Here is a 72089-nt window from a genome sequence, read left to right on the forward strand (position 1 = left end):
AATTTGCCCAAACTGGGCTGGTTAGAGGCTCCCTCCACCATGAATTGGTCCAAACTGGGGTTTTTAGAGGCTCCCTCCACCATGAATTGGTCCAAACTGGGCTGGTTAGAGGCTCCCTCCACCATGAATTGGTCCAAACTGGGCTGGTTAGAGTTTCCCTCCACCATGAATTGGTCCAAACTGGGGGTTTTAGAGGCTCCCTCCACCATGAATTTGCCCAAACTGGGCTGTTTAGAGGCTCCCTCCACCATGAATTGGTCCAAACTGGGGTTTTTAGGGTCTCCCTCCACCAGGAATTTCCCAAAACTTGGCTGTTTAGAGGCTCCCTCCACCATTAATTGGTCCAAACTGGGCTGGTTAGAGGCTCCCTCCACCATGAATTTGCCCAAACTGGGCTGTTTAGAGGCTCCCTCCACCATGAATTGGTCCAAACTGGGGTTTTTAGGGGCTCCCTCCACCATGAATTTCCCAAAACTTGGCTGTTTAGAGGCTCCCTCCACCATTAATTGGTCCAAACTGGGCTGGTTAGAGGCTCCCTCCACCATGAATTTGCCCAAACTGGGCTGGTTAGAGGCTCCCTCCACCATGAATTGGTCCAAACTGGGTTTTTTAGAGGCTCCCTCCACCATGAATTGGTCCAAACTGGGCTGTTTAGAGGCTCCCTCCACCATGAATTTGCCCAAACTGGGCTGTTTAGAGGCTCCCTCCACCATGAATTTGCCCAAACTGGGCTGGTTAGAGGCTCCCTCCACCATGAATTGGTCCAAGCTGGGTTTTTTAGAGGCTCCCTCCACCATGAATTTGCCCAAACTGGGCTGGTTAGAGGCTCCCTCCACCATGAATTGGTCCAAACTGGGCTGGTTAGAGGCTCCCTCCACCATTAATTGGTCCAAACTGGGCTGTTTAGAGGCTCCCTCCACCATTAATTGGTCCAAACTGGGCTGGTTAGAGGCTCCCTCCACCATGAATTTGCCCAAACTGGGCTGTTTAGAGGCTCCCTCCACCATGAATTGGTCCAAACTGGGTTTTTTAGAGGCTCCCTCCACCATGAATTGGTCCAAACTGGGCTGTTTAGAGGCTCCCTCCACCATGAATTTGCCCAAACTGGGCTGTTTAGAGGCTCCCTCCACCATGAATTTGCCCAAACTGGGCTGGTTAGAGGCTCCCTCCACCATGAATTGGTCCAAGCTGGGTTTTTTAGAGGCTCCCTCCACCATGAATTTGCCCAAACTGGGCTGGTTAGAGGCTCCCTCCACCATGAATTGGTCCAAACTGGGCTGGTTAGAGGCTCCCTCCACCATGAATTGGTCCAAACTGGGCTGTTTAGAGGCTCCCTCCACCATGAATTTGCCCAAACTGGGCTGGTTAGAGGCTCCCTCCACTATGAATTGGTCCAAACTGGGCTGGTTAGAGGCTCCCTCCACCATTAATTGGTCCAAACTGGGCTGTTTAGAGGCTCCCTCCACCATGAATTGGTCCAAGCTGGGTTTTTTAGAGGCTCCCTCCACCATGAATTTGCCCAAACTGGGCTGGTTAGAGGCTCCCTCCACCATGAATTTGCCCAAACTGGGCTGTTTAGAGGCTCCTCCCACCATGAATTGGTCCAAACTGGGTTTTTTAGAGGCTCCCTCCACCATGAATTGGTCCAAACTTGGCTGTTTAGAGGCTCCCTCCACCATTAATTGGTCCAAACTGGGCTGGTTAGAGGCTCCCTCCACCATGAATTGGTCCAAACTGGGTTTTTTAGAGGCTCCCTCCACCATGAATTTGCCCAAACTGGGCTGTTTAGAGGCTCCCTCCACCATGAATTGGTCCAAACTGGGTTTTTTAGAGGCTCCCTCCACCATGAATTGGTCCAAACTGGGCTGTTTAGAGGCTCCCTCCACCATGAATTTGCCCAAACTGGGCTGTTTAGAGGCTCCCTCCACCATGAATTTGCCCAAACTGGGCTGGTTAGAGGCTCCCTCCACCATGAATTGGTCCAAACTGGGCTGGTTAGAGGCTCCCTCCACCATGAATTGGTCCAAACTGGGCTGTTTAGAGGCTCCCTCCACCATGAATTTGCCCAAACTGGGCTGGTTAGAGGCTCCCTCCACCCTGAATTGGTCCAAACTGGGCTGGTTAGAGGCTCCCTCCACCATGAATTTCCCAAAACTTGGCTGTTTAGAGGCTCCCTCCACCATGAATTTGCCCAAACTGGGCTGTTTAGAGGCTCCCTCCACCATGAATTGGTCCAAACTGGGTTTTTTAGAGGCTCCCTCCACCATGAATTGGTCCAAACTGGGCTGTTTAGAGGCTCCCTCCACCATGAATTTGCCCAAACTGGGCTGTTTAGAGGCTCCCTCCACCATGAATTTGCCCAAACTGGGCTGGTTAGAGGCTCCCTCCACCATGAATTGGTCCAAACTGGGGTTTTTAGAGGCTCCCTCCACCATGAATTGGTCCAAACTGGGCTGGTTAGAGGCTCCCTCCACCATGAATTGGTCCAAACTGGGCTGGTTAGAGGCTCCCTCCACCATGAATTGGTCCAAACTGGGGGTTTTAGAGGCTCCCTCCACCATGAATTTGCCCAAACTGGGCTGTTTAGAGGCTCCCTCCACCATGAATTTGCCCAAACTGGGCTGGTTAGAGGCTCCCTCCACCATGAATTGGTCCAAACTGGGGTTTTTAGAGGCTCCCTCCACCATGAATTGGTCCAAACTGGGCTGGTTAGAGGCTCCCTCCACCATGAATTGGTCCAAACTGGGCTGGTTAGAGGCTCTCTCCACCATGAATTGGTCCAAACTGGGGGTTTTAGAGGCTCCCTCCACCATGAATTGGTCCAAACTGGGTTTTTTAGAGGCTCCCTCCACCATGAATTTGCCCAAACTGGGCTGTTTAGAGGCTCCCTCCACCATGAATTGGTCCAAACTGGGGTTTTTAGGGGCTCCCTCCACCATGAATTTCCCAAAACTTGGCTGTTTAGAGGCTCCCTCCACCATTAATTGGTCCAAACTGGGCTGGTTAGAGGCTCCCTCCACCATGAATTTGCCCAAACTGGGCTGTTTAGAGGCTCCCTCCACCATGAATTGGTCCAAACTGGTTTTTTTAGAGGCTCCCTCCACCATGAATTGGTCCAAACTGGGCTGTTTAGAGGCTCCCTCCACCATGAATTTGCCCAAACTGGGCTGTTTAGAGGCTCCCTCCACCATGAATTTGCCCAAACTGGGCTGGTTAGAGGCTCCCTCCACCATGAATTGGTCCAAGCTGGGTTTTTTAGAGGCTCCCTCCACCATGAATTTGCCCAAACTGGGCTGGTTAGAGGCTCCCTCCACCATGAATTGGTCCAAACTGGGCTGGTTAGAGGCTCCCTCCACCATTAATTGGTCCAAACTGGGCTGTTTAGAGGCTCCCTCCACCATTAATTGGTCCAAACTGGGCTGGTTAGAGGCTCCCTCCACCATGAATTTGCCCAAACTGGGCTGTTTAGAGGCTCCCTCCACCATGAATTGGTCCAAACTGGGTTTTTTAGAGGCTCCCTCCACCATGAATTGGTCCAAACTGGGCTGTTTAGAGGCTCCCTCCACCATGAATTTGCCCAAACTGGGCTGTTTAGAGGCTCCCTCCACCATGAATTTGCCCAAACTGGGCTGGTTAGAGGCTCCCTCCACCATGAATTGGTCCAAACTGGGCTGGTTAGAGGCTCCCTCCACCATTAATTGGTCCACACTGGGCTGTTTAGAGGCTCCCTCCACCATGAATTTGCCCAAACTGGGCTGGTTAGAGGCTCCCTCCACCATGAATTGGTCCAAACTGGGCTGGTTAGAGGCTCCCTCCACCATGAATTTCCCAAAACTTGGCTGTTTAGAGGCTCCCTCCACCATGAATTTGCCCAAACTGGGCTGTTTAGAGGCTCCCTCCACCATGAATTGGTCCAAACTGGGTTTTTTAGAGGCTCCCTCCACCATGAATTGGTCCAAACTGGGCTGTTTAGAGGCTCCTTCCACCATGAATTTGCCCAAACTGGGCTGTTTAGAGGCTCCCTCCACCATGAATTTGCCCAAACTGGGCTGGTTAGAGGCTGCCTCCACCATGAATTGGTACAAGCTGGGTTTTTTAGAGGCTCCCTCCACCATGAATTTGCCCAAACTGGGCTGGTTAGAGGCTCCCTCCACCATGAATTGGTCCAAACTGGGCTGGTTAGAGGCTCCTTCCACCATTAATTGGTCCAAACTGGGCTGTTTAGAGGCTCCCTCCACCATTAATTGGTCCAAACTGGGCTGGTTAGAGGCTCCCTCCACCATGAATTTGCCGAAACTGGGCTGTTTAGAGGCTCCCTCCACCATGAATTGGTCCAAACTGGGTTTTTTAGAGGCTCCCTCCACCATGAATTGGTCCAAACTTGGCTGTTTAGAGGCTCCCTCCACCATGAATTTGCCCAAACTGGGTTTTTTAGAGGCTCCCTCCACCATGAATTGGTCCAAACTGGGCTGTTTAGAGGCTCCCTCCACCATGAATTGGTCCAAACTGGGGTTTTTAGAGGCTCCCTCCACCATGAATTTGCCCAAACTGGGGTGTTTAGAAGCTCAATCCACCCTGATTTTCAAAACAAATGTTGGTGCCAACCTCAACTTACTACAAGGGCCAAATTCACTGCTGGTGACAAGCTCTCCTCACTGCAAGTGCCAAATACACATGTTTCAAGGTGTTTTCCTACTGTCAGAGAGGTGGTATTGAGTGTGTAAAGTGTGTAGTTGTTAGGCTGTGATGTTGGGGTAATAGAGGGTCTTTGGTGTGTTAGATGCCCCCAGACATGCTTCCCCTGCTGTCCCAGTGTCATTCCAGAGGTGTTGGCATCATTTCCTGGGTTGTCTTAGTGGACTTGGTGACCCTCCAGACACGGATTTGGGTTTCCCCCTTAACGAGTATCTGTTCCCCATAGACTATAATGGGGTTCGAAACCCTTTCGAACACACGAACATTGAGCGGCTGTTCGAATCGAATTTCGAACCTCGAACATTTTAGTGTTCGCTCATCTCTAATAATCATATGTGTACAGTCAGCTTAAATGGCTAAATAGTATTTGTGTCACAAACCAGTGCTTATGTGTGTGCAAGATCAAAATAAATGATATGCTTGGCTGTGTTTTACCACGGTAGGATTTGTGATGACTAGAGATGAGCGAATAGTATTTGATCGAATAGCAGTATTCGATCGAATACCTCCATTTGTATAGTTATTGGTATACTTGGTCGAATACCAATATTCGATTTACCTCCAACCTTCCCTTCCGCCTTTTTTTTAACACCAATATCTATGGAGGGGAGGTATTCGATTGAATACACTCGCTCATCTCTAGTGATGACATATAAAGGTAAGGTCACATGAAGGATTTTGGGGGGGATTTCTAAAAAAATGTGGCTCGATCTTGCCACAGATGCCTTGAAATAAGATCTGGGCCTGATCAGATGCAGAAAACCACAACTGTATGACAATGCCCTGCATCAGCATCCCATCGCGGGTAGTCAGTGGCAGAAAAAGAAGAGGAGTTACTCTTCATTTTCATGCCTTACCATTTTAAGAAGGTACTGCTAGACTGCAATATTCTTACTGCTTTTAAAGCAAGTCATAGCATTACTGGATATTATCTCTTGCTAATTCCAGGGTCTCTAACATTAAACGTTCAACACATTACAACTATTGAAGAAAAGTCATAACAGTAGTTTATAGTATTTAATTATTGTATAAACTGATATTTTATGGGCAGGATTATTCTAAATGTATAACTTTTGTTGAATAGTTGTCTGGGCTGAGCTATTACAGGCTATTCTTTAGACTATTCTATCCACTTATAACACAATAGATAATGCTAGGCAAGCAGCATGCTAGTCAATCATTAATATCATTAGTCTTTCCACCTTCTGTAAATGTCAGTGTTTTAACACCTTCAGGCGTCATTAATCCCTTGGAAAGCAGATCAAAAATATCACAATACATTGGAAATGTTCAGGTAAAATAAGAGAACAAAGCAGGGCTTTTCCAATGTTCGCATTGAGAAGTGCCTCTTCTAGGTACAGTCGCTTGTGTTTCCAGGGCACTTTCCTGCATTCAGTAAAACTGAACAAAAGAATTGCCTCATTATACATTTTATTTCTCTCTTTCACTTGGATTGACAATCTATTCCAAACATTTTCCTTAACATATAATCACTTATCTTTTCTTCAACGCAATCCAGTATCCCCATTGTTATAAAGTACTGACATGCTCGAATCTTGTCTATCCCAGACACATAACAGGTCCTTAAGCACACATGCTGTGAATTGAAAAGAATAGACAGGAGAGCTATAAATATCATCAAATACAGTATATGGCTTTAGACTAGTCAGGAGGAATCTTTGTATTTCGTATATAATTTTTAAGCCATATAAGGCACAATTGTGTCATCTGTCACCTGTGGAACAAGGCTTAGGACTGCTATCATTTTAGTAATATACGGCATATTAAAATCGATCTGACATTTACAGTTTCAAATAACTCATTATTCACACTGTACTGTATCTGGACGCTGTAATCTGTGTTTATTCTTCTGTAGGGTACAGCCATATAGGGCTAAAATACTATAGAATTTCTGTATGAAATATTCTCGACATTTGACCGTGGGTTTTCACAATGGGTTGTGTGGATGAAGTGTGCTAAGATTTAGAACAACTTTTTCCTTTCTGGCAGCATTTGTGACATTAATAAATCAATATATGGAAAGCAGCTGCATCGAAATATGCCTATAAATATGCCAGTCCCAATTGTCTTTTCAACTGGTAATATCTCTAGAAATAATACAGGTGGAACTGTGATCAGATCTCTGATTGTCATTGTTCTACATTGTATTTAATGCCAGACATATCACTATTTGAAGTCATCCTCTTCAGCCTCACCATCATACATGAGCCTGCCCATGCAGATTACAGCTGGCAGGAGAAGAACAGGGGAAGCAGGTGGATTTCTTAATATCTCATCTACTGTATCTAGTGTATGAAGCTGCTGAATTTCGGGGCAGAAACTCTGCAGTATTTCAGTCCTGTGGCACATCAAAGAGTAGATTTTGTCTTGAATTTTACCAAGAATGGATATCAGTTGAAGGAATTCACATGATGTGGATATCCAAGTCGCCAACATACTGTATAAAGATTTATGTGCAGAAAATTTCTGCAGTATGTAGATGTGAATTAATCTGCAACCTGTCAATACAATGTCATCTATTTAGCATGTAGTCTATTGCAATGTGGATTATCTGCATGCAAATCCACAAGGAAAATCTGTAGCTAATATGCATTTAAATTCACCCTTTGGAGACATTCAGAGGAGTGCCAAATAGCAACCACAAGGTGAGCAGATCATGACACCTTCAGTCATACAGTAAGAAAAGCTACCCAAAGACATAAAGATTTGGCCATGATGTAAAGAGCATACTGACCAAGATTTCAGATATTTTTTAGTACCATATAAATAAAACTTATCATTAAAGAGGTTTTCTGGAACTTGATAATGATAAATTTGTTATCTATTGATTTGGCACCTACTTTTGGCACCTCTACTGATCAGCTTAGTAATAGTCACTGTGTCTAGTATTATAATTTAGTGCCATTAATTATAGGGAATAGGGGTGGCACGTATGGGACCCTACGAATGGCAAATCGCAGTGGCGTAACAACAGGGGTAGCAGCGGTAGGGGCTGCCACAGGGCCCAGAACATTAGGGGGCCTGGTGGGAACCCTCAATTTTTTTTTTTTTTAATAGGCCATTACCTGCTGGAGTAACCCCAGCAGTTAGTGGGCCCTATTTACTAATCTATCCTCGCCCTGCTCATGGCTGCCTGTGCTTCTCCTTCTGTGGAGGCGCCTGTGATCAGGAGCAGGAATTAGTAAGTGAGGACGCCACCCCACGAACCCCATAAACACTGCTATCATTATACTCGGAGGTCTTTTCAGACCCCAGAGTTTAGCAATCAGAGGCCTGGAGGAGCTGAGGGAACATAAAAAACAGTGTTACTTACTTCTCCTGCTCTCCGGCAGGCTTCAGGCCTGTTTGGTGACGTCCCAGACGTCACGTGGACTGGGCCTGCGTCATTATGCATCATGACACAGGCCTGGCTCACGTGACATCTGTACCAACATTGAAGATGGATGAAATCAGCGGGGAGTGAACCAGAGCCACAGAGATGTAAGTAATACTGTTTTCTATGTTTCTATCCTCCGTTGGGTCTCCAATCATTATATACTGGGGTACGAAAAGACCCCAGAGTATAATAATTGTTCATGGGTGGTCCATAATGGGGCATAATACTGTGTGAAGGGGCCACTATCCTACTAATATTATAAATGTAAAAGTTTGGATGTTTGTGTGTTTGGATGTATGGATGTTTGTTCCTCAATCACGCAAAAACCACTCAATGGATTATCCTGAAATTTGGCACATACATAGATTGAAAACCCGAATAAAACATAGGCTATTTTTTATGCTGATAAATGACGTCACTTCACGACCGCTATGAACAAATTTATTTTCAGACTTCACTAAAGGATCTTTGATGACCTCATCACAGGTCCTTGAACCGTCCTCTGATTGGATTATGCTATTGTGTGGGCGGAACTATATAGGATGAAACTGGACACTGTGTACAAGCTGCAGACAATGGAGTGTAATGGCAGGTCAGGACAGTACGGGACATGCACGCTGTGTGTGGGCAAGAAGACTATATCGGGTGTAGACTTTGCGTGCGTACGACGGGGAATGTCGTGTTCAGCCTCTGGTGGGGGAGAGAGGGACAACTGTAGCAAATGTCAGCAACATCCCTTGAGCCGTTTCTACCACAAAGGCAGCTCCGACATAACCAAACTCCTGTAATCTACATTGCTGGATATAGCAGAGCTTAGACAACGCTGTAGCACACCTGAGTAGGCTCTCCATATGCAAAGCTGCACACACAGCTAGATATGCTGCACATATGCAGCAATGTAGCAGAGCCAAGATGCGGGAGCAGGTGAAGCACACTGTGAAAAATTTCAGCAACATTCCTTCAGCTGGTTCGAACTCAGAAGCTGCTCCGACACTGACATCAGAACACCCCTGTAATCTAAATGGCCAGATGTAGCAGAGCTTAGGCTGCGCTGTAGCACAGCTAATTACGCTCTCCATATACAGAGATGTACATACAGCTGGGAATGCTGTGCATATGCAGTGCTTTAGCAGAGCCGAGACACGGGAGCAAACGGATCAATGACAAAAGCCATTAGCTATATTCAAGCAGCTGCTCGCCAACAACAACATGCAGATGAAGTTGCGGACAGATGCTAGCGGGGCATAAAAGTGTGTGTAGGGGCTACTATGGGGCATAATAGTGTATGCAGGGGTCACTATGGGGCATAATAGTGTGTGCAGGGGCCACTATGAAGCATAATACTGTGTGCAGGGGCCAGTATGGTGCATAATAGTGTGTGTAGGGGGTCACTATGAGGCATTAAAGTATGTGCAGGGATGCAGTTTATACCAAGGGGGGTCAGTCGGCGTAAGGAAGTGGCTCCATGTCAAATGTTTGCCTTGTAGCCCAGCCATTCCTAGTTATGCCACTGTTGCATCAATCCCAAAGTCTTTCAAAAAATTGTTTTATCCATGGCCAGCTTTTAATATGAGATGATCCTTGCACCTAGTTTTTCAATATGAAAAATATTTTGAAAATCAATATCATCCCCTTTAATAGAGGATGTTGCATTTTTTTCTTCATAACATTTTCTGGAATTATTTTAATCACATACTGTAGAATTCAGAGATTGTTGGTTCTTGCAGATTTTAAGGTGAAAGTAATTGAATAAACCATCTCACAAAGTGATAAATATTGAGTGACAGCAACAGAGAAACATTGAATTATTAATTAAAAATAAAAGCTGAGGATGCTGATAAAAGCTAACACCTTGGAAGTGTTAAAGTCAGAGGATTTGTGTGAGGTGCTCCATGGGTCACATCTAATACACTTACACTTACAAATGAGACAGGTGGAGTACCAGACTACACACCCCAAGGGCACCTTCACACCATTACTGCACTTTTCCGCAGGTACCCCCATTGTTTTAGTCACTCACAATCGGAAAGCTTTGATTTCCTTAGATGAGAACTAAGCATTTAGTAATTTTATATCTTTGTTACATAATGAATTATAAAATGATCAGTGCTTATATTTAGATTATCATTATAAAACTATCTAAGACACCACATTTCAGCAGGCAAGCCAAAATATTCAATTATGGTATTATTGAATTGATTTCTGCAAAATGTGTATCTCATCTGCAGCTTTCAGATAGATTCCTAAACCTTTTGACAGCTGTGTTAGGGCCTAAATCCACTAAGAAACCCACCAAGGTGCTTAAATTACTTTAAAGGTCTTTATGGTCACTAATGGAATTATTGGCCTAAATATATTACTTATCATGGCAGAAATTGTCCCTTAGAGTCCAAAGATAACTTCAGCAATCTATCTATCTATCTATCTATCTATCTATCTATCTATCTATCTATCTATCTATCTTCATTCATCAAAAGGTTATTTTAAGATACAGCATACATGTATTTAGAATCAACTGAGATATTATTTTTCTATGATGTTGTGATGAAATATGTATATATTATATTGTATTGTATTATGAGACAAGACTAGTCATGTTTTAACATGTATGTTTACGGTTATACTGGGAGTTTGCTTCATTGTGTCAGCACGTCTCCTGTATAATTTGTATGGTATTTTCAATCCAGAAACCAGTATACAGATTGTAAAATAAATCCAAGGAATTGCATTCAATACAGAAAGCCACTAATTGGGAAGCCAGTGTGTATGCATGGCAGCAAACATCACTGCTCTGGGTCAGTCTAACAGCACCGATGTCCAAGCTCTGATATCCAACAAAGGGAAATGATAACATTCCAGTCACAGGTGGGAGGTTCCAGGAGGTCAGTTGGCGTGAGGGTAAGGGGTCCATAAAAAGCTATGAGGTACATGAATTCAGAGTCAGATCTTGGAACTACAAGCCTCGGTTGTACATCTGCACATCCATTTCCTGTGTTTGCCTGGCAGACTTAAATAATAGGCCTCTTCTTTATTCTCATTTTATTTTATATTGTTTGTACATATACACCCCTCTTGTTTCTTGGTTATTTTATTGAGAGATCACACCATGTTCTGTGCCCAATAAGCTCTTCCATGGAACCTAGAGATGTGATCTGCTGTGCACATGGCTTTGCACTAAATCAAACTGTCTCTTTTTGTTCTTCATTTATGTCTCCTCCTCTCCACTCTAGACTTACCAGACCTGCATTTAAAGGGGCTGTATCATTGGGAAAAGTCATTTTTGACTAAGCACATACTTGCATAGGCTTTAGAAAGTCTATTCCACACCTACCTTTTGTATGTAAATTGTCTCAGTAGTTTTTGAATAAGTCCGTTTTTATTCATATGCTAATTAGCTTCTCAGTGCACCGGAAGTGTCTGTAAGCACCGTCTGCTATTCTCTATGTGTATGAGAGCAGAGTGGCTGCTGTGCTCATGACTCATCTCCCTGCTCTCACACACATAGAGAATAGCAGAGGGTGCTCACAGACACTTCTGGAGTGCACGGTGGAGGCTAATTAGCATATGAATAAAAAACGGCTCATTACTTAAGCGATTTACCTACAAAAGGTATGTGTAAAATAGCCTTTCTAAAGCCTATTCAAGTATGTGCTCATCTAAAAATGACTTTTCCCAATGATAGAGCCCCTTTAATTCCAAACACTTTGATCTTCCCCATATAATTTTCACTCCCTTTTCATTGTCTTTGTTTTATCATTACTAATGTCACCCTCCAGTTGTATATTGAATGTATTCAGCTCTGCAACTTTCTCATTTTCTTTACCCTAAAATAGGATGTTTTTATTATGATATTAACTATACTTTGTGCTTTTTAAAAATTATTTGCAACTCTTATCGTAACTACGGTACTCAAATAATTTGTCTGGATTTTTGTTTCATGCTTTCTGTATCTTTGTCTCAAGTGGCCAGCTTGGTCACAAAAATATATTTTATAAAATCGAAGTTAAATAAAAAGAAATAATAATCTTTGATATAAGGTTTTTCAATAATATCTGGTAAATTGTAAGAGGGGTTAACATATATCCTCCCTTTTTAAGTCAAGAGACTGTTTCATTTTAAGGGATAGATTAGTTGTCTGAGAGACTTCTCAGGTGCTTGAAAAAAATGAGGGAAATTTATCAGGTTGTAAAACAGTCAGGTTTGCAACTTTTTAAAGGTCAGTTGCAAAATAAATTGTCAGAACTAACATTTCTTAGGACACTCATGCTGCTTATCAAAAAACGGGGCCTGGTAACTGTGCTGGGGGTTGGACCATAGGCTGTCAGCTATGGTCATAAGTCTTCGCCATTGTGTGTTGAATGTATACCTCTGGATCCTACTTTATTGAATGGCTGGCCACTGTACTCATGGTAGCTAACAATGAGGATTATCTGTTTCTCAACTGCCAGCTTATTGGAGGAGGAGACAGAATCAAGGTAGACCCAGCGAAAGTTTGATGGTGATGTGAAATGTGCACTGTGATGCTAAAGACCTGTGCTGCAACATGGATAAGTGATTTAAAAAAATCAGCTTAATTGGGCATCAAGAGACCAAGTTTAGGTTTGACTTGTTAGGCCTACATTCTGTCTGTCAATGAAACATCAATTAAAGACCAGAGAGTAATTTGCAGTTCATTGCAGATGTACTAAATATCAGTAAGTTCATATAGTAGAGTAGATGGGGTTCACTGGACCACCCTCATACATACTTTCATACTTTCATTAATTATCATCATTCATCAATAACTTAAATACTTTCTTTAATTATGATCATTCATCAATAACTTACATACATTCTTTAATTTGAAAACAATCTTAGAAATTGATGAAATTACAATGTTGTTGTCAATTGTATTTTACACTAGCAGTTACCCGCGACTTTGCCTGCGGGTTGGCGGTGGCGCTGAACCGCTTATATTTCTTGTCCTCCCATGTCTGCCTCTAGTTTCTTGTCCCCCCATCTCTGCCCCCAGTTTCTTGTCCCCCTATCTCTGCCCCCAGTTTCTTGTGCCCCCATCTCTGACCCCAGTTTCTTGTCCCTCCCTGCATCTGCCCCCAGTTTCTTGTCCCGCTATCTCTGCCCCCAGTTTCTTGTCCCCCCTTTTATCGGCCCCCAGTTTCTTGTGCCCCCATCCCTGCCCGCAGTTTTTTTTCCCACCATTTCTGGCCCCAGTTTTTTGTCTCCTTGTATCTCTGCCCCCAGTTTGTTGTCCCCCCCCCCACATCTCTGCCTCTAGGTGCTTGTCCCCCCTTCATCTGCCACCAGGTTTTTGTTCCCCCATTCATCTGCCCCCAGATTCATGTTCCACATCTCTGCCCCCAGATTCATGTTCTCCATCTCTTCCCCCAGATTCATGTCCCCTCCATCTCTGCCCTCAGATTCATGTCCCCCCATCTCTGCCCCCAGATTCATGGCCCCCCATCTCTGCCCCCAGATTCATGGCCCCCCATCTCTGCCCCCAGATTCCTGTCCCCCTATCTCTTCCCCCAGATTCATGTCCCCCCATCTCTGCCCCCAGTTTTTTGTCCCCCCATCTCTGCTCCCAGCTTCATTCCCTCCCCACCAGCACCTCGTCCCCAGTGTAGTTGGACTCACCCTGCCACGCTCCTACGCTGCTCTCTCCGGTCGCTCGCTTCACATCGGTGTCGGGCGGCTGGCTGCGTGTGGAGAATAGGAGGCAGAGCGAGGGCCAGCGTCATGTTGCTATGACAGCCGGAGCCTCGCGCTGCCTCCCTGGCCTGTCAGGCGTGCGCTTGTATTGCAGCCCAGGCAAGTAGACTGCAATACAGGCGCCGGTATCGAACAGCACATTGGCGAATCCCGGCGCCTGTACTGCAGTGTACCTGCCATACGCAGCCAGCCGCCTGACACCTGCGTGCAGCGAGCAAGGGGAGAGAGCATCGGGGGAGTGCGGCAAGGTGAGTCCAACTACACTGGGGACGAGGTGCTGGTGGGGAGGGAATGAAGCTGGGAGCAGAGATGGCGGCTGGCTGCGTATGGCAGGTACACTGCAGTACAGGCGCCGGGATTCGCCAATGTGCTGTTCGATACCAGCGCCTGTACTGCAGTGTACCTGCCATACGCAGCCAGCCACCTGACACCTGCGTGCAGCGAGCAAGGGGAGAGAGCATCGGGGGAGCACGGCAAGTTGAGTCCAACGAAGCTGGGGCATGAAGCTGGGGCATGTGGTGCCCCCCCCCCCCCCCCTCTGGAACACCCCCTCCCCTCCCCAACCCACTGTACCCGCTGCACTGACCTGTGATGTGTCGGGTGCAGCAGCCTCCTCCGTACGCGAGCTGTGTAGGGGGCCTGGTGTAGCTGCGGCGCCGGGAGCATGTGGGCTTCCGCCATCTTCCTCTGTCTTTCCCTACTGAATCGGCACACCCACATTCAGCCCCCAACCTATGGTGCCGCAGCCCTGGTTCCAGAGCCCACCCACAGCCTGCCATGCACCAATAGGAGGTGCGTGGACAGACCAGCGCTGGCAGAATGCCAGCTTCTACAGCCCGTGCCGGAGGAATCTTTGGAGGGTCACGGTGGTAATTTGGGGTGAGTGACCCACAATTAAAGTAGCCTACTACCTTTTCCTGGGAAATATGTAGGTGTGTGTGAAATTTCCCCAAAATCCATTCAGCCGTTTGGCTGTGATTGAGGAACAAACATCCAAACATCCAAACACGCAAACCCACAAACATCCAAACTCACAAACTTTCACCTAAACTCACAAACTTTCACCTTTATAATATTAATAGGACAAAAATAAGCTATTGCATGCCAATGCCAAAACTTTAAGAACAAAGCAATGTAACCTTTATTTAGGTAATAACAGTAAAATACTTTCCAATAAGCCCATTTGCAATTTTTCTTGAAACATGCAAATTGTGGCAGGTCATTTTGCTGTAATTTTAGAAAGACAAATGTAAACTCTAATAACAAATAGAACTTCATTGGCAAAAAAATAAAAACATCTTTACACAACTTGTTATATTTCTAGTGAGCTTCTCTCTGTGACCTAGCAGTCCTCAGATAATAGCCCCAAACAGATATTTCTGGAGACTAATGAAAGCTAAAGTGTAAAATAAATTGCTTGTCTAGTACATTGATGGGTAAAACACTCGGTAATGGGTTTTAGATTTTCAAGCTATAGATACAGCACCAGACAGTTGAAGAGAATCGGTTTACAATACTGAGGTTAATTACAGATTCTCCCATGTTTATTCTAATGCCCTTCCATTAGGAGACTATACACACAACACCCGGGTATCACCATGACATAAAGGTAATTATTAGAACTGTAAAAAATGGGCCTTTCAAACTTTAGACCAATAAGAGAATCTAAATGACTAAAAATGTATTCAGAAAGATGTAAGGCCTTCAGGCTAGATGGGAAGTGCAAAGTGCTTACAAAGTACATCTCTAAGTAATGCAGGCCAGGACAGGCCTCCAACACAAGACAACATATTGATTTAAATGGCTACTGTGTAATGTTTTATTTCCCCTGTGGTGGCGCTGAAGAGAAATCAAACACTTACTGCCAAGTTTCCCTAGGGGCCAAAAAAGGTAACACTTTGTTATATCTTATTATTAGAGATGAGCGAACAGTAAAATGTTCGAGATTCGATATTCGTTTCGAGTAGCCCCTCAATATTCGACTTCTCAAATCGAATATCGAACCCTATTATTGTCTATGGGGGAAAATGCTCGTTTCAGGGGTGGGCAACATTCGATCAAATTATACTTACCAAGTCCACGAGTAAGGGTCGGGCTGGATCCTCCGAGAAGTCTTCTCCGTGCAGCGTCCCCGCGGCATCTTCCGGCTCTGAATTCACTCTGCCAGGCATCGGGCCTGGGCAGAGACGACTGCGCATGTCCACATTACAAGCGGACATGCGCAGTCGGCTCTGCCCAGGCCTGATGCCTGGCAGAGTGAATTCAGAGCCGGAAGATGCCGCGGGGAAGCTGCACGGAGAAGACTTCTAAAGGTAGGAGAAGAACCAGCGTTGATTGGCTGACTGTATAGCATTCGTCCAATCAATGCTGGTTCTGCATCGAACTTTTCCATCCGAATAGCGAGTGGTACTCGATCGAGTACGAGTATTTCGAATACCTTAGTATTCGATCGAATACCTACTCGATCGAATACTACTCGCTCATCTCTACTTATTATCACTTGACCCTTCTAACATGTCGGTACACTATTATCTGAAGGCTTATAGTTGGCTTACTTTAAACCAGAATTTTACAACACAATCTTGGCACATGTTTGCACATTGTGGCACATTTGCACAAAGTTCAAATTTTTTAGCCCAAACTAGATGCCCCAAAGTTGTGTCACATTGCACAAGTCTCTAGTTATAACCACAAGTATTTAATGTAGATTATTGATTTAAAATTCACAAAATCTAAAAATGAATGCAAGTAAATTGGATTTTTTAAAAACTTCCTTGACTGTGGAAAAAAAAAATCAATGACATACTGTGGGAATACTGCAGATTGTATTTGTCACAATATGCCCATTAATAGAATTTGGCTGTACATTTCACCCACTGCAGTGCAAAATCCATTGCATATAGATTTTTCTTTATGTTTACAGGTCTTTTTATAACAGAATTGTGGCTAAGGCTAAAGCCCCATGTGGCATCCTGCAGCCATACAGTGCTGCAGGAAAAACCATGACTGCAACACATCGCACTTCCTCCCGCAACACTTTAGGCAGAAAGTTCACAGAGGTTTCCTCTGCAGACTTTCTGTTTCAATTATACCTATGGGGAAACCGCTTGCATTTCCATAGGTGTAATTGACATGCTGTGATTTCCAAAACCGTGTCGGTTTTGGAAACCATGTTGTATCTGCGTTGTGTCCGTGTTGTGTGCTCTGACTGTAAAATGTCACAACTTGTTCGTGGGGCCTGGGCCTAAAGGATTATTTCTGCCTGAAGCAGATTTGTGTTGTCACTGCCTGAATTGTCATCAATACTGATAAATGTAAAAAAATACATAAAATATTGAACTGCAGAGGTTGCTGTTTCTTCTGGATAATTACTCAGCAGTGCTCTATGTGTAACATAAGTATTAGGATCTACTGTATGCTCTCATTTGTTATTCTTAGCTAAAGTGTCCCAATGTTAATAGTTGGAGGAATCAGGTATCAGGGGGATGTCAACCAGGCCTTTGAGGGGTAGAAGTCCATGGCCAGCTAGAGTTCGCCAGAGGCCATATCACCATGATAGCAGTCAGGGAAAGCCTGGTTCCCCGTTTGTCATACTTTACATGAATGAAAAGGCATGAAGTTATGTGATATATGTATATGTTACCAGGCCATTTTCCAATAGAAGCCTGTCCAGGGGAGGCAATTAAAAATAACATATACTCACCTCTTTGACAGTCCCCAGCAAACTATATAGGCATCTTCCAGCCTGTGACTGAGGTCGTGCACCCCAAGAGTCACCGCTGGGACCTGTGATTGGATCTAAGTGGTGCGCAGGCGTAATGAAAGGGTTAACTGTCTATGTAAGTAGAAGAAGAAGCACAGATTCACTTAATCACCTGTCCTATCTATATTTAATTCTAGCACTAATCTGCCTATGTAATTCTCTAAGTTTTTTAATTCTCTAAGTTTTCCAATTTCTCTAACTATTGCTGGAATACTTGTTGCTTTTTCTGAACTGTGCCATAGCCTATGATGCAGTGAGATAGGTCACAGATTTATTTGGATGTCCATCTTTACAGACACTAAAGACTGATCACAAGTTTTCAATTTTTTATATTGCATCTGACATCAGCATTGTAAGGTCCACTTACCACTGTCTATTGGTTGAGAGACTGTCTGATGTTGCTACAATGTCACAGTGTCTGAGTCATTATACACATATATCCTCTGTATTTCCTGGTCAAACACCTTGAGGCTGCCATTTTCTCGTTTTGCGGCCATTTTTGTTCGTCTGAGGTGAATATGCATTTATTTGGTTTCATTTAACCCTTTAACACTCTGTGCTGTACTATTACTGTGCACTGAGTGTATAGTTAACAGTAATAGTACAGCACTGTAATGTAATGGGGAACAGGAGCTGAGAGATACTGCGACTTTGGCGGATTAACTCACTGAATGCCGTAATTAATAGAAATTAACCCTCTGGATTCTGTGTTCAATCTGGGGGCAAGATCACCCCTCCTCTGGTGCCCCTTGGACCCCCCATTTTAATTGAAAAATATATCATGTAAACAAAAAATAAATAAACAAATATGTCTGGTATTCCCATGTCCGTATAAGTTCTCACTATCCAAAAATAGTATTAATTATCTGGTATGGTGAATGCTGTAAAAAATATATATATACCGCAATGTGTAAATTAGCATATTTTGGTCTTTATGCTTTCCCAAAAAAATTATAGAAAGTGATCAGAAAGTCATACATACCCAACATTGGTATTGATAAAAAGTACAACTTGGGCTTTGCTGCAACAAAGCTTTTGTTTCCCTCCCCCCCCCCCCATGTTCCCTTCCTGTTCCTTATGTGCCGTTTTTTGTTTTTCTTACCCTCTCAACCCCACCCCCACCCTTCCCTTTGTCTTGTATACCCATTATTGTTGGTTTCTTGTTTGATTTGTACTTTGTATTGTAATAATAATTTTAATAAAATTCTAGATGTTAAAAAAGTACAACATGCCCCGCAAAAATAAAGTCCTGACATATCTCCATCAGCAAAACAGTAAAAAAGTTATTGGTGTCAGAATATGGTGACCACAATAAAATCATTAATTTTCAAAAAGTGACATTTTATTTACAATAGGGGTCAAATCTAATAAAAACCTATATAAATTTGGTATTGCTGTAATCGTAATAATCCGCTGGACCAAGATACCATGTCATTTAATGCAGAGTGAACACCATAAAAATAAAATGCAAAAAATTATGATTGAATTTTGGAAGATGGGGAGGAAAAATATGAAAAATGTCGCCGAGCATTAACGTACAAATTACTCTGCATCATTAAGGGGTTAAAACCTAACAACTTGGAATTTTCAAATTAGAAACCGATTTGCCCATCTAATTGGGACACACATTGTGTACAACTCCATAGTGCAGAGCAGCAGGGACTCTGTGTGCTCCAGTACACACTATGTTAATAAGGTCATAGAGTAATTGCTTTTAACAAAAACACGTAAATTGCTGTTGAGAAAAAAACACATTAATTTTCCAGTGAAATCCCCTGCTACTCCAGTACTATTGCTACTTTTATCCCTAACCAGTTTTTGCTTGCATGCCAGCAGAGATGATGTGTATATGACAATTATGGATGATAACCTGATACAACTGGCCATGTTTACTGGTATCACTGCTGCAGTAGTTACGTGCAGGTATGATGTATCATTGCTAGAGATGAGCGAGTAGTACTCGATCGAGTAGGTTGTATTCGATCAAATACTACGGTATTCGAAATACTCCTACTCGATCGAGTACCACTCGCTGTTCGAATGTAAAAGTTCAATGCAGAACCAGCATTGATTTGCAGAATGCTATACAGTCGGCCAATCAATGCTGGTTCTTCGCCTACCTTTAGAAGTCTTCTCCGTGCAGCTTCCCCGCGGCGTCTTCCGGCTCTTCATTCACTCTGCCAGGCATCGGGCCTGGGCAGAGTCGACTGCGCATGTCCGCTTGTAGTGTGGGCATGCGCAGTCGGCTCTGCCCAGGCCCGATGCCTGGCAGAGTGAATGAAGAGCCGGAAGACACCGCGGGGACGCTGCAAGGAGAAGACTGCACGGAGGATCCAGCCCGACCCTCACTCATGGACTTGGTAAGTATAATTTGATCGAACATTGCCTACCCCTGAAATGAGCATTTTCCCCCATAGACTATAATAGGGTTCAATATTCGATTCGAGTAGTCGAATATTGAGGGGCTACTCGACACGAATATCGAACCTAGAACATTTTACTGTTCGCTCATCTCTAATCATTGCTGCTGTCCTGTATGTTGCCATATAAATAAAGACTCCTAGAAGCATCAGCAATAGATTGCAGATCTGATTTACTACAGTACAGCCTCAGTATTAGGCTTATTATTACTTGACCCGCTACCTTATCTATGATGTCCCACAACATCTGGTAAACTCGCCATACTAACCATCATTATAACTGAGCAGACGATTTACCATTACAATACTGTAGTAGCAAAATGTCACTTACAGTAATTGAATGTCATGTGTTTCAGTACATTACTACTTCCTACATTTCTATAAATTCTGTTTAGTGTATTTAAAATTGGCAACAAAACAATATTTATGAATCCACTTTCATCCCAGAATCCTTTTTTACTGAGATTGTATAACTTAACAGTTGCCGGTGAGAGCTCTGACAATGTTCAATCTATCATTTTAACAGTAAAGATGCCTTCATAACATCTGAAAGACTTTTCTCTCATTCACTATTTAAAATGTAAAGGAAAATGTAAACTACTATCAATATCTGCAATAAAATACTCTGAAAAAATACAATGTGATAAAAACTGGAATGAACTGCTTAGTTTTCGGAGCACCAAGCCATACTGGTAGTGATAAATAATAACATCTTGTACATAAGTCAATGACACGATACAGTATACTGTAAAGTATTTCAAGCATACCTTTTGTTTCAAGGGACTTTTCAGAATAAGGGTGGGTTTGCACCCGCACCCCTGCCCGCTTTCAGCAATCCTGCTGGGTTTTCGTCTTTTGCCCCGAGATACTGGACAGGGGATGGAAACCTGGCAGTCAGTTTTCAAACCCATTCATTTGAATGAGTTTGCAAAGTGACAGCCCGTGAGCGTTTTGTGTTTGTCCGCAGCGAAACCGTTTTTTTTTTTTAACTGGACACAAAGTCCTGCACGTCCGACTTTGTGTCCAGTTAAAAAAAACTGGTTTCGCTGCGGACAGACACAAAACGATCATGGCCAGTCACTTTGCAAACTCATTCAAATGAATGGGTTTGAAAACTGGCTGCCAGGTTTCCATCCCCTGTCCAGTATCTCGGGGCAGAAGATGGAAACCAGCAGGATGCCTAAGGTGTGCATGGGCACAGGTGTGAACCCGCCCTAAACTGTTATGCATTTGTACAGGATTAGAGATCGGCGGCCGATTTGTTGCGAACTGGGTTAAACTCAAATATTTTGGTGTTTAATGAAACTGTACAAATGCTGATTCTTCTCTGACCTACTAAGATGGCTGCCATTACATATATGGAACAGAAAATACAGAAGAGACACATGTGTATGGGTCACCGTGTGAAGTTCTAACACCTCCTGACATCAGCTGACAGTTTCTCAGTCAATAGACTGTAGTAGGTGGACGCCTTGCAGTACTGACCTCATATACACTACAGTATATAAGATGCTGTGGGCTTGAACAGGAAGTCTAAGAGTGCGTTCACACGATGTAATGTGCCGCGTGATATGGCACGTATACGGCGTTTGAGAGTTTGCGTGCCGTTAACGCTCCCATTGATTTTAAAGGGAGTTAGGATTGTATACGCCGCGCTATTTTGCGGCCGTGATTTTGCGCAAACTAACGTGGCATATACGATCCTTACTCCCATTGAAAACAATGGGAGCGTTAACTCTCACACGCCATATACGTGCCATATCACGCGGCACGTTACATCGTGTGAACGCACCCTAACAGTAATAGTGGAGATAAGGAAGGGTCTGAGTTTCATCTCACTACATTATACAGAGTACTCAGTTCTGAAAAGCTTAAAATTGTATGCAATAGTTAGGAATAGGAGAATTTATTCAGAATTCAGCAATTAAGGACAAATTAGTGATAAAAATCAGAGATAGGAATGAAGCCGCATATCTGTGCTATTGTTTACATACATTGTTTTCAGCCCTGCCAGTCTTTTGTTAAGATTTTTTTCAGCAAGAGTTTACATTTTTTTCATCAAATATATACAAACTGTTGTTCTAACAACAAAGCGCTGATTCCACATGTGAGAATCTAAGACAACATTCTTTTATTTAAGCTTTTTTTTTTTGCTGTTCAACCAATATACAGTTTAACAGCATGTGCTAATCTGAAAAAAAAAACATCTTGTATTTTAATGTTTTTTTCTGTTTAATCTGAAAAAAAAAATCAGCTTCTTAAGTGTTCTTTATTGTTGCGGCTCATATATACAGTATTTCAGCCTCTGCAAATCTAAAAAAATATATCTACACCTAGCACATGGTCGTTGTTATCATCACTATTATGAACAGTTTTTCCTCCTTCTATTCCACAACATCGCCATTCATCCATAGGGGAATGTGGGCATTTCCTTGGGCATGTCAGTTTGAGGAAAGGTTCACACCACTGTCAACACTTGGAGCACCAATTAGGGATAATGAAAATACATGGCTTTCATGGTCCACTGGGTCAATGTTTTGAGCGCCCACAATCCAGAAATGCAAAAATGCTAGGTGCTAGTTTCCTCATTTGTGCATTCCTGGCTCCAACACTATGCAGGTCTCAGCTACTGCCTCTCGGTCTTCCTCTCAGAACCATTTCCCACCATATTCACTAGAGAAAGGTATTGCTTCTACTCCTCCTTTTGACCAACTCTAGCCAGGCAGTGATGCAAGCAACAATCGCACCGATTGTTCTTGTGCTGCAGTTAGGATGGATAATGCATTCTTCCTTTATGGCCTATGCCCTTAAAGGGATTTTCCCATCTCATTGTTTCAGCAGTCTGCCTGCAGCCTCTTCTTCTCACTTCCTGTCTTTCTACCCCCTTCCTAGCTTGCTGAAAAGGCCTGAGAAAGATCACAATACTTATGCAGATCAGATAATATGAACATGCTTGTAGAGAATGGACCCAATGTTATCTGTGTATCTACATAGAGAGATAAAAGACTCGCCTTTATCAGCAAACTGAAATTAGCTTAGCTGATTGTCCTGTTGGTAAGAGCAATGAGTGAGTGACATCACTTGTCCTACAGGTCCGTGAATATAGCAACGCTGTGTAAACAATGGGAGGAATAGGTTCACATAGCAGGCAAAAAAAAAGAAGCATTTCTAAAGCAATATATTTAGGAAAAGTCTTCAATTTACATAAGCTACCAGTATAAATAGGAACCTTGAGATGGGACAACCCCTTTAATTGTTTGTTCTTTTATTAACATCTATAGTGGCTTAAAAGAGGTGTTCCTTGTGTCTCTACATAAGTCTCTAAATATTTCCACCTTCTCTTTTATTGCAAAAATCACCCAGCTTGTTTTGTAGCAACCATTGGTCTGCCTTTGCACTTCTATATCTGGGAAGTTCCAAACTGGGGAAACTCCACCTTAAACATGTTGGAGCATCTGTATGAGCAGCATACTTGAATGGGTTTGTAAAGTGTCCCCCCATAAGCATCTTCTTCCTCTCCGCGGTGAAACTGTTTTTTTTTTTAACTGGACACAAAGTCAGACATGCAGGACTTTGTGTCTGGTTAAAAAAAAAAAAAAAAATGGTTTCATCGTGGAGACCAGAAGACACTCATGGGCGGACACTGACTGCCGGGTTTCAATCTCCTGTCCAGCTTCTTGGGCAGGAAATGGAAACCTGCAAAGCAGAGACTGGGCACAGGTGTGAACCCGCCCTTACAAAATGAGTACAATAGAATTACAAGAAATGGGTGAACCTCTCAGGATTCTTTTCAGGTTCAGGTGAATTGGGTCTCTGATCCATTTTGGGTCAAACAAGTTCAGTATGAACTATCTTTTAAATGTGGTTAGCTTAAAACATATTGTAGAACACTCTCAGGGCAACTAGAAAACCATCGATCTAATTTTATTTCTCTAAGGCAAACAAATCTGAAGTTATCTCAAAGGGAAAAGTGCCATTATTATTCTCTGGGGTCTCTTCAGACCTCAGAGTATAATAGTAGGAAGGCCAGTGGAGGTTTTAAAAAATTAAAAAAAAAATCATACTCCACTTTCTTTACCTATTTTAGGCCTCTTCTCAGCATCCAGCACTCTTCTGTGAAGTCATCGGCCGAGCTTACCGCTAAGACTTGTGATTTGGCCACCAGCAGTCACATGGGCATACCGAGCAACATGATGTCAATCACAGTACTCAGCGGTGAGCTGAGATCAAGTGAATACTGGACACTGCTTGTTTGGTTTTTTCCACCCCCCAGCCCTTCACTTTCGGAACTAATCGATTTGCCCATCTCTAATAATTATCTATATATAACTATTTCTATATTTCTAAGTCTGGCTGAATTCAATCATCTTAGTAGAGACCATTAAAGTCAACAGAATTTTCCAGGAAAAGGTACAGTGCGACCTTAACATTGAACACGTTGTAGTTTTCAATTAAAGAATCCCTTCTATTTTTAGTAAGTTTATTGCATTTTTATTTGCTAACAAGCTTATCTGAAACTCAACATTACACTTATGTAAAATTGGCCATTTAAACTTAATGGTAATACTAAGATTTATTGTACAACTATTTCCTTAATCTTTGCAGTTACAATATGATGATTTAGATCTCTCAGTCACTCTTACAGATCTAGCAGCGCAGTTGATGTTTTCAGCAGTTTAAAATTAAAAGAGATACCATTGTCTATCAGCAAATGCACCAATCAGTGTTCTCTATACCATAAACGCGGATTCAAGCAATGTATATCGGGGGCCACTTTGGGCACGGGGGCCCTAATCAATTGCCCAGTTTTCCCCCTTAACATTAGCCCTATTTACACATACTGTATCTATACTCCACCGGCCATTATAGGCTGTGGAAACGCGTCGGAACAATTTTATTTTACAATGGAGATGCCTTATATAGGATTAGCTCTGCTAGGACTTTTGTAGCTTATTGGATAGGAGTACACTCTTTTCAGAACACACTCCTATTGGGGTGAATCAAAACTAGTTTTCCTGTCCTGTCTCTTTCTCTCTAAATCTTTTATAGCACTGGAATGGATACATACTAAAGGGAGGGTAGAGATTCCTGGTATCTTCTCTTTCATTATCCACCTCTGCTGTAGAAATAGAGAGAGTGCTGGAGGCGTAGCTGCTTTATGATCACAAGTGGCTACCCGCACCTAATATCCAGTACTTTCAGACTTCAGAGCCCGGAGAGGAAGGTGTTTCTGAAATCATGAACCCTTCAATTCGCACTTGGAATATTTGTGTACAATAAGGCAGCTTTTACCAACAAATATACTGTCCTGACAATATAGGGTTTTATAACATATTTATTAAAGTGTAAATTGTATCTCTGTTCATTTTCGTCTATTATCTCTGAGACTTATCCTTGACATAGTTATATTCGTGAAATTGAATGTCATATTCTTCCAGTATCATGAAGAAATAATACTTTAATAGGAATGAATGAAAAGTTACCACAGCTCTGTTACTCTGTCACTGACAGTGACTACACTAAATATCAATAGGAACTTGCTTAGATTGTCTTATAATATTCTAAAGACATAAATGTCTCAGTTTCTAAAGCACCTTAACGCACAAACTGGCAGAAACTAAAGGAAATAGATAGTATTGGTTGCATTTGTCCCGCTGCACAAAAAAATCTATTTTCTGCCTTAGACGGCATTGACATCCATGTTAGAAATGACTTGAGCACATTAGAAAACAATTATGGCTACTGAAGTCAATTTTTGCTTGTCAATGTGTCTATCTTGGCAATCTGAGTGAAGTGCTGCATGTCTAATTGCACTTAAATCTGTGAGGTCCATGTACAATGTGGGCCGCCTGCGTAAACCTGTGCTATATAATGTATCAGTGCATTACGTAACATCCATCAAAACATTTCTGGAACAATGAAAGGTGAAAACTGAGTGGCTGCTAAGGGCAATAGCACCACTGTTTGCTAGAACAGTTATTATTTCCTGTGTATGGTGGTGAGGAGTCAATCAAGAGGACCTGGAAAGAGGAGTCAGAGGTGATAGACAGGATTCTGCATAAAGGAGAAGTAAGTAAAAAGAGGGATTTTATGGTCTGGTCTGGGGTCTAAATTATGATGTCTGGCCTAAGATCTGAATTATGGGGTCAGGTTTGAGGGCTGAATTTTCCTGTCCTATTCTGAATACTGAGGTCTAAATTTTGGTGACTGCTCTGAGATCTGAATGAAGTGGTCTGTTATGAAGTGTGGATTATGTGGCCTTGTGAAATGTCGGGTGGAACATTAATTAAGGGTACTCTGTATCAATCCAAATCCTCTCAAAACCAGTGTCCCTACAAAAAAATTCAAATTTTGACAACCATGCCATTGTCATGTTATATAAGGAAAAATATCTTTGTACTGTGTTAGCAATTGGATATGAAAAAAAAAAAAAAAAAAAAATAAATGAGAGAGCAGAGAATGGACCTCCCTGTGCGAAAACACTTCTGCAATCAAAATCATAATATCACCAATGATATGAAGATCCTGGTTTTAAGAGGAAATTTCAAGAACAAAAAAGATGGGAGGATATGGGAATATAAACTCCTGATGACCTTTGACACACTCCAAATGGGGTTAAACCAGTCACAGGGTTTTATGACGTTTTTACAATAACTAGACACCACGTGACTGATCAAAGGAACCATAAACCCAGAGAACTCTCCTGTGAACTGATATATTTTTCGAACTGTTTATTTGCATCTACTGTTTTCCATCTATTTTGCATCTAACACTCTATTCCTGTATAAATATGCCTGCCTTCAGACATTGTGTTATACTAGCCTGATGAAGGGATAGCTTTAATATCCTGAAAGCTCGCAACATGTCATAATTTTTTTAGGTTAGCCATTAATAAAGGTTTCAACTACTGAAGACTTCTCTCAAAAAATCTTTATTGTCATGTTATACATACTAGTGCATCTCAATAAATTAGAATATGATGAAAAAGTTCTGGACTGTTGTTCAGTGGTCAAAGGTGTTTTCAGATTAAAGTACATTTTGCATTTCATTTGGAAATCAATGTCCCAGAGTCTGGAGGAAGACTGGAGAGGCTGCTGTACACAATCCAAGCTGCTTGAGGTCTAGTGTGAAGATTCCACACTGTGTTTTATCAAGACCAAAGTCAGCGTAGACATCTATCAGGAAATTCTAGAGAACTTCATGCTTCCCTGTGCCCATAAGCTTTTTGGAGATTTTCATTTTCCAGCAGGGCTTGGCTCCTGTCCACACTGCCAAAAGTACCAATACCTGGTGTAATAACCACAGTATCACTGCGCTTTATTGGTCAGTAAACTCACCTGACCTTAATCCATAGAGAATCTATTGGGTATTGTCAAGAGGAAAATGAGAGACCCCAGACCCAACAATGCAGACGAGCTGAAGGCTGCTATCATACAACCTGGGCTTCCATAACACCTCTGCAGTGCCACAGGCTGATTGTTTCCATGCCACATTGCTGCATTGATGCTGTCATACATGAAAAAGGAGCCCGACCAAGTATTGAGGGCATTTACTGGACAGACTTTTCAATTGGCCAACATTTCTGTGTTAATTTTTTTTTTTTTTCAGTTGGTCTTATATAATATTCTAATTTTCTGAGATAATGACTTTGGGGTTTTCCTTGGCTATAAGCCATAATCATCAACATTAACAGAAAGAAGAACTTCTCTCTGTAATGACTCAATATAATATATGGGGTTCACTTTTTTCAATTGAATTACTAAAAAATAAATAAATAACTGTTTGATGATATTCTAATTTATTGAGATGCACTAGTATAAAAAGACTTCAAAATGGACATATATCAGTAAGTCAGAAGAAACTACAGTTGTTAAAGTTGTTTAAGAATTCTGATTTATTTTCTTTTAGAGATAAATTCACAATAATGGTGGCCAAAAGTGACGGTTGTATCACTGGTCACATTCCTGAAATAGTCTTCAAAAGAAACAGAAAGAAGATAGGTATTTCCTAGCTAAAGAAAGAAAAGTGATTATTTATGGGTTGTTGTACATGTCCGAGGTCAGAACTGGCAGAGTTCAAGTAATTCAGAAAATGGGTCAGGCCAGACAGAAATCAATAAACATAGTGAAGTACAATTATAGTCAAAAACAATTAGCAAACAAAACACCTTCACACTTAGAAAGCAAGGAGTATTGTATTGACAAGGAGAGAAGGAAGTTTAAGTGGGTTATATCATCAATCATTTGTGTAACAGAAGCTGAGAAATGCTATGAGCAGCTGTTTTAGGTTGCGGAAATGCAGGTTTTTTGTTGCAGATTTCATTGCAGTTTTTTGAGCCAAAGCCAAGAATGGCTACAAAAGAAGTGGGAAATATATAGGAAGCTCTTATACTTCTACCTTCTGGTCAATTCGATCCTGCTTTAACTAAAAAAAGCAAAATCTTCAACAAAAAAGCTGTGCTTCTACAACGTCAAGCTTCAGCCTTAAGGTCTAGAGATGAATACTACGGTATTTGAAATACTCGTACTCGATCGAGTACCGCTCGCTGTTCGAATGTAAAAGTTCGATGCAGAACCAGCATTGATTGGCCGAATGCTATACAGTCGGCCAATCAACGCTGGTTCTTCTCCTACCTTTAGAAGTCTTCTCCGTGTAGCTTCCCCGTGGCGTCTTCCGGCTCTGAATTCACTCTGCCACTACGCTTGAAGTGCGGGCATGCACAGTCGGCTCTGCCCAGGCCAAGTGCCTGGCAGAGTGAATTCAGAGCCGGAAGACGCTGCGGGGATGCTGCACGGAGAAGACTTCTCAGAGGATCCAGCCCGACCCTCACTCGTGGACTTGGTAAGTATAATTTGATGGAACGTTGCCTACCCCTGAAACGAACATTTTCCCCGCATAGACTATAATAGGGTTTGATATTCAATTTGAGTAGTCGAATATTGAGGGACTACTCGAAAAGAATATCGAACCTCGAACATTTTACTGTTCGCTCATCTCTATTAAGGTCATTTTAAAAAAAAAAAAAAAATCTTTTTCATCTTTGGTCTTCCCTGTGTACTCTTCGATGCTGTAGCTTATCTGTGCCAATAACTTTTTTATGACTAAGGTGCTAAAGATGTGGCAGCAAAGTACAGAGGGAAATGCCAGGTAGTAATTATACTGACAACTGGAAGTGCAGACATTTAGGTTGTCACCCATGAATTAGTTTCTTAGCAACTAATGATAAATCTGTCATGTTGTTATTGATTAAAGATGCTGAAAAAAATAAGAGCAAGACTTCCTTATTAGAGATGAGCGAACAGTGTTCTATCGAACACATGTTCGATCGGATATCAGGGTGTTCGCCATGTTCGAATCGAATCGAACACCACGTGGTAAAGTGCGCCAAAATTCGATTCCCCTCCCACCTTCCCTGGCGCCTTTTTTGCACCAATAACAGCGCAGGGGAGGTGGGACAGGAACTACGACACTGGGGGCATTGAAAAAAATTGGAAAAAGTCATTGGCTGCCGAAATCAGGTGACCTCCATTTTAGACGAATAGTGGATTTCAAATCCGGGTCATATGAGAATGTGAACTTTGTGACTATGAGACAGGGATAGCTGTACAGGCAGGGATAGCTAGGGATAACCTTTATTTAGGGGGGAATGTTATTAAAAATAACTTTTTGGGGCTCTATCGGGTGTGTAATTGTGATTTTTGTGAGATAAACTTTTTCCCATAGGGATGCATTGGCCAGCGCTGATTGGCCGAATTCCGTACTCTGGCCAATCAGTGCTGGCCAATGCATTCTATTAGCTTGATGAAGCAGAGTGTGCACAAGGGTTCAAGCGCATCCTCGGCTCTGATGTAGCAGAGCCGAGGCTGCACAAGGGTTCAAGCGCACCCTCGGCTCTGATGTAGGAGAGCCGAGGGTGCACTTGAACCCTTGTGCACCCTCAGCTCTGCTACATCAGAGCCGAGGGTGCGCTTGAACCCTTGTGCACACTCTGCTTCATCAAGCTAATAGAATGCATTGGCCAGCGCTGATTGGCCAATGTATTCTATTAGCCTGATGAAGTAGAGCTGAATGTGTGTGCTAAGCACACACATTCAGCTCTACTTCATCGGGCTAATAGAATGCATTGGCCAGCGCTGATTGGCCAGAGTACGGAATTCGACCAATCAGCGCTGGCTCTGCTGGAGGAGGCGGAGTCTAAGATCGCTCCACACCAGTCTCCATTCAGGTCCGACCTTAGACTCCGCCTCCTCCGGCAGAGCCAGCGCTGATTGGCCGAAGGCTGGCCAATGCATTCCTATGCGAATGCAGAGACTTAGCAGTGCTGAGTCAGTTTTGCTCAACTACACATCTGATGCACACTCGGCACTGCTACATCAGATGTAGCAATCTGATGTAGCAGAGCCGAGGGTGCACTAGAACCCCTGTGCAAACTCAGTTCACGCTAATAGAATGCATTGGCCAGCGCTGATTGGCCAATGCATTCTATTAGCCCGATGAAGTAGAGCTGAATGTGTGTGCTAAGCACACACATTCAGCACTGCTTCATCACGCCAATACAATGCATTAGCCAGTGCTGATTGGCCAGAGTACGGAATTCGGCCAATCAGCGCTGGCTCTGCTGGAGGAGGCGGAGTCTAAGGTCGGACCTGAATGGAGACTGGTGTGGAGCGATCTTAGACTCCGCCTCCTCCAGCAGAGCCAGCGCTGATTGGTCGAGTTCCGTACTCTGGCCAATCAGCGCTGGCCAATGCATTCTATTAGCCCGATGAAGTAGAGCTGAATGTGTGTGCTTAGCACACACATTCAGCTCTACTTCATCGGGCTAATAGAATACATTGGCCAATCAGCGCTGGCCAATGCATTCTATTAGCTTGATGAAGCAGAGTGTGCACAAGGGTTCAAGCGCACCCTCGGCTCTGATGTAGCAGAGCTGAGGGTGCACAAGGGTTCAAGTGCACCCTCGGCTCTCCTACATCAGAGCCGAGGGTGCGCTTGAACCCTTGTGCAGCCTCGGCTCTGCTACATCAGAGCCGAGGGTGCGCTTGAACCCTTGTGCACACTCTGCTTCATCAAGCTAATAGAATGCATTGGCCAGCACTGATTGGCCAGAGTACGGAATTCGGCCAATCAGCGCTGGCCAATGCATTCTATTAGCCCGATGAAGTAGAGCTGAATGTGTGTGCTAAGCACACACATTCAGCACTGCTTCATCACGCCAATACAATGCATTAGCCAGTGCTGATTGGCCAGAGTACGGAATTCGGCCAATCAGCGCTGGCTCTGCTGGAGGAGGCGGAGTCTAAGATCGCTCCACACCAGTCTCCATTCAGGTCCGACCTTAGACTCCGCCTCCTCCAGCAGAGCCAGCGCTGATTGGCCGAATTCCGTACTCTGGCCAATCAGCACTGGCTAATGCATTGTATTGGCTTGATGAAGCAGTGCTGAATGTGTGTGCTTAGCACACACATTCAGCTCTACTTCATCGGGCTAATAGAATGCATTGGCCAGCGCTGATTGGCCGAATTCCGTACTCTGGCCAATCAGCACTGGCTAATGCATTGTATTGGCTTGATGAAGCAGTGCTGAATGTGTGTGCTTAGCACACACATTCAGCTCTACTTCATCGGGCTAATAGAATGCATTGGCCAATCAGCGCTGGCCAATGCATTCTATTAGCGTGAACTGAGTTTGCACAGGGGTTCTAGTGCACCCTCGGCTCTGCTACATCAGATTGCTACATCTGATGTAGCAGTGCCGAGTGTGCATCAGATGTGTAGTTGAGCAAAACTGACTCAGCACTGCTAAGTCTGCATTCGCATAGGAATGCATTGGCCAGCCTTCGGCCAATCAGCGCTGGCTCTGCCGGAGGAGGCGGAGTCTAAGGTCGGACCTGAATGGAGACTGGTGTGGAGCGATCTTAGACTCCGCCTCCTCCAGCAGAGCCAGCGCTGATTGGCCGAATTCCGTACTCTGGCCAATCAGCACTGGCTAATGCATTGTATTGGCGTGATGAAGCAGTGCTGAATGTGTGTGCTTAGCACACACATTCAGCTCTACTTCATCGGGCTAATAGAATGCATTGGCCAGCGCTGATTGGCCGAATTCCGTACTCTGGCCAATCAGCACTGGCTAATGCATTGTATTGGCTTGATGAAGCAGTGCTGAATGTGTGTGCTTAGCACACACATTCAGCTCTACTTCATCGGGCTAATAGAATGCATTGGCCAGCGCTGATTGGCCGAATTCCGTACGCTGGCCAATCAGCACTGGCTAATGCATTGTATTGGCTTGATGAAGCAGTGCTGAATGTGTGTGCTTAGCACACACATTCAGCTCTACTTCATCGGGCTAATAGAATGCATTGGCCAATCAGCGCTGGCCAATGCATTCTATTAGCGTGAACTGAGTTTGCACAGGGGTTCTAGTGCACCCTCGGCTCTGCTACATCAGATTGCTACATCTGATGTAGCAGTGCCGAGTGTGCATCAGATGTGTAGTTGAGCAAAACTGACTCAGCACTGCTAAGTCTGCATTCGCATAGGAATGCATTGGCCAGCCTTCGGCCAATCAGCGCTGGCTCTGCCGGAGGAGGCGGAGTCTAAGGTCGGACCTGAATGGAGACTGGTGTGGAGCGATCTTAGACTCCGCCTCCTCCAGCAGAGCCAGCGCTGATTGGTCGAGTTCCGTACTCTGGCCAATCAGCACTGGCCAATGCATTTCTATGGGGAAAAGTTAGCTTGCGAAAATCGCAAACTGACAGGGATTTCCATGAAATAAAGTGACTTTTATGCCCCCAGACATGCTTCCCCTGCTGTCCCAGTGTCATTCCAGGGTGTTGGTATCATTTCCTGGGGTGTCATAGTGGACTTGGTGACCCTCCAGACACGAATTTGGGTTTCCCCCTTAACGAGTTTATGTTCCCCATAGACTATAATGGGGTTCGAAACCCATTCGAACACTCGAACAGTGAGCGGCTGTTCGAATCGAATTTCGAACCTCGAACATTTTAGTGTTCGCTCATCTCTATTCCTTATTAGTTTTGTGAGACATTACATACAAAGGGGACAACCAATATTTTGGCACTACTTGTTGTCACTTTTTCAAAAATGGCTACCAGAAAAAAACTGAAAAAATATGAATCTCTGTAAGTAACAGAATTATAATTACCAAACTTTGCTTTCTAGTTTTTCTGATATATTCATAATTAGCTAACTTTGTAAGTAAAACTTAAGCAAACAAAAACAAAGCATCTTATTTAATATACATGACTCATCGGTCAAATCTTGTATTTATAATTACACTTTTTTTCAGTGCGTCATGTTCAATTTGAATTAATCACAGAAAATCTACATTTCCTTCTAGTTGAATCCTAACAAGTTTCAGAAAGAAAGTCATTTACTCAATGTCATTAAATGAATAAGAAGAGAAGGTCGTTTTGAGGCGCATGAGTTATGAAGACAATAGACAATAGAAAAACCTCTTGTAAGTTTATACGTACATTAGAATAAATTAGCTGTTTGACAAGGGAGATACACAATTCTCATCTTTGTCTACCTATGAATAACAAGATTTTCGGTAATTTCTTTAATGTAATATCAGAAATCATTTTGCATTATCTGTGTCTTTTGTTTTTTGCTTTACTTTTGTTTTTTGTTAGCAGAAACAAAGTTTCTTTTCCCCTTGTTTCAGAAAGGAAAGTGCACATATTGGAAAAATATTTTTACACCATATATAAGAATATACATGGTGTATATATAATATGAACATTCCTGATATTGCTCCAAGGCTAGATAAGGCAAATTATTTAGAAAAGGATGAGTAGAAGCCAACATTGTAAAAGCTCCAAAGATTCAATTACACCAATACAGAAAATTTAAAAAATTAGTGTGTGGTGCAAACCCCCAATGCACTAGGGTACAATGGTCCTACATTGGCGGCCTGCCTCCTAAACATGGGAATCTGAAATAGGCAAGGGCATGGAGGGTTAAAAACCCTGTTTATTTAAGAGCAGGGTACATCAAGCCATCAAGGAAGATAGATTAAAAGGAGAACAAGCAATGGTGCCCAGAAGAACCATAGGGAAGTCCTAGATTGGAGGTAAATTGGAGGTTTATATAGCAGCAACTGTCTGGTAAATTGACAGAAAAGCCCATGAAGAGGGAGCATACGAGGAAAACAGAGACTCCCTTTGCAAAGGCTAGACTGCTGAAAACTGACAGTGAAGGTTACAGTTTTTATATGTTTTTCTATTTGCAAACCATTTTATCATTGTAGGAAAAACAGAAAAATAAACAATCCTAAAAATTAAAGACAACAGGACATGTCCATCAAATCATGTTGTCTTGACATTAAAGCTGACGTTTAAATAGACTACAGCTGCTATGGACAGACGTACCAATAAGAAAATACTTTATCATTTTTCTCTCAAGTGTAACAAGAAATTGAAGAAAAATATGTCAAGATGTGCTCTATTTCTTTCTCCAACCAAGCAGGCAAGTTATTAAATAGAAGATGATTGTCCAACCTGACTCCTTCTCTATCTACTCAGTTGTGCTCTTGTCGAAATGCTTATAACCAAGACTGGCTGATGTTGTGAGTTGCCTGATTTTTTTCTCCTATCCTTTGGATATATGTCCTACTGACAAGTTCATTCTATCTTTAACCTGACCCAACAAAGATCATTTCAATATTATCAAGTATTTTGGGTTCCATAAAGTCATGAACTCTTAGCTCCTGCCCCCTTTGTTTATCTTTGGAGGAGAAGGCAATGGAAAGTGGTGGGAGAGGAGTAGGTGTGGGGCTCTGTTAGTAATATTCCAAATTTACCAGGGACAGCTCTATGTGTGACCCAGTCTTGCAGATGGCCAAATCTGTGTGGGGGAGGTTGCCACATTAGATTGATTAGACAGGAGACACAAGTTAGCAGAATATCTTTAAGGGGAAGGAATTCACAGGGGAAGTCACAAGGTTACAGTGGTTCTGCATGGAGACAGTTTGAGACCTAGACAAAAGTAACAGGGTCCCTGTGAGTTCAAATTCAGATGGTCAGACAGTATTGCCCAGAGTGCACAAAATTGGCTGAATTAGGAGATGCATCTTGGCATGAGAACTGTGTATGTGGGCAAGTAGGATACAATATTTGACTATGTTAAGGGAAAGAATAGGGAGGAGAGAAGCACATAGCACAGAAGGAAAAAAAAAAACAACTAGCTTGGGTTGGACTGTGTAGTGAGGATAGAGGAGTTAACTCTTTTACATCCAAATGGTTAAAAATTTTAACAATTCTTCACAAGCTGTAGCTTCAAGAGCTACAACAAAACTGACTTTCTACAAGATACCTAGAGTCTATCAGCAGTCTGACACAGGGAAAGATTACACTTCTGCAGGTGGCTTATGGCTTCCTTGCTCCAGTCTCTTACCAGAGGTCCAAACTAAAAAGAATATAGATGGCACACAAATTCTGGTATCATGTTATTATTAGCACACAATTTCCTTGTTTCTCTCCTTCTTCACACAGCCACGAGCATTATGTTGATGTGGAGGAAGATGTGGAGCAAGAGAAAGAAAGGACTTGTGGCATGAATCACTGGCAGTCTTTGGTTAGGGGACAGGACCCATGAGTTTACTTTGGTAGAAAGAACAGGCACCATAACAGGGCCTGTTCTTTTCACTGAAATAAAACCATGAGGAACTGTGGCTTGGAAGCAATGGACGTATGCATTTATAGGTAGAGGCTGATAGGTGCAGCTACATGCAGCCCTCTTTTATTAAATTCAATATCATACAAGTAGTCTTCCTCTCATAGTGTTCTGTAAGTCTCTCTTAATCCACAGTTGCAGGTGTCAGCAATGCCATGACTGTGGAGTGCAGATCTAAAAAGAATGCCCTATCTAACTGTGATGGTAAGAGACTCCCAGGTATGTATTTTACAATTACGTGTTTGGCTCTGGCAAGTTATCACCTGTGCAGACGTTTGTGCCTATTAACAAAACCAGTTCAGGCTCAGGAATGTGGGATGACAGCTCTGTGATCAAAGCCCTTTGAGGATCCGTGTATGGCTCAATTAAAATACCTGTTCTAACTTCATTATTCCAGCAGGGAGCCATCCTGGAGTTGTACACTGAAAGAGCTCTGAACATACACCACCCAGACCTGGTGTCTCCAAGCCCATCTTCAAAGGGAATATGCTTTTCTGATAATATTTGCCTAGGAGGACATGCTACAGTTAACCATTAAATTCCTCAGGTGTGCCAGGAGGACCAGAACGCTCAAAGTCCAAACCCGGTAGTGTTGAGAGCAGGAGAAAGGTCCAGACACTGAACTCATTACCCAAAAGATATTGGTGTGTCATCCTTAATTTCTACATGATGTGGACCTCACCATAAACCCCATCGTACCTCTAGCCTGACCTTATGATCAGCTGGCAAATAATTATTACTGTTCTTAGTTATTTGGTTTAAAGAATGGAGGCCTGGGCTTCTATCCCTAATGACATTACTCTGGGAGGAGACTGGGTAGAGTTATGTTGTCTCACATGAGAAGACAAGGAGGTTCTACTTCTGGAAGCAATGTGAGCAGGTTGAAGCTTTACTGACTGAAACATGTACCTTGAAGCCTTGAAGCAAGGCTTCAGAGAACAGACTATAGACTCTTGTAGGTATTGTTCCTTTTCTATCTTTTATTTCCATTTTATTTTATGTATTGTATTATGCTTTTAACTGTATTTATTTGTCACCCTCTGATACATATTTCAGTACATGTGAGTTGCAAGTGCCGACCCACTTGGGTTAATATATAAAATTCATAAAGCTCATTTTGTATTATCCTATATGAGCCCAGCCACTCATGAGACGTGAGTGAAAGGTAAGAAAGGTGATTGCAGATGTGCCAAGTGGCTTGGTAAGACGAGATCCTTCAGGATATTAGAACAATATACTGCATATGGGACCTCCTTGCGGAGCTTAGTGCATGGATACCTTCCCTATGGTATGAAGTGCACCTGTATAACTATACTGAGGACATTGCTTGAAGCATACTATAGTAAAAATAAATAGTAGGTGAATGAATAGCAGCAGACTTATATCAATGTAAGGCTACCACTGCATCCTTCAACAAACCAAACATATACCACTACAGTATAGATGGTGCTGTGTGAATGGAAGACTGATACAGAGGCTCCAAGCTGAGAGTAACCTTATCTTTCCTTTTTCAGTCTTTTTGTCTGTATCTTCAAGAATCCTCTACTCAAGTTCCCTTGAACTATGAATAACTAACTATTTGGAATGCAAAAACCTGTGGACTATTTTTCTTTGTGTCTATTGTTTACATGGTCAGACTGGGGTGTCTAGGGCCCACCAGTGGAATTGTTTCTAGGGGCTCACTGCCAGGACCCTGCGGATCAGCGGTACTGAGACACGACAGCTAAAGGTAATAACATGTCAGGAGCCATTCCGCTCACCCACTATACCATGTGCACTACCTAAACCTACTGCTACACCTTGTATGGCAAGTGAACAGCGCGGCTCCTAGAAATGTTACCATTACCTGTAGCTGCTCTGTCCTGGAAAAGCTGATCTACAGAGGTCGTGGCTGTTGTATCATCGCATATGTAATATTGATGGCCTATCCTAAGGACAGACCATCAATATTAGAAACATGGATAAATCCTTTAAAGTGGTTGTCCAGGAATTGGAGCAACTCATGTGCCGGACAGGAGGTGTAAAATAAAAAAAATAAAAATAAATAAAAAAGAATACTCATTTGTCCCCAGCGCTCCATTGTGCGCCACCAGTGTCCATTCGGTCTCATACTGGCACCTCCTTGCTGGGAGTCCTACACCTTATGTGAACACTGAGACCAATTAGGTACAGGATTTCCAGAAATGAAGCCATGAGACGGAACAAACACAGACGGGGGACAACGGGGTGCTAAGGAAAGGTCAGTATACTTTTTTATTTTTTTACACCTCTCTGGTGGCCACCACAGTGACTACTCCAGTTTATAGACAACCTGTTTTAAGGGGTTGTCATGGCCAAATATTTTATGGCCACTTCACTGGTCCCCCCATAATGTATTATTATATTATATTGTGTGGGGGCAGTGATGGGGTAACATTCTGTGCAGAAAGGGGAAGTTAAACTGTGTGGGGCATATTAAAGAGGTTGTCCAGGGTTAATCTTTTTTATGGCCTATGCTCAGTATAGGCCAGAAATACCTGAAACCTCACATTGCAGAAACACATCTTTGGCTACTACAGAAAAAAAAAAAAAGTGTTTTACAGAATCAGCAAAGTGAATGAGATTTAATCAATTTTACCTCATCCACAAATTTCAGGAAAAAAAGATGTGAAACAGCCACAAACTCTAAAATGTGTGCGCTTCTAAAAACATGGCCGGTTACTTTCAGCTACGCGATTGGGAGAAAGTGCTGGAAAATGCATCAAAAGCTCAATGAAAAAACACTGTGGAAAAAATACATTGAGATACGCCACAATTTTTTTCCAGTGTTTTTTAGCTGCGTCTTGCTGTTGGGCCTCATCCTGATCATCTCAATATATTGAACATCATACTATAAGGCTGAGTTCGCACAGAGTCAGGAATTTGTTTCTATTGGGAGGCTTTTTTTAGAGGTTGATTTTTGGACGGATTTCTGACCAAATAAATCCATGTGAACTCAGCCTTAGGCTAAAGCCCCACGTAGCTAGCAGTAGCAAAAAGCGCTGCGGGAAAAACCCTGGCGGCAACACATCAGTTTTTCCTGCAGCGCTTATTGGAGAAATCCCACAGAGGTTTCCTCTGAGGACTTTCTGTTTTCTTTAGGTTTTTTGGTCAGGATTTTGAGGCCCTATCCGCCTCAAAATATTGACCAAAAAGATGGCGCCCATTGAAATCAATGGGAGCCGGCTTGTTCCGGCTCCCAGAAAAAGAAGCAAGATGCTCATTCTTCAGGCCGTTTTGCCTCGCAATTCGGCCTGAATACACTCCCTCCACCCGACTAGGCCCATTCATTGGGCCTAATCTAGAGCGGAGTGCGTGACTGTATGCTGGTGCACTGCACCGGCATTCAGTCGCGGCTACCCAATTTTTGGTCCGGAACCTGAGGCGGCCTCTATCTCAGGTTCTGGACCAAAAATCCCAGTGTGAACTTAGCAATATACCTATAGGGAAACTGCAGGTGTTTCTGTAGGTATAAGGGACATGCTGCGATTTCTAAAAAAAAAAAAAAAGTTTTGGAAATTGCAATGTGTCTGCCGTGTATGTTTCTTTTTATTTATTTTTATTTTTATTTATTTTATGGTAGAGTTGGAAGGGACCTCAAGGGCCATCGGGTCCAACCCCCTGCGAGTGCAGGTTTTCCTAAATCATCCCAGCTATATGTTTATCCAGATTCCGCTTGAAGATTTCCATTGATGGAGCGCCCACCACCTCCCGTGGCAGTCTATTCCACTCTCTCACTACCCTCACTGTCAGAAAGTTTTTCCTAATGTCTAATCTGTATCTCTTTCCCTTTAGTTTCATCCCATTGCTTCTTGTACTTCCTTGTGCTAGTGAGAATAGGGTAGATCCCTCTGCACTGTGACTACCTTTCAGATATTTGTAGACTGCTATTAAATCTCCCCTCAGCCTTCTCTTCTGCAAACTAAACAATCCCAGTTCTTTTAGCCGCTCCTCATAGGACATGGTTTGCAGACCTTCCACCATTTTGGTTGCTCTTCTCTGGACTTGCTCCAATATATCAATGTCTTTCTTGAATTGAGGCGCCCAGAACTGTACACAGTATTCCAGGTGTGGTCTGACCAGGGAAGAGTACAGCGGAATAATGACCTCTCTTGATCTAGATTCAATGCTTGTCTTAATACATCCCAGAATTTTATTAGCCTTTTTTGCAGCAGCACCGCACTGTTGGCTCATGTTGAATTTGTGATCTACTATTATGCCCAAGTCCTTTTCCCCTATGCTATCACTTAGTTCTATTCCTCCCATACTATATATGTTTTTTACATTTCTGTTACCCAGATGTAGAACTTTGCATTTGTCCCTGTTAAATACCATTTTGTTCGCCTCAGCCCATTGTTCCAGTGTGTCTAAGTCCTTTTGAATACACTCTCTCTCCTCTCTAGTGTTGGCTATTCCTCCTATCTTCGTATCATCTGCAAATTTTATGAGTTCCCCAATAATTCCATCGTCCAAATCATTTATAAAGATATTAAAAAGTACTGGGCCCAGAACAGAGCCCTGCGGCACCCCGCTTTTGACTTTCTTCCAGTTCGATGTGTAGCCATTTAGTATTACTCGTTGTGCCCGATCATTAAGCCAGTTGTGAATCCACCTAACTGATTTTTTGTCAAAGCCATACTTAATAATTTTTTCAATAAGAAGGTTATGTGATACTTTATCAAATGCCTTACCGAAGTCAAGATATACTATGTCCACGGCATTCCCTTGGTCCAACCATTCAGTGATTTTGTTGTAGAAGGAAATCAGGTTAGTCTGACAAGATTTATTGGTCATAAAGCCGTGCTGGCTCTGGTTAATTAATGCCTTCCCATCCAGGTACTGAAGTAAATGTTCCTTGACAATTTGCTCAAAGATTTTTCCTGCTATCGAGGTCAGACTTACCGGCCTGTAATTTCCTGAATCATCCCTTTTCCCCTTTTTGTAGATGGGGACAACATTTGCCCTTTTCCAATCTAAAGGGACCACTCCTGTTTCCCATGACTTACCGAAGATTATAGCAAGGGGTTCTGTTATTTCCTCTGCTATCTCTTTCAGGACTCTAGGGTGTAAATCATCTGGTCCTGGGGACTTGGTTTCCTGTAACTTGGCTAAGTGCTCTCTTACCAGACCTTCGCTTATAGTCAGCTTGGAGTCCTCCTTCCCCTCATCTCCATCACCATTAATGTCGATATTTCCATTAGTTTCTTGGGAGAAGACGGATACAAAATATGAATTTAGTAGCTCCACCTGCTGTTCCACCATGTTAACTGTTTCTCCTTTGTCATTCTTCAGGACTCCAATGGTCTCCTTCACTTTTCTTTTGCTTTTAACATATCCCCAAAATCTTTTTACCTTACTCTTTGCCTCTTTTGCAAACTTCAATTCGTGTTCAGCCTTAGCTGCTTTGATGCTTGTCTTGCAGAGTCTGCAGACTGCTGTGTACTCTTGCTTAGGTATAGTTCCCATCTTCCACTTTTTGTATGTTTCCTTTTTCCTTTTTAGCAGGTTATGTAATTTTTTGGTCATCCATCCTGATATTTTTAGGTGCTTCCCATTTTTCTTCCTTCTAGGTATTGTTAGTTCCCGTGCTTTAATGATTTCCCTACGGAAGATTTCCCACCCTTCATGTGCATATTTGTTCTTAAGAATTTTGCACCATGGAATTCTGCTAACCCTTGCCTTCAGGCTCTTGAAGTCTGCCCTGCTAAAGTAGAGCCTTGAAGTCTGTGTCTTCTCAGGTCTTCTTCTTCTTGCAAACCCAAACTCAAGTATAGCATGATCGCTGAATCCCAGTGTCCCTGCTACCCGTAGTCCCTTAACCATGTGCTCTTTGTTGGTTAGGACTAGGTCCAAAATGGATGTTCCTCTCGTGTTTTCTTCTACTAGCTGGGCAATGAAGTTGTCTGCTAGAGAGGATAAACATTTGATGGCTTGTGGGTTTCCCAATGAATGTCAGGGTAGTTGAAGTCTCCCATGATCACTATTTCATGTTTCTTTGAGAGCGTGGTCATTTGCTGTGAAAAAATCTCATCCATGTCTTCTGTCTGTCCTGGTGGTCTGTAATAAACGCCTAGTATGATGTCCTTATCATTGTTTTTCCCTTGAATTACTACCCAAATAATTTCCAGTAGATTATCATTCTGTAAAACTGTAATTTCTGTGGAGATGTGTTCTTTTTTAACATACAATGCAACTCCACCCCCTCTTTTATTAGTTCTGTTCTTTTTGAATAAGTTTTATCCTTCCATCTGTATGTTCCAAACATGTATGTCGTTCCACCAGGTTTCTGTGATTCCGATGACGTCATAGTTTTCCTTGTGTATCATCAGCTCTAGTTCTCCTTGTTTGTTTCCCATGCTTTGTGCGTTTGTGTAAAAACATTTCAGATTGTGCTCTGTTGCATCCTTTTTCGTAATTTCCTTCTGAGTATCCTGTCTTGGGTCCTCTTTACCACATCTAGTAACCTTGTTTAGTATGTCTTTTAGCTGCATGTTCTTATCTTTCTTTTTTCTTCCCATCCCCTCTTCTTCTAGTTTAAAGCCCTTCTGATGAGTGTGGCAAGTCTTCTGGCAAATATGTTTTTCCCAGGTTTTGTGAGATGTATCCTGTCTCTAGCAAGGAGTCGTCCATCGTAGAGGTAATTCACACCATGGTCCAAAAATCCAAATCCTTGCTCTCGGCACCACCGGCCGAAGCCAGGTGTTTACCTCTAGTATTCTATTCCATCTCCTGATGCCATGACCATCAACTGGGAGGATTGATGAGAATACTACCTGCGCATCCAGTTCCTTCACTGTCTTCCCCAAATTTTCAAAGTCTTTATAGATAGTTGGTAAATCATTTTTTGCCGTGTCGTTTGTACCCACATGTATCAGTAGGAATGGGTAGTCGTCCTTGGAGCTGAGGAGGCTTGGTATCCTATCGGCCACATCCTTGATTTTTGCTCCTGGGAGGCAGCATACTTCTCGTGCGGTTAAGTCTGGCCTGCAGACAGCTGCCTCTGTGCCTCTTAGCAGTGAGTCACCCAAAACCACTACTCTTCTTTTCTTCTTTGCAACACCATTTCTGGTTGCTCCTGATTGTCTCTGGGTGACTTTTGTTTCTTCTTTTGCTGATAGGTTATTTTTGTAATTTTCATCCGCCTGCATGAGAGTTTCATATCGGTTACTTAGCTGTGTGAGTGGTGATGGCCTTGTGACCATTTGCATCTCTTGGTCACATGTGTCCAGTTTTCTGCCTCTGTAGGTTCTCTCAAGTATTCTTCCCTTACTGTATTCGGGTGACTTGCATCAGTCTCTGCAACTGTAGGCTCTCTAGCACTTTCATCCCCTACTGTGTTCTGGAGGCTTGCTTCAGCTTCATCAATGAAGACCTCACTTTCTTTGATGCTTCTCAACGTCACTATTCTTTCTTCCAACCTCTGCACTTTTTCTTCTAAAAGGGCCACTAGTTTACATTTCATACAGGTGAAGTTGGCTTTATGGTCCGGCAGATCTGTAAACATATAGCAAGTGTTGCAGCTCACCATGTGGGTTTTCTCCTCTTCCATGTTGCTCATTAAATTTGGATGAATGATCTTTTTTTTTTTTTTTCTCATCTGACGCTGTCTACGAAGTGTTGCGATGTCCTCTAACCAGCGAGACCCAGCAATTCCCAGCAATCGATAAGATTAAGGCGACTCTTCTCCTCTTCCCAGAATGCACCAGAAATATTCAGATGAGCTTCCAATCCCAGGTTTGGGATGTGTGCAATGTGTGGATGGGATTGCACTCACTATATACCTACACACTCAGGTCTGGTTTACATCTGCGTTCAGTAATCCAATCGGGTAGTCTGCATGGGAATCCCCCTCCAAACAGATTACCGAATGCATTAGCAAGCGGTGTGCAGTGAAAGCACACGGACCCCATAGACGATAATGGGGTCCATGTGCTTTCCGTGTGGAGTCCTCAGGGAACATGTGGACAGAAAAGTATTTCATGATGTACTTTCCTGTCCGCATGACTCGTGCAGACACCACGCGGAAAGGACACGGACCCCATTATAGTCTATGGGGTCCGTGTGCTTTCACTGCACAATGCTTGCTAATGCGATCAGTAGTCCGTTTGGGGGGATGGCGGGGTTCCCATGCGGACTCCCTGATCGGATTACCGAACATACATGTGAACCAGGCCTTATACCTATACCATATATACTCACACATATACATTTATATACATTCATATGCCATATATAAATAATATATATACTTATGTGAATGTATGAATACTATATATACTCACATATATACATACACTCACAGATACACATTATTATAGCATACTATATATACTCACATATACCTGTATACAAACATACAGTACTCACACAGTATACAAGACACATACTTTACACAAATGTACACATACAGTCCTATGAAAAAGTTTGGGCACCCCTATTAATCTTAATCATTTTTTGTTCTAAATATTTTGGTGTTTGCAACAGCCATTTCAGTTTGATATATCTAATAACTGATGGACACAGTAATATTTCAGGATTGAAATGAGGTTTATTGTACTAACAGAAAATGTGCAATATGCATTAAACCAAAATTTGACCGGTGCAAAAGTATGGGCACCCTTATCATTTTATTGATTTGAATTCCCCTAACTACTTTTTACTGACTTACTGAAGCACAAAATTGGTTTTGTAACCTCAGTGAGCTTTGAACTTCATAGCCAGATGTATCCAATCATAAGAAAAGGTATTTAAGGTGGCCAATTGCAAGTTGATCTCCTATTTGAATCTCCTCTGAAGAGTGGCATCATGGGCTACTCAAAACAACATCAAATGATCTGAAAACAAAGATTGTTCAACATAGTTGTTCAGGGGAAGGATACAAAAAGTTGTCTCAGAGATTTAACCTGTCAGTTTCCACTGTGAGGAACATAGTAAGGAAATGGAAGACCACAGGGACAGTTCTTGTTAAGCCCAGAAGTGGCAGGCCAAGAAAAATATCAGAAAGGCAGAGAAGAAGAATGGTGAGAACAGTCAAGGACAATCCACAGACCACCTCCAAAGAGCTGCAGCATCATCTTGCTGCAGATGGTGTCACTGTGCATCGGTCAACTATACAGCGCACTTTGCACAAATAGAAGCTGTATGGGAGAGTGATGAAAAGAAGCCGTTTCTGCACGTATGCCACAAATAGAGTTGCCTGAGGTATGAAAAAGCACATTTGGACAAGGCAGCTTCATTTTGGAAACAAAAATTGAGTTGTTTGGTTATAAAAAAAAAAGGCGTTATGCATGGCGTCCAAAAAGAAACAGCATTCCAAGAAAAACACATGCTACCCACTGTAAAATTTGGTGGAGGTTCCATCATGCTTTGGGGCTGTGTGGCCAATGCCGGCATCGGGAATCTTGTTAAAGTTGAGAGTCGCATGGATTCCACTCAGTATCAGCAGATTCTTGAGAATAATGTTCAAGAATCAGTGACGAAGTTGAAGTTACGCCGGGATGGATATTTCAGCAAGACAATGATCCAAAACACCGCTCCAAATCCTCAGGCATTCATGCAGAGGAACAATTACAATGTTCTGGAATGGCCATCCCAGTCCCCAGACCTGAATATCATTGAACATCTGTGGGATGATTTGAAGCGGGCTGTCCATGCTCGGCGACCATCTAACTTAACTGAACTTGAATTGTTTGTCCAAAATACCTTTATCCAGGATCCAGGAACTGATTAAAAGCTACAGGAAGCGACTAGAGGCTGTTATCTTTGCAAAAGGAGGATCTACTAAATATTAATGTCACTTTTCTGTTGAGGTGCCCATACTTTTGCACCGGTCAAATTTTGGTTTAATGCATATTGCACATTTTCTGTTAGTACAATAAACCTCATTTCAATCCTGAAATATTACTGTGTCCATCAGTTATTAGATATATCAAACTGAAATGGCTGTTATAAACACCAAAATATTTAGAACTAAAAATGATTAAGATTAATAGGGGTGCCCAAACTTTTTCATAGGACTGTATATACAGGTACATGATAAACATACATATTTTACCAAAAGAATTTACTCACATATTCCAGCAGTGAAACATTGCAGCAGACGGCTCCTGTCTTCCCCACAAGCTACGATGTGAGAGACAACTCACTGTGAGGGGGAGGGGGAGGGGAAGGGAGGAAGTCCGGGCATCAGGGATGAGATTTCATAGGAAAGCAGCATAGCAGCTGCAGGTAAGTGAAGGAAGAGGCCCTTATCTGATGCTGAAGATGCACATGCTGTCCTCTGATATGTACAGCTTCAACATCAGCTAATTGGGGCCCCTGTATGTTGAGGCAAATGCATTGGTCAGGTAACGATCAGGCCCCGACCAATGCATCTGCATTGGTAAAGTGAAAACTTTCAGTCAGGGCTCGGGGTCCACCGGGGGGATTCACCGGTTCCCCGGTGGGCCAGTCCGACCCTGATTGTTTATGCTTGGCTGAATGGAGTGTACATGTGATGGATTTGTTATAGCCCTGTTACCATCCACCCATGAGCTAAGGGAAGCATAGACAACGAGAGGCAGACAAAGCATGGAGGAGAAACTTGCTTGAAATTGCGGACTCCTTCTTTCAAGGAAATATTTTGGTGTCTATTGTTTATGCTTGGAAGATGCTTGTGGTCGGCTGACTGGAATTTTTTTTTTGTGGGGACACATGGAGACTTTGTTACAGCCTTTGTTACCATATCCCCAATGAGTTAAGGAAGCATGGTAAGAGAGCAGATAGTATGGAGGAATAATCAGCACCCTGTCTCCCTGGATGGCTTCAGACTTCTCCAGGTGGTTAGAACACATGACAGTGGTAAGAATAAAGGGGGAGGGCTTGCAATGAAAAATGGTGCACTTTTGGGGGGGTATTTTTGTGGTTAAGGAACAATAGTGCTGATGCAAGATATTGAACTACCAGATGTGAGCATGAGATTCTACTACCTACCAAAGGAACTACCACATGTTATCGTGATAGCTGCATATATTCCTGCATATGTAGACTCTGCCTGTTATGTCTACATGCTGTGCCCCTCTCCTCATTTCCTCCAACCGTGGTCAGGCTATATTATCAACATCATTTAACACAGAGAACTAAATGATCCTGAAGTTTTTTTCTTTCTTTTTAGTTGCTGTGACTCCTAATATCTCGCTATCTGCTATTTTGAGCTTGTATTTGTTTCTCTCTTGCTATATTCCACTGTACTATCCATGATGCTGTATCACACTGATTTTCCCCATGGTGGAACTAGTAAAGGATTATCTTATCTCTTATATTGTTTTATGTTTGTAGACAGGGACATATTTGGCAATTGTGGAGTCCCAAGCAAAGTTATGTCTAGGTGCCCGTTTAATACTGCCCTCTTAGTGCTCTCACACATAGTATACTATTTTCTTATTATCCTCACACATAGTATACTGCTCCCTTAATGCCAACACATTTAGTATACCAACCCCTTATTGCTCTTGCACAGTACACTACCCCTTTAGCACAAATGATGTTCATATTGGTAAGTGTGAGGCCCCCCCCTGATCTATGGGGTCTCATGCAATTGCTTGGGCTGCTTGGTAGGTAACACTGCTCCTCTTTGTATGTAAAAAGTTAAAATCATTTGTGCTTGTTTGTTAATATTCTTTTATTCCTTCAGAAACCACGAGGAGAAACTCTACATGAGCTTTATATATCAATATTGATGGACTGAATGTTTTTAAAGAAAATAACTTGAGCATTTTGTTAACTCATCATAAACCAATTCATGTCAGTTTCTATGGCAATTTACCACCCACACACTGTAATTGATGCTATACTTTATTTATTCATGTAAAAGTAACTTTGCTAGAAAGGATTCTAATTTTCACGCATGGCATCATTTTCTGATGGATCACTTTATATGCAATAGCGGCAAACACACAAAGTCACATCTGCTCTTGTATAACATAACATATAAGCAACATATTACTTGGGTGGTCTTTATTTCAGATAAAACTGTGCTTATTTTCAATGTCAGATATCAAACTGAAAAGTTGAGTGTTGAGGCATCTGCCTGTCTACATATTTTGAGCTACTTGTAAGTTCAGAGGAGTCGGTGCTGCTTATCCAATAATAATAATAATAACTAAAGCCTCCAGCAATGTCAGCATTCTTCAATAAAGCCTTGCACTGTATATTTAAGCACTGGTTATGGACCTGAAACAGATTATGGTGATAAGGTATAATAATAGACAGAGGAAAGAGACTACATTTTCTTGACTAGAATATTAATGAAATTCAGGACAGACCCGCAGAATATTTTAATATAATATTAAAGCATTTGGAAACATTTCTAATGTCAGAAAAAAAATGAGAATTTCTTTCTGATCGTGATCAACCTGCAGTAAGAATCCCTTAAATAAATGATATTCCATTATGTATTTGGAGAAAGGGGCTTAAAAAATGTATGCCTTACGCTAGGTTCACACTTGCATCCGGCTTTCCGGTTTTTGGGTCTGCTTGGGGATCCCAAAATGGAAAACTAATCTGCTTAAAAAACAGTTACAAGCAGAAATAAGTCTGGTTTTCGCCCAAAAAATTCAGAGAGAAAAGTCCTGTGTTTTCTCTTCACATATTTCAAGTGGATTCGTTGACAGAAATCCTGAAGGAAGTTTGAATGCTGATGTGAACCTAGCCTTATCTACGTGAACTTAAAGGGATTTGTTCACCAGAACCCAGCATATCAACTCAGCCCCACAGATAGATAGGTTATGGTCAACCGAATCAAACAGAGTTTAACCCTTGTGAATCTCTGCCTCCATTAGTGATATCACTGATTTTGTCAACATGCAAATGAGCCATTTGGAGCAATGCAATGCCCTTGCTATTCCAAAGCGCTAATTTGCTTATTGTCAAAAACAGCAATATCTCAAAAACAGAGACACTGATTCACATGAAGAAAATACCATTTGTATAAGTAGTAGCCCAGGGGATGTGCAGAAAAATAACAAACACTTTCTCTCATCTTCCCTCACCTTGAGGTGTTCCCTCGAAGGTGTCTTGTGCTCCACAGCCATCTTCCATCATCCTCTGGCCTCCTGGGTGGTTCAGTGGTCGTTGGCGCCCAAAGAACTGCTGATGCCTGTGATTTGAGCCACTTGGGTCATGTGGGGTCTGAAGGGATAAATCAGGAACACAAGCTACCCCAACCTGAAACTTATCTTGGGAAGATCACCCATCTCTGCTCTCATGAACCCAATTGCTTTTGTGTAGTGTCTTGCCAGTGCTGTGCTTTTCTTCAGTAATGCCTGGAAGAGCTTCTGTCCTATAAAATCTTGCAAATGTAATTTTTGTTCTTATCCTATAAAGGTATCATACCTACAACAGCCTTTGTGACACAAAGTATAAAACATTGCATGATTTTTTTCTGACTAACATGGTGCTACACTATTTTCCCCTATACTTAGAACCTTTTGTCATTGTACTTGGTGAACATCCAAGCAGGCAGACCTTCCAACAGTAACTTTTAGATTTCTTTGACGTGTCATAGAACTGTTTAGAGGAAACCTATTTTATCATTTTACTAATATATAATATGGTGTATTTTTCTATCAGCTAGAAGTTCAGATAATTGAAATACATGGTATATAAATCCATGGAATTAGTTACATTATCATTTTGTTTTCTGCCTCTGCTCTGGGAACAAACAGACATCATCTCTCAAATACTGGCGTGACTAAGTTTGATGATCAATTGTTATTTAGATTTTAATGGGTTATAAGCTTCACTTCTCAATGCTAAATAGAGTCTTACGCATCTATTTAGGTGGGTAATGGAATGCAAATCTAAGCTGGATAGAAGGCATATTGATTTTTTTATGCCAGAAATTAAAGACTTCAACCATTTTCTCCACTCAAGGTGCTTCTGTTTCTTGCCAGAGGTAATTAAGTTCTAATGTTTTAAGAGACCAGAAATTATGTTGTCTATTCATTGAGTAACTATATTAAATCAAGGGCTAAATACATATTTAATAGTCTTAGTCAGTGAATTAATATAAACCTGAAATCCTTATAATAATGCAAGGGTGCTTTTCATTGTGAATTAAACTGCCTTCTACATTTCCATGCACTTTGGTCTTGAATCTTCTCAAGGTACAAATCAATGTCAGAGGTGCTTAAATCCAATCTAGATGGACAGGGGGAAGAAATATGAAAGATATTCACAAAGTAACTGCAAAGTCTTCAAAAGCCATAAAAATAAAGTAAAACATATAAGCCTGACAGAGGACTAATGCAGGCTACTGACATTATGGTATTTCTACAATAATGTTGGATTATATGCCTAACTAGACACATTGAACAATAAGGCAGGGTTCACACTACCGTTGGATTCCGTTTAAAAAAAAATGCAGAAAAGTCTTGCATGTAAGATTTTTTTTTATGTCCGCTTGGAATAACAGACATGGGTGTAAATGGACACAAGATAAAATTCCATTGAAATGAATGGAAATTTCAGATGGACCAGATAGTTTCCGTTGCTAAAATCTTGTACGGACAATAGCCAGAGACACTGCTGACGGAATCCATCGGTAGTGTGAATGCCCCCTAAAGAGCTTCAATCATATCATCCTTCTACAGCTGACTTGTCCATTGGCTTGCATGCTAGCACATCTTTGTAGACTCCACTGATTCAGGTTTAGTGATTTGTAGAGGTTTGTTAACCTGTGCAAAGAAATAATAATTACAATGAACAACCAATATATAGCGCCAACATTTTCCACAATGACATCTGACATCTTGCAATGAAACCAAAAAGAGGATCCTGATTATAGAAATATAAAAAACAATATGGTAAAATAGTATTATGGTACTGAAAATCATTTTTTGGTGAGTAAAATGACATTCAGCCCATAACTAGTTGAAGCAGGTCACAACTGTGGTCAGTGATTGGTTGATCAGTCATTTCCTGTGTTTTGAGAGAAACCGGAAGGTGAAAATCCATGGGAAAATGGGACAGCATTAAAAGGAATGTCTACAGATGTGCTTAGCTAAATTGTGCTTTCTTATGTAACCTATTAAATACAATATCCCAAAATACCTGCAGAATCCCCTGACAGACTGCAATGCACAACATAACCACTGGCTGACCACACATTGCCATCTTATTTGAGAATTTATATTCAAAACATGTTGTTTTCAAAGCTGGTCATATCATGATATATTGGGCACATTTGTACATTGGACTCAATCTTTTGTGAGAATCACCCTACAATGTTCTGTTGGTCACAATGTTTCTTGCTGTTGGGACCCAAAGCTATTAGCAGTAATCTGAGGCTAAATCAATGGGCTGTATATAAAATGAATATACATAGTGTGAAAGATACTTATTTGTAGATGCAGAGACTCGTCTCTTAAGCTAATTGATTATATTTAATCTGTCTATGTGTGGTCACCCATATTATAGTCTATGGGGTCTGTGTGGTTTCTTTGCTAACCACTTTTTAATGCTTTCAGTATTCTATTCAGTGGATCACCAAGCGGACTCCCCGAACGGAATACCGAATACAGATGTGAACCAGACCTTACATTGTAAGCTGTGAGATATGCCGAATCTTCAGTCCTTGCAGTTTGCAGACATGTGTAAGGCTGTTAGGAATATCAGTCCCTCCCATCTGCATTCATTGTGTGAAAAGAGAAAATCCTTTACCTCACCATCTTTACATCTTGGTGCCATGGTTGTACTTACCTGATAAAGTAGTGATCTGTAAATATGCTATACCTTGTGACAGGAACTTTAGAAACATTTTTCAGGCAGACAAGCAGCCACATTTTTAATTAAAGTGCATTACATCTTGTCCAGAGTCGCATGACCTTACAGCTCCAACAAACTTAACCTTGACTTTCTACAGTGTAATAACATGCTGTAGTGTAATATCTTAAAGCATACCACCAATGGTAAGAAAACATTTTCAGAAATAAATAGAACAAGAAATAATAAGAAATGTTTAAATATATCGTATTTAAGAAATATGTTTCTTTCCTCATTTATCATGATTTTACTTTTTACATACACTGTCTACCAATAAGTATTTGGACACCTGTGGTAGAATAGAAAAACCACATTTCTTCATATTCAATAGTTAGTAGAACCCAGCAGATACTTCTTTATGGATGGTATTGATTGACACAATACTCCCGGATTCCTGGTGAAACTCCTGGTGTATGTGAGCCGTTGGTTGGGTGCGGTTTCTCTGGCCAGTACTCGTCGGTCTCTGTCTCCCAGTTTTGGGGGTCTGCCGACTCGGGTCACATTCTGACAATCACCATTCACCTTTCACTTCGAAATCACATAGGCCATTGTCAATTTTTGGGTAATTCAAATCGCTTGATATGTCCCTTAAGGATCGACTATTTCTGTGGTACCCAACAATTACCCCTTTCTTGAAATCGGACAACTCTGTACTTCGTGGCATCTTGCATGCGACTAATGCCAATGCTGTTTCCTATTTAACGGCGGAAGGCATGACGTACATCACAACTGCAGATATCTTCATTTTCATGGGTGTCCAAATACTTATTGGTAGACAGTGTATTAGCCTTTGGAGAAGGTGGGAGACTCCTGCAACACTTTACTATTCTGTGAGTTAGGAAGTTATTTTAATATTGCTATGCTAGAGATAACAAGCTAGCAGGGCACATAATGAGGCAATAAATAAATTAACGGCCTCTTCATCCCCCACCTCTCTCCAAAGAGTGTGTGAGCTGGATAAAGATATGGATACTATGTAAGCATACAGGCTGAAAAGGAGATAAAGAGGTTAGGTCACATTAGCATCGCTGTCCGTTTCTCTGATTTCTCGGAGAACCAGAACAACACACAGGCAGATAGCTAAAATAGTGGCTCCATACCATATAGAGCCAAGAGAGCTCCATTGACTATATAGGGTCCATTGGGTATCTCCGGGACAAATGTGAACTTGGCCCTAATAAGATATATTACAAAGTTTTAGATTCATATGTATTATTTATTTATGAAAAGCTGAGATAACACTCCATGCCACTGTGTTGTAAAGTGTTAAAGTTAACTGCTATATTTGTACATCTTTATGTAGTACAGATGGAACTGTTATCCTTGGCTAGACAACCTTCTTCAAGTAAGTTTTCATCTCTCAAACTTAAGTACTAAGACCCCAATTCAGGTTGAAGGATTTGAGGGGTCTTATAGGTAAATTATGAGACCTGGCAGAGTATTTTATTTAGGTTTCTCTGGAGTCATGAACAGAAATACTTCAAATTAAAAGAAAGTATATCCCTTTAAGATGATCAAGATGTTATTTTTCTTGAGATGCTTCCTTTTTCTCCAAATCTCTTACACCATAACACACTTCTGTTGTCAAGGAGGATAGATTTACTTGATTATAATTCTGCTCATATTATTTGCATTATTGAACTATATGACAAAATTATTTTGACAGCTTAAGAGTGGCTGCAACCTTTTCCTCTCACTTTTAACCTTTTGCTCTTTAAGATGTCTGTGTTATTATCTTGACTTTAGGGTTATTGATGACTTTATTTTGCCCCCAAGCAGAAATATCAGCTGAGGTTGACGTTCACTTGTGTCTTGGGTGTAGGTCTCCAGTAAATCATTTATTAAATCTGATATATCTATTAATTTAGTGTTAGCACTCAATGGCCTAGATTTATCAAGCAATGAAAAAACTCTCCAGGGAGACAGAACACTCCAAATCTTATATTACATAAAGGGCAATATTCATCAAAGCTTGAGTTTTCTAGCTTTTTCTGAAGTACTTAGTATGAAAAATGTGCTGTTTGTACTGAAAAGATGGATTTCCTGAAATAGTTCAGTAACTTCAACATGGTGTTCCAAATAAATTATTCTCCTTAATATTGCTTGGAAGCAGTCACCTGTTGTTAGGTCTAATAATGGGGAGTCACACTTCACGAGCACAATCAAAATTTTTTTGCACTACAAAATTAGATTTTCTTTGCAGCTGGACTATGAGAACAATATCATTTAGATAGAAATGCACCACTAATAATAAACCAGGTACCCATAGATAGCACAAATTCATTTAAGATGCTATTGGCATCATAAATGCCCATGGAAGGTCCATGGAAAAGTGATTGTAGCAGAGCAACTGTTGAATATTTCCTATACAATTATTTCAATAGATTACCATAGATATAAAATAATGTAGGCAAACTGTTTCCAAAGAAAAATAATGAACATACAGACGCGTGCTCCCTTATTTTTTTCTCTTGAGTAGTCATGTCCAGATATGTGTATTACAAGTTGCCCAATTTAAGTAAAAGCAACATGGTCTTCATACTTTATGATATATTTTAAACAGTATATGGTATACTATCCTATTTGTCTATTTGTATGTATGTGTGGCCATCCTACGGCGGGTAGGGGAAGGTGTGAATTGAAAACCTTCAAGACTTTTTTTTCAGGTTATGACACTGGGTTCAATTGGTTTAGCCCCTAAGTACTATCATGGTGTCTATCATACACATATCATTAAGATAAGCACCATGATAATACTTAAGAGTAATGAGAAAGTGATATATATATATATATATATATATATATATATATATATATATTTATATAAAAAAAAACTAAATTGCATAGACAGGGAACACAACCAAAGTCTTTGGGAATATTGTGGCGATCAGCTATAAAGTGATCCCCTATAAATCCAGGGACCCACGAGTGCTACATATATGTCTGCGAGGTAACCAATTAAAGGGAGTCTATCACTGCCTCCAGCTATTTTACACTGCTCCGATAGGGCTGTAGATGCTGTAAGTAGAATAAAAACCACACCTTTCTTAAGATTCAGGCCCCAGGGATGTTGAGAAAAAGTAATTTTATTCTTTATTCAAAGGAGGATCTTGGAGCAATATTAGGCCCCATTAACATAGGACAAGAGGGGGTGGATTTTGGTGCAGAATCTATGTCATAACCCACCCCCTCACAATGGTGGTCTATGTAGACTGTTGGCGTTCTTTTTTCCGCTAGCAGCAACAAGAAACGAGCTGCCCTTTCTTCAGGCAGATTCTGCAGCTGAATCAGCCACGGTGTCCGCCTCGCGACAGCACCCTCCGGACTAGGCCCATTCATTTGGGCCTAATCCAGAGCAGATAGCCGCAACGAGATGCCATGCACAGCTCCGGCATCCTGTTGCGGCAGCCTTGATGGAATATGTACATGAATGTGTGTGAACTTATCCTAACTGAGCACTGCTGCATCATCATTAAATACGCCCATCGTACATTCAGCTCCTCCCACTTGGCAGTGTGATTTGATCCTCCCAGTGTCAGTTTATCCTCTCACAATTTAAGAGGAAAAGCAACTTAATGTGGCTGGGGGCAATGACAGACTCCATTAAAATCACTGCTGCCTGCAAATATCAGTATGGAATTGCAGACAAGCTAACAGTTAGCATTACCAGGTCCCCAATGGATTCAGAAAACTACAGGTGCTATATTTATTAGTGAAAATAATTGATATATATTGCTGCCGTCTGCCTATAGCCCTATGGACCTAGCAGCTGATGATCATAATTGTCTGCAGCAATAAAGAGGACCTTTCATCACTTGGGGCACATGTGGTTTTATATACCGCTAGAAAGCCGACAGTGCGCTGAATTCAGGAACGCCCTTCCTCACAGCAGCGCCTATAGCGCTGTACCGTGAGAGCAGGGAGGAACTCCCCCTCCCCTCCTGATAATACTCACCCAGCACACTGTTGGCTTTCTAAGCGGTATATAAAACTGCATGTGCCCCAAGTGATGAAAGGTCCTCTTTATCTCAGTTCTGTTATAACCACCGAGTGACTTCAGTCTGCAATACAACTGTAGAGCACACATACACCTACTCAACACTAGGCACAATTCATACTTATAGCATGTCAAGGTGGCTAATCAAACCATGGAGCAAATAGCAACTGACCCTACACGTGTTTCGCCAGCACTATGACCAGTTTCCTCTAAGGGCTATATTACTCAACTATAGTTCCACTAGTTGGACAATTTACAACCATATATATTTTATATTTGGGCATTATTGGCCAAAATATATATTTTAAGGTCAGGCTGGCATAAAATTCTATTTAGTGGTGAGGGTTATGAAACACCCTACCTTTTGTATAACTATTCCTGGATGCTAAATAGGTTTTTAACTATTATTTTATTTATATTATTTTTATACATATATTACTATAGCTAAACTAAAAGTTAAGTTTTAATTTCCCTTATTTCATATTTTACTGTTGTGTTTTCTCCTTCTACTTGATACATTTCATAACTAATCAAGGACAGCACTGTTCATTGTATTGTTTAGCATTGCCATCCATCCCCATTCATTTAAATGGAGCTGAGTTGCAATATGATCTTGTAACCAATACTGCCATCGCTAAAAGTATATGTGAGTGACTGTATATAGTATTTCCTGTACAGCAGCTGCTTAAAATGAATATATAGCCCCATAATACATTGTCACAAAGAGTTCTCTAGAAAGAAGTTACTCTTTGCAGTGATTGAGTATTATGACTATAGTATAGAAGAGATCTAGGTTATTGAGCGGGGTAGGCAACCTTCAGCACTATAACTCCTAGCATGCAGACTTGCTCTGCTGTTCTTGGAGTTCCCATGGAAGTGAATGGAGCATGTTAGGAGTTGTAGTTTCACAGCAGCTGGGGTGGTGAAGGTTGCTGATCCCTATTATAGAGGTATCCATCTATAAGTCCTAGAAGAGCATTAAAACAGGAACTCTACCGTTAAAAAAAAATTCCCCTTAAGACTGAGGCCACATGTTGCAGAAACACTGAATTTTTGGCCATTGTGGAAATGCAGCAGGAAAAAAACACTCTGTTTTATAGTCCCAGCACAGTCAATGACATTTCATTTTGCTGGAAAAAAACAGGCAGTGATATGCATTAAATGCAGCAAGTTCATTTTAACTGTGTAAATTCTTCATTTTTTCTCCATTAACTACTATGGGGTGAGGGAAATACACAGCAAAAACACAGTGTGACATTTCATTATGGAAATGCTGTGCAAACAACAGTTAAAGTACAAATACAAGTAAAATTCTGTATTTTTGTGCTATTTTTCAGCATTGATTTTTAGCTTGCATTTCCACTTAGGTTTCATGACCCTTTGTAGTTGATGACCTATCCTCAGGATGGTCAGATAGGTCATCAATATAGATTAGTGGGGGTCACACTCCAAGTATCCCCATTGATAGCTGATTGAAGAGACTGGGACACCTTGGTAATGGCATTGAATAACAAACAGCTCTGTACATTAACAGCTCAGTCCCAAGCTTCTCTCAGAGAAAGGTGAGTATGTCTTCAGTTATTTTTTTCATCACATTTGAGTGTTTGTTTAGTCCAGAAACCCATTTGAGCTTTACAAATAATTCACATGTCAACATTTCACTCCTCGGTGATTGTAATACTAAATGAATTTACAGCCCTGTAAAAAAAAAAAAACATTGCCCCTTAAACACTGTACATGATTTTTCAGTCCTTGCAATCTCCTCCGTGACTTGAGTATACTTGAGCAAAGACATTTTGTGTGGTTTTCAGCGCACTGAGCTGGTAGATTTGTGCATTGAACTGGAAAGCTAAGCACAATTCTCTATGAATAGCCCCACATCCTTAATAGCTTAGAAAACAAGTTTCTTTACTTAAAGCACACACACAAGGACTGTCATTTTCATTAGTGGTGGTGTGAAAGTGCTTGATTACAACATCCGCTCTCAACCATATTGGAAAAGTCTCAAGATAATCCACCAGTCAGTACAGCATTAATGTTTAAAGGTAGAAGATGCAAAGAGCAACAAGGAAAACAACTGCCTTCTAAGTCATGTCAGGTGAACATCTACAAGTGGTAAAATGCTGTGCTCTTGGTTTACCAGGGGTGCCATATTGTATTTCCATCATGTGATCAGAAGAATTGTTCAAGGTTACTTGAAGCGGGATATATCAAAATACATTTTTTAGTTATTAATTCTATTAATTTCTGTGTTTCTTCCCTATTTCAGCACACCAGACCTGGTTGGTTACAGCCTTCTGATTGTCATTACACCATTATTGCTATTGATTTCCACACCTATAGCAGTCCAGTTCCCAGAGGAATCGAGGATATAGCATTCAGCAGTTCCTCTCTTTCTGGTTTCAGTATTTAGCCTTTGACTGATAAAAATGTGATTGATTTATTATAGGTCTTTAAGGTCTGATTGGAACTTTTAATAGTTGAAGAGAAAAGGTTGAAAGGTTACCATTGTAAGTTTCACACCTTGATATTGAAGACCATTGTGTGACACATTAAGTAGTAAGGATCTTCCCTGCCACATAAAGGTTTAAAGGGGATGTCCAGGCAAAAATGGATAACCATTTTAAAGATCAAATAAGCTGGGGGCAGTGAAAATGTATACTCACCTGTCCTATTGCTCCAGTGTCCTTCCGCGCCTCCTGTGTCATCTGCCCGGCAGAATCCCTCAGCGTTATGCTGGAGTGACTGATTGGCTTCAGCGGTCACGCCACTACTGAGGCCAACTAGTGAAGGTCCTGAATGTCACTACCTGCAACATCATGATTCCTCTAACTGAGGCCAAGCTACTTGCAGCATAATGTCCATTAGTGCCTGATAACATAATAATGAGTCCTTTATTTTGCCCCCAAACAGGATGATGTCGCCCTTACTATGTCACCACATAGTATAATGGCCCTATAGGTCTGTCATCTGACCCACATGATAATGTTTGTTGGGGCCCCAGGGAGCAAGTGGAGAGTACCAGATATCATTATTAATTAACCTTAGCTCCACAAACTTCCTGCCATTTCTAACATATCCCTTTCAGTGCTATTGTTGTAGTAGGGAAGGGGAGTTTGCGAAGCTAAGTGTGATGATAAAATCCATAATCGCTGCTTTCTTCCTGGGCTGTTACCTTTCATTGTAGATGTTGAATGGGCCCCCAAGTGCTGTGGACCTTAGTACTTGCCTGAGTTTACTGAATGCTGATTCTATAATTCCCAGCTGGTGATCTCATCAGTCTTCCTATAGCTATAAGGGGGCACTCACACGGAGTAACGTGGCGCTGATTCTGGCACGATAACTCGCGTAAGAATCAGCGCTACAAAACAGAAACCCATTGACTTCAATGTGTTATGCGCAATGGGATTCGATGGGATTTTATTCTGCAGCACTCATTCTTACACGAGTTATCATGCCAGAATCAGCGCTGTGTTACAACGTGTGAATGCTCCCTAATTCTTCTAGCCTCAACTTCATCCAATAGTACTGAATAAGGAAATTGCAAAATGGACATTCTTTAACATGATTAACATTTCTTTGACAACTCTAAATCTGTATTTTATTTAATAGATTTAGAGATTTGTTACTTAGAGGAAGTTTTTATACCTAAATTATGTAAGACTTAAACAAGACTTACAAATAATTACAATAGTGTTAATGGGGTTTCCAAGGATTTAAATATAGATGACTTACCCTTAAATAGGTTTTTTTCCGGGCAAAAAATGTTTTTGTTTTTTTAAATAAATGTATCCTTAAACCTTTAGCAGTGTTTTGAGTGATTTCTGGATGGAAATGTAATGCTACCTACCTCTCACCTCACTCCCCCTCTTCCTCTCTCCCTCCTATACACCCCTTCCCTGTCTCTCTAGCTAGCATGCCGACTACTAGCTCTTCACAACCTACTCAGCCTGACTTACAACCCAATTATACTTTACCTCTCTTCCTTCCAGTCTTCCTCCTGTGAAATGGCCCATCCTTTTCACTGATTCTGCAGATGTATGCTCTTGTCTCAGCGCTGCTCTGAGCTCTGCAGTGACGATCCACCTCTACTTTGCATGAGTGGGAGCTGCGCAGTAGACTTGGGTTATCAACAGTAGTGCATGGAGCAGCGCTTGGAGAAGCTATTGCAGTCAAAAAAGTAGGCAAAGCCATCCCACAGGAAGAAGATGGAGTGGATGGGGGGGGGGGAGGGAGTAGTAGTGACGATCCGTTTCCGGAAAAAGGGAAACAGGTTGTCACTGGATAACCAGCAAATGTCCCTGGGGCGGTCACAAGACATTTGGGTAAATATACAATTTTGATTAATTATGTTATTTAGGAAGTAGGAGGTTGTTTAGATTAGTGTAGGGATTTCCATTTATCCCAGACAACCCCTTTAAGAAAGGTCATAATCAGATCAGTGAGGATCCAACACCTGACATCCCTACCTATCAGCTGTTCAGATCGGTTCTGTGGACTCTTTGCTGCAGATACATTGTGTGGTTGATGTGCTTGGTCATATGGCCTGTTTTCCCTATTCACACAGGACATATGACTGATAACTTATTTTTCTGGCATTATCATATTGCCATGACAATGCTTCAAATATTACTTTACAGCAACCACACTACTTGTTTTAATCTAAAAGCAAGTGCTTAGAATTTTGGCTTAAAATAACAGTTTATACACATGAATGCATGAGTGCAGTAAAGACAATGCATTTACAATATAGAACCATATTGTGCTCCATATGGCTCAGTATTGTGTGCCATATATTCCAGCATTCAGTATATACTAAAGCAATGAAGATGGTCTGATACATGAAATAGAATATGCAGCAATTTCTTTATTTGGATGCTGTATAAATAGCTACGAAAAGTACCTGAATAACAAAATATAGCACCATACCTCTGCTATAATGCATTAGAGTTTCCTCCCACATATCACTAATACTGTCACGTGTATTAAGTCTAAGATCTACAGAATGGTTATGAACATTTGCTAATGAAGAAAAATACATTTTAAAGTATCAGTGGATTAGAATACATGCTGCATGGTCACCGTATATTATGTTAGTTAATAATTTCTTCAGAAAATAGATGGCAAAACAAGGTCACTCCCAAATAATGAGATTATAAATGTATTTTATGTACTGAACTTTATTTTGTTTTTAATTATGCATTTGTATTTAAAGTGTACCTCCAATTTTCAAGCTATTTATCATAAATGAATAGTACATGTGAATATAAGAAACTTTGTAGTTTATCTTATTAACCCTTTCCCAACATCCGTCATAATAGTACAGCAAATGTCAGGTATTTAAATATTGCAGCCGCCATAGCCGCCGTATCTCTTGTTTATTTTACAGTAGAGACCGCGCTCTAATGCCAGTGCTAATGGACAGTGCTTTTGCTGATTGCGGGCATTAAGGCCACTGGTGTCTCAGTCAAAGCTTTATGTAGCGTGTCATACAAAGGCCAATATTTTGCAATGCATTAGCATTGTACTGCATTGCATTAGTGATCATCACCCCCTGGGGTTCAAGACCCTTAGGGGGTCTAATAAATGCAATAATTTTTTTAAAAAATGAACAAAAAGAACTAATAGTTTAAATCACTGCCTCTCCCTTCCCTAGAATACATATAAAAGCTAAAAATTGCTGTGAAACACATACAAACTAGGTATCCATGGTGTCTGAAAATGCCCATACGGTGAAAGCCTTAGCGGGAAAAAAAATCAAAAGTGCCAAACCGATGTTTCTTGTCTGATAAAAATTTTAATAAAAAATAATCAAAGCAATAGACATTCCCCAAAATGTGTAACTAAAAAGTAAATCTGGCCCCGCAAAAAAAAGACTCCCTATTACAGATGAGCGAACACTAAAATGTTCGAGGTTCGAAATTCGATTCGAACAGCCGCTCACTGTTCGAGTGTTCGAACGGGTTTTGAACCCCATTATAGTCTATGGGGAACATATACTCGTTAAGGGGGAAACCCAAATCCGTGTCTGGAGGGTCACCAAGTCCACTATGACACCCCAGGAAATGATACCAACACCCTGGAATGACACTGGGACAGCAGGGGAAGCATGTCTGGGGGCATAAAAGTCACTTTATTTCATGGAAATCCCTGTCAGCTTGCGATTTTCGCAAGCTAACTTTTCCCCATAGAAATGCATTGGCCAGCGCTGATTGGCCAGAGTACGGAATTCGACCAATCAGCGCTGGCTCTGCTGGAGGAGGCGGAGTCTAAGATCGCTCCACACCAGTCTCCATTCAGGTCCGAGCTTAGACTCCGCCTCCTCCAGCAGAGCCAGCGCTGATTGGCCGAAGGCTGGCCAATGCATTCCTATTGGTAGCAGTGCTGAGCCAGTTCTGCTCAACTACACCGTGTGCCGGTCAGCCCAACTGATATAGCAGAGCCGAGTGTGCACACTTGGCTCTGCTACATCTGATGCACACTCGGCTCTGCTACATCTGATGTAGCAGAGCCGAGTGTGCATCAGATGTAGCAGAGCCGAGTGTGCATCAGATGTGTAGTTGAGCAGAACTGGTTCAGCACTGCTAAGTCTCTGCATTCGCATAGGAATGCATTGGCCAGCCTTCGGCCAATCAGCGCTGGCTCTGCCGGAGGAGGCGGAGTCTAAGGTCGGACCTGAATGGAGACTGGTGTGGAGCGATCTTAGACTCCGCCTCCTCCAGCAGAGCCAGCGCTGATTGGTCGAATTCTGTACTCTGGCCAATCAGCACTGGCCAATGCATTCTATTAGCCCGATGAAGTAGAGCTGAATGTGTGTGCTTAGTATGTGTAGTTGAGCAGAACTAGCTCAGCACTGCTAAGGCTCTGCATTCGCATAGGAATGCATTGGCCAGCCTTCGGCCAATCAGCGCTGGCTCTGCAGGAGGAGGCGGAGTCTAAGGTCAGACCTGAATGGAGACTGAATGATACCAACACCCTGGAATGACACTGGGACAGCAGGGGAAGCATGTCTGGGGGCATAAAAGTCCGGAATTCTGCCGGAGGAGGCGGAGTCTAAGGTCGGACCTGAATGGAGACTGGTGTGGAGCGATCTTAGACTCCGCCTCCTCCAGCAGAGCCAGCGCTGATTGGTCGAGTTCCGTACTCTGGCCAATCAGCACTGTCCAATGCATTCCTATTGGAAAAAGTTTATGTCACAAAAATCACAATTACACACCCGATAGAGCCCCAAAAAGTTATTTTTAATAACATTCCTACCTAAATAAAGGTTATCCCTAGCTATCCCTGCCTGTACAGCTATCCCTGTCTCTTAGTCACAAAGTTCACATTCTCATATGACCCGGATTTGAAATCCACTATTCGTCTAAAATGGAGGTCACCTGATTTCGGCAGCCAATGACTTTTTCCGATTTTTTTCGATGCCTCCGGTGTCATAGTTCCTGTCCCACCTCCCCTGCGCTGTTATTGGTGCAAAAAAAGCGCCAGGGAAGGTGGGAGGGGAATCAAATTTTTTTTGAGTTTGCCACGTGATGTTCGATTCGAATCGAACACATCGAACAGCCTGATATCCGATCGAACATGTGTTCAATAGAACACTGTTCGCTCATCTCTACTCCCTATGCATCCCCATACATGGACATATAGAAAGTGTCAGACTATAATGACTTTTAGAAAAAGACTTTTAGATTATTGTTAAGGGGTTAAAATGGAAATAAAACTATATAAATTTGTTATTCTCGGAATTGTACCAAAACATAGAATACAGGTGACATGTCATTTTGACCGCAGAGTAAACAAAGCCCAGTAGAGAGTCACACAAATGCACTTTTTCTCCAATTCCACCCCATTCTGATTTCTTTTCCAGCTTTCCAGTACATTGCACAGAATAATAAATAGAACCAATATGAAGAACAATTTGTCCCAGAAACATTGAGCCCTCGTATGGCTTTGTGAATGAGATTTGGAAGGCGGGAAGTCAAAAAAGCAATCTAAAATTGGTTAAAGAAATCTCTTAACTTATTAAACTGCTCTTCTCCTCCTTATTGTCAATCAGCCAGGTTTTTTTTTTTTGTTTTTTATTTTACATAAAGACTGAATGCATATCCAGTTCTAGCAAAGAACCCTATGGAAAGGGGAGGGGTGGATATTAATTGTTTATTGTCTTATTCTGTGCATTGGTAGCCTGTTATCCAGTGGCGTATCTAAGAATGGCGGGGCCCCGTGGCAAACTTTTGACATGGGACCCCCTCCAAGAAGGGTACATGGGCATGCAGGCTGTTTGTGAATAAGAGAGTGACGTGGGGTGCAGGATGTGCATAAGCAAGAGGGGAAATGGGGGTGCCAGCTGTGTGCGAGCAAGAGTGTGATCTGGAGGGGGGAGCCGCCCATTCCACCACACTCTTGCTCACACACAGCCTGCACCCCCAGGTCACCCTCTTTGCTCACACACAGCCTGCATGCCCATTTACCCTTCTTGCTCACATAGGGCAGAATGGGGGGTGCAGAATGTGAGTAGGAGGGGTACATAGGTGTGCAGGCTGTATGTGAGAAAGTAAGGAATGGGGGTGCAGACTTTCTCACGCACTGCCTGCACATTCATGTACCCCTCTTCCTCACAGCCTATAACCCATTCCCCCCATTGTACACTGACCTGTAAAATCCGGGTAGCTCCGCCCACAAAAGACACTGGTTCTATGTTAGTAGATTAAAGGACCTTTGATGACGTCATGATGATGTCATATATCTCAGGTCCTTCAATCTACTAGTATAGATTCTGGCACAGGGCCTGGGGATTGCGGGCAGGAGTTTCTCCTGCCTGCTGTCACTATGCAAGTGCTGGGAGACAGCAGGGGCCCGGACAGCAGGCGGCCCCTGCTTGGGTGCAGTAGTAAAGGCAGCAATTGCTAGCTTTACTACTGTTAAAAGATGAACTGTGGAGGAGGCAGATCCTCTCCATCTTCAGGCAGCCCCTGGCACTGCAGTAAATAGGGCCCGTTACGCGCTGGAGTTACATTAGCAGGTAACGACCTATTTAAAAAAAAAATTGCAGTGGTTGCAGCTGTCACCGGGCCCCCTAGTGTCCCGGGCCCTGTGGCAGCTGCCTCCGCTGCTTCCCTGGTAGTTACACCCCTGCTGTTATCTTGAAGCTTAGAAGTGTCAGAAAGCTACCTGAGGCATAGTGTAGCAGAATATACCAGCTGGTATCCAGCAGCCTCCTGCAATTCCCTCCCCTCTCTAAAGACTAATATTTAAAAAGGTAACAGCTTTCTAAATGGTAAAGGGAACATATTTCTTAAATAAGATATATTACAATGTTTCTTATAGTCACATGTATTATTCATTTATGAAAATGTACTTTCTAATTTACTTTCACAGTGCTTATGCTTCTCAAATTCAATGTACGTTTGAAGAAATTGGTCTAGACACAGAAAAAAATATACAGTAAGTAACTGCTTGTGTGCAGGAGCAAAGTAAAGCACAAGCTGTAAAGAAACGTGAAATTGCAATTAAATCTTTTATTTTCACGGTTTTAGATGGAAATAATCTTTAATGAAAAGGTTTCTAGATAATGAATTAGTTCAGGGTCTTAATAATCCTTAGCTTGTATTTTGCACTGTAAAAAGGAGAGGTCTAAATTTTCTTAGGCTAAAGCCCCACAGAACCTCCTGCAGCAATAAAGCGCTGCGGGAAAAACCGCGGCAGCAACGCATCACAGTTCTTCTCACAGCGCTTTAAACAGAAAGGTCACAGAGTTTTTCTCTACGGACTTTCTGTTGCAATTATATCTATGGGGAAACCATTGGTGTTTCCACAGGTATAATTGACATGCGCCAGTTTTGGAAATCATGGCGTGTCCGCAGGGCGGTTTTTACTGCAAAGTGGGCATGGGATTCATTAGAGTCCTATCCACTTTGCCCATACTGTAAAACGCCACAATTTTTCCCACGGCGTTTCCACCGTGGGCAAATCGCAGTCTTTCTGTCCCATGTGGCCACAGCCTTAAAGTTCGTTGGTGAGGTTCAGATTAGTATAACTGTATGGGGTTTTTGTCACATATGTTCATTAGGTGAACTTATTTCTTTTTTTTAAATGTAGATTGTGAGCCCTGCATAGAGCTCACAATGTACATTTTTCCCTATCAGTATGTCTTTGGAATATGGGATGGAAATCCATGCAAACACGGGGAGAACATACAAACTCCTTGCAGATGGTTTTCTGCCCTTGGCGGGATTTGAACACCAGGATTCCAGCGCTGCAAGTCTGCAGTGCTAACCACTGAGCCACCGTGTGGCCCCTTGTGAACTTATTTCATGACAAAGTTCTTTTACCAGGATAGGCTAGTAATAACTTCGTTCAATCGTTCAATTGATAGGGAGCATTCTCACCTTAGATATTTTTAGGTATTTGTACAGATATCCAGAATCGGGATGCCCTGGTCCCAGGCTCACCTGGTGAGGAGGCTGCTGGATGCCGCACTTAGAAAAAGAATGAATGCAGAAGTGGGCTCTCTCCACTCACTTCTATGAGACACAGAAATGACCAAACCACCTCCATGTTTTCATGTTATACCCTTATCATTTCATGCTGCATTTTGACTCTAAAAAACACATCAATTTATTTTTTTTCCTAACAATTAGAGATGAGCGAACAGTGTTCTATCGAACACATGTTCGATTGGATATCAGGGTGTTCGCCATGTTCGAATCGAATCGAACACCGCGTGGTAAAGTGCGCCAAAATTCGATTCCCCTCCCACCTTTCCTGGCGCCTTTTTTGCACCAATAACAGCGCAGGGGAGGTGGGACAGGAACTACGACACCGGGGGCATTGAAAAAAATTGGAAAAAGTCATTGGCTGCCGAAATCAGGTGACCTCCATTTTAGACGAATAGTGGATTTCAAATCCGGGTCATATGAGAATGTGAACTTTGTGACTATGAGACAGGGATAGCTGTACAGGCAGGGATAGCTAGGGATAACCTTTATTTAGGGGGGAATGTTATTAAAAATAACTTTTTGGGGCTCTATCGGGTGTGTAATTGTGATTTTTGTGAGATAAACTTTTTCCCATAGGGATGCATTGGCCAGCGCTGATTGGCCGAATTCCGTACTCTGGCCAATCAGTGCTGGCCAATGCATTCTATTAGCTTGATGAAGCAGAGTGTGCACAAGGGTTCAAGCGCACCCTCGGCTCTGCTACATCAGAGCCGAGGGTACGCTTGAACCCTTGTGCACACTCTGCTTCATCAAGCTAATAGAATGCATTGGCCAGCGCTGATTGCCCAATGCATTCTATTAGCCCGATGAAGTAGAGCTGAATGTGTGTGCTAAGCTTCATCACGCCAATACAATGCATTAGCCAGTGCTGATTGGCCAGAGTACGGAATTCGGCCAATCAGCGCTGGCTCTGCTGGAGGAGGCGGAGTCTAAGATCGCTCCACACCAGTCTCCATTCAGGTCCGACCTTAGACTCCGCCTCCTCCGGCAGAGCCAGCGCTGATTGGCCGAAGGCTGGCCAATGCATTCCTATACGAATGCAGAGACTTAGCAGTGCTGAGCCATTTCTGCTCAACTACACATCTGATGCACACTCGGCACTGCTACATCAGATGTAGCAATCTGATGTAGCAGAGCCGAGGGTGCACTAGAACCCCTGTGCAAACTCAGTTCACGCTAATAGAATGCATTGGCCAGCGCTGATTGGCCAATGCATTCTATTAGCCCGATGAAGTAGAGCTGAATGTGTGTGCTAAGCACACACATTCAGCACTGCTTCATCACGCCAATACAATGCATTAGCCAGTGCTGATTGGCCAGAGTACGGAATTCGGCCAATCAGCGCTGGCTCTGCTGGAGGAGGCGGAGTCTAAGATCGCTCCACACCAGTCTCCATTCAGGTCCGACCTCCAGCAGAGCCAGCGCTGATTGGCCGAATTCCGTACTCTGGCCAATCAGCACTGGCTAATGCATTGTATTGGCGTGATGAAGCAGTGCTGAATGTGTGTGCTTAGCACACACATTCAGCTCTACTTCATCGGGCTAATAGAATGCATTGGCCAGCGCTGATTGGCCGAATTCCGTACTCTGGCCAATCAGCACTGGCTAATGCATTGTATTGGCGTGATGAAGCAGTGCTGAATGTGTGTGCTTAGCACACACATTCAGCTCTACTTCATCGGGCTAATAGAATGCATTGGCCAATCAGCGCTGGCCAATGCATTCTATTAGCGTGAACTGAGTTTGCACAGGGGTTCTAGTGCACCCTCGGCTCTGCTACATCAGATTGCTACATCTGATGTAGCAGTGCCGAGTGTGCATCAGATGTGTAGTTGAGCAGAAATGGCTCAGCACTGCTAAGTCTCTGCATTCGTATAGGAATGCATTGGCCAGCCTTCGGCCAATCAGCGCTGGCTCTGCCGGAGGAGGCGGAGTCTAAGGTCGGACCTGAATGGAGACTGGTGTGGAGCGATCTTAGACTCCGCCTCCTCCAGCAGAGCCAGCGCTGATTGGTCGAGTTCCGTACTCTGGCCAATCAGCACTGGCCAATGCATTTCTATGGGGAAAAGTTAGCTTGCGAAAATCGCAAACTGACAGGGATTTCCATTAAATAAAGTGACTTTTATGCCCCCAGACATGCTTCCCCTGCTGTCCCAGTGTCATTCCAGGGTGTTGGTATCATTTCCTGGGGTGTCATAGTGGACTTGGTGACCCTCCAGACACGAATTTGGGTTTCCCCCTTAACGAGTTTATGTTCCCCATAGACTATAATGGGGTTCGAAACCCATTCGAACACACGAACATTGAGCGGCTGTTCGAATCGAATTTCGAACCTCGAACATTTTAGTGTTCGCTCATCTCTACTAACAATACTTTACAGACAACTTCTTATCTGAAAATGTTTTATTCAGATAGCTATACAAGGACAGGTAATAATCACATTAACATTAATTCGTTCACTGAGGCCAGAACATATATTTTATTCCTATCAGCACATTAATATAAATTCTTGTTTTTGGCCAAACATGTAAAGTATTGACAGTAAATTCTAAGTAGTCTTGGTGCATCCTAGCCTCAAAGGATTATAAGAATATGGACAGTAAGATACAATATTCTGCAATTAGCTCATTATGGTGCCAGAGTAAAATACTATCATTTCTATGGATTTAACATTAGTGGTGTGTCCAATATATAAAACTTCATTATAACTAAATATTTATTTCTTTGCCCGACAATTTGGTGATCAATACAGATCAATTATTTCATAATTTACGTTTTCTACCTTGGTTAAATAATTACTGAAATATTTCAGTCATCCACTTTGAACTACTACCATAAACCTTTTTCTCAAATATCTTGCTTCTCTGGTTCAAGAGTACTATTGATATTCCAAGCTAAAATGTCCAATAGTAACTGGGGTAGAAGGGGAAAATAAGAAGGTGAATAAGAACCTGAGAAAGTAAAGAGGGGATGGGGGAATTGGAGTAGGTAGGATAGACAGGAATAAAGAAATAGCTGGAAATGATAGCCAGGGAGAAAACAAGGGGGGCAATTGTATGTATAGGAAGAGGCAATAGTCAGTGTTAACTAGAGATGAGCGAACACTATTCGAAACAGTCGTTTCGAATAGCACGCTCCTATAGAAATGTTTTGAATAGTGTTCGCTCATCTCTAGTGTTAACAAGAGGTTGTAAAAAACAGCAGGTTATAGGTGGGTAAATAACAACTAGGACAGGGAAAATGAGTAAAAGAAAGTAGAATAAAGTTGTATATATGGGAAGATGTGCTAGACATCAATAGCCAGTGAAGGAAAACCAGGGGTAGGTAGGGCAAAGGGCAATAGGATAGGATAGTGAGGGCAGGTGGAGCAATGTGCTAAAGAAAGTAAGACTTACCAGACATCCAAGATAGGAAAGGAGTGATGTCGATACCAGGATCCCAAGTCCTGGTATAAGAGCTAGAGGTCGGTGTGATATTATCTCACACAGTGTGCACGTAGGGGGCATGGCATCGCCAAGATGATGTCAGTGTGCCACACATGCATACCAGTGGTAAATGGATTATTGATAGTTCTAGTGACCAGGGCCCTTACTCCTCTTGTTTGATACATGATAGTTCTTTGTCACATTGTAATTTCAAATATTGTCTGTTTATGTACCCTCTGATTTGTAAAGCGCTGCGAAATATGTTGGCACTATATAAATAAAATAATAACAACTAATATTATTACTAGCCTCTGCCCGCAACTTCATCTGCATATTGTTGGCGTCGATGATCTGCCTATATTCAGCAAATTGCTGCCGGTTGATGGTTCGCCTGCTACAGAATTTCGGCAGCTCTCAAGCTATTCTGCTAATGAACTTGTTTCTCACACCAAGCCTATGATCGTTTTGGCATCTCTGCAGCTGGCTGGGATGGCATATAATCCTGAGCAGGCATGTTGTAGGCGTTGATGATCCGCCTGCTCAGGCGTTTCAGCAGCTGTCAAGTTGGCCTGCCACTGAACTCATTCCTCGCACCGTGCCTGTGATTGTTCCAGCATCTCAGCGACTTGCTGGGATGCCATATAATGAGTGTGTTGTTGGCGTCGATGATCCGCCTGCTCAAGTGCTTTGGCACCTCTCAGGCCGTTTGCCGCTGAAATTGCTCCTCGCACGATACCTGTGATTGTTTTGGCATCTCAGTAGCTTAATGGGACACCATAGTCCAAATGTAAAGCACCATGGAATTAATGGTGCTATATAAATAAACAATAATAATAATAATAATAATAATCCTACTAATATTATAAATGTGAAAGTTTGGATGTTTGTTCCTCGATCACACAAAAACGGCTGAACGGATTTGGATGAAATTTGTCACATAGATAATTTGTAACCTCTATTAACATATAGGCTACTTTTTATTTTGGTAAATGATATGACTTCACGACTGTTATGAATTTATGTTCATATACTATATTAAACTTCTCTCGCAGCAGCTTATCTCACTAATTGCACTTTGCTGAAGGTAGTCAGAAGTCACAGAGTTCTCCTCAAGTGGAGCTCAGGGGGATCACTGACGCCAACTACACACTCATTAATAATAATAATAATAATAATAATAATAATAATAATAATAATAATTTATTATTATTATTATTATTATTATTATTATTATTGTTTTTTTATATAGCACCATTAATTCCATGGTGCTTTACATTTGGACTATGGTGTCCCATTAAGCTGCTGAGATGCCAAAACAATCACAGGCATCGTGCGAGGAGCAATTTCAGCGGCAAACGGCCTGAGAGGTCAGTGATCCCCCTGAGCTCCACTTGAGGAGAAATACTACTCGCTCATCTCTAGTTACTACATCTACATTCTAGATAGGAAAGAAAGAGGTGGTCTATGACCATAAAGAAGATGCTAATTTATCCTTAGAGACACAATGTTGCAAACTGGTCGACCCCACAAATAATGTTAGGTTAATGAGATGTATGATTGTCAGGTCATAAAACTAAATAAAACTTGTGGTGAGGTAAAACACATTGTGGGTCAGTAAAACAGGAGAACCACAGGACATCACTTTAAACTGTAATATTGTATAAAATTATGTGGCTAACTTTATATTAAAACATTTTCCTTATACTTTCAACAGTTCAGTCAAAACCTCAATGCTTATCATCAGAAATGACTAGTAAATCTGTTTGGAACTGAATGGGTTATTACTGGGATCCAAAGTACCGTAGGAGCAACCAAGTGAAAGAAAAACAGATTAATAGAGAAAATGCAGCCTGTCTTTGCAATGTATTGAAGACTTGAGCACATCAAAGTCAAGAAAGTTAATTGTGAATAGAACAAGAACAAAACCCACCCAGTCAAAATGCTGTTCAGGTCTACCAAAGGCGCTCTCTGTACAATGCATTTTTGACATCCTGCGTAGGCTGTAATAAATTAATTATCCTGCCATGTTCTCCTGGCATGCAGGAGCAGAATAAAGGGCACACATCAGCCCATTAGATAAAAACAGCATTATTCTGACGCACTGCTGAGATTTCCGTAAACAAAGTACTTAATTTTTTTCTATAACCTGCTTGCTTTTTTTATCATTCCTCCTCAGAATTTTTGTGACTAAAGCTGAAGTATAATCGAAGTGAACTGCAATCAAAATCATTATGGGCGAAATTAAAAAGAGATTTCGCTTTGTAGAGTTATATTTACTATATCACACTTCAAAATAATACAAGCTAGCTTCTGAACATATCAAGGCTTTACAATAGGTGAAAGGCACAATTGCCCCAATTCATTTTACTTCATTTATTTCAGATTTTTAGGTTTTTTTTTTAAGGTTTTCTGTCTTGTGGTTTTGTTTGGCTGAGACTAATGCCTCAAATATACTGTATGTCCTGAATATAACCTCATTGCAATTTACTGACAGATGAAGCAAACTGTAACTTGATTAACGTAATAAAATTGAAGTTAAAGGGATTTTCCAGGCAAAGCCTCCTCGCATATGACTGTATGAATGGTCAGTGTGCTATCCGAGTTTCTCCCAGATAGCACACTGACCCATTCATTTATATGGACCCATACACGAGTGTGAATTACATGGTC

Source organism: Leptodactylus fuscus, chromosome 1 (genome assembly GCF_031893055.1).
Source record: "Leptodactylus fuscus isolate aLepFus1 chromosome 1, aLepFus1.hap2, whole genome shotgun sequence".
Taxonomy (NCBI): Eukaryota; Metazoa; Chordata; class Amphibia; order Anura; family Leptodactylidae; genus Leptodactylus; species Leptodactylus fuscus.